Below are 72,089 nucleotides of genomic sequence, written 5' to 3' on the forward strand. Positions count from 1 at the left end.
TAGTCATCTTCATGAATTTCAAAGCAGGTATAGATACAGCAGATATTCTACAAATAAAAAGCACTACCAAAAGTAATTACAAAGTACTGATTTGTATAGCTAAAAATATTAACGCCCTTTTTAAGTAAGGTAAATGGAGTTGACAGTAGGGAACATGGAGTTTAATTCTCTAATTGTGTAAATTAGTACAGATTCCTGCGTTCTAGTAACTTCTTCCCCAAGCTCCAGCTAGGTTTAGAATGGTGATACAATGAGAAAGTGAATGTTTATTCCTAGTATCAGAGAGAAAGGAATATAAAGGTGTCGACCTGTTCCTGTGCTACACTGAAAGCTTGTCTTCAAAGAGATGCCTTTTATTTGATTTGCAGTATCTTAAGTGAAATTCTGAGAATGCAGGAATCAAGCGTCCCAAACCAGCTTTAGAAACCACTCAGATGCAGTGCGATCTGAAATTGGGTCTAGCCGAGAAAGGCAAAGAAAAAATAATTCTAAATTTGATCACATTATTCTGACCACTTCCAACTCCTCTCCTACCTTGGACAAAAAGTATCAGCCACTGCTCAATACAGCCTATCCACTCTTTTTCTCAAAAAACCATCAAAAATACATGCATAGCAAAGACAACAGCTCTGCACTGCAAAACAGCAACACACACTTTGGCACATGTGCAAGTACTACAGCTCAGACACTGTACAATTGTTCCATTAGGCTACAAACACCGTACAATCTACTTGCAGCACTGTCAGCTGAAACAGTGACTGAGCAGCTGATACCACAGAGGCATCAGTGGTCAGAGGCAGCTGCTTTTTAAAATGTCCTGGGCTCCAGCCAGTATCTTCTGCCCAGCTGTGGTTGTACATACACATCTGCAAAGTGGAAAAGTTGAGTGAATGGTCACAAGTAACTGGACTCTAAACCAGGCTGTGTTTTCCAGGTCTGCATGAGCCCTGTTCCAGGCACACTGCCAAATACTGATAAAACCTCCAGCTTCACCAAAAAACAGTCTCTGAAATCTCCCATATCTCCAGCTAAACGTTTCCCTTCCTGAACCACGGGTACAGCGCTTTGTACAGCAACTCCTTTGTGTTGAAGTGTTGCCCTTCACCTCTAGCGATGTAACAGCACCATGTACGTACACTCACTGAAGCAGGACAGTGCATTTTTTATATATACATTACTTACGTTGCAGCACAAAGTGTATTGACAGGAAGTGAAACAAACCAAATAAAACTATTGTTTGGTGTAATCTCTATCCATTCATCCAACAAAAAGCACATTTAATGTGAGCTGTATATACTTCCATTAAACAGCTGGAAAATTAATTTCTTTCCAGAACAGAATGTCTGAAAGCATGATCTGCAAGTCATACTTCTCATCAACGTCTTTTTTTCCCTCAGTAGTGTGTGATATGGTATGTAGTTTAATCCTACCATAAACTAGTATTCTGCTACTAAGGTAAGAAATCTACACCATTTCTTTTATAAGTCTTCCTGATTTTTCTACTGATAAAAACTACTTGCAGACATAAAATTAATTTGTAACAAAAATAGTACAAACATTCCTACACATTTTAATGTGACTGTGACTGAGTGAAACCTGACACACGTATGTTTTAATTACCTGACCCACTGTGCCTTACTACTGATTCATAACCAGAATGCTCTACGTGCATGCCTTTTCCTTGACAGAAATCTTTCCAGAAGTTGTCACTTAGTATTTTTAGTCACATTTTTCTTCCTTTTGCTGTTTTCTCTGTGTGTATGTGGCCTCCCAACTTTGTCTTTATATCTTTTTCGGGAACACTAGCCTTAGCAGACCAGTAGAATTATCTCCACACAACAGCACCTGAATTGTTTAACAATTCTAAACATAAAACATGACTGGATCATGCTGCACAACTGTGCTTACCATTTACAAGAAAGCACAAAACTTTGCTTTAGTCTGCCATGCTAGATCTATAAATTACAAAGAAACCCATCAAGGTGATGAAGAATTTCACTACTAAATGACACATGCATACATGACATATGTAATCTCCCAAAATAATCCTGACTGTATCTCAAAGCACTGTTATCTGTATTTTGCATTTGCAAACGTAGCTATATCACCGTGGTCTAGATGAAATAGTTTCACCCTTCAAAGAAAACCCAGTAATAAATCCAGTACTAGAAAGCAGCTGTTAGAGTTACTATATGAAAAAAAAAAATCAAAATACTTTGATAATGGCTAAAAGAAGAGCAAGACACAGCAGTGATACAAAAATGTCAATTCATAAGCAGAAATTAGGAAAATAAACAGTACCAAAGCAATGCTGTTTTCACCAACTTCATTTTACTTTCAATAGTGGTTTAAGATTCACTTAATACCTGTAGAATTCCATTCAGTAATGACAGAACATGTTTAGATTTTCACCCTTATAAGTTTACAGCACAAGAAAGTGGGCTGCAAGTGTTTAAGAGTTTTCTTTATAACAGTTGAGTAGACTAATTCTCAGTACCTTAACATTATTTTGACAGTGGACATATTGCTTCCCCATTCAGCAGAATTACAGCATTTATATACACAATTATAAAAACCAAGCAAGACTTTTACATAGATCAGCTGCCCTGCACGTTACCCTGACAGTTAAAAGAGAAATCCCCATATTGGTCAATACTATGCAGAGCAAACATCCACGAAAAAAAGTCTTTGTTTATTCTATGACACGGTGTTAATACAATAAATATACAAAACTTCTAACTACTCAGACATGCAACAGAAGGACAGAAGTGCATTTGTACAGAACCATGACATTCACCAGGATGGTAGAGCCTCGTTAGTCATTTACAAAATATACAAACATCCCTCAGATAAATAAAACCAACTCCTAAATTACAGATCAATGACTACTGACATTCCAGTGTTTAAACTTCATACTTTGTAGTCGATTTGCCACAATACTACAAAATGACAACTTAAATGGGCACCATACTCCAATCAATTAATAAGAGACTGAAAAAATCTAGGTTTTGTTGGTACAAAATATTTTAACAAATATCAGCCTTCTCTTGTCAAAGCTAAAAATCAAACTTCTCCCTTTTGAGCTGCAAAGCATCAGAAATTTCTGGTTTAAACAATTAATGTGTAACTGAACCTTCAATTTCACTTAGGAGGTTAAAACAATCTATTCAACCCATGACATTACAAATCAATGCTCCATATAGAGAGGACATTGAATATGTTTCCTCAAAGAGCCTTTCAACATTTTTGAGGAATTAAAAAAAAAAAAAATCCACCTGCCAAACTCAGGTATGTTCCTGATTTTTTTTTCCATAATGGATTTTGGTAATGTATGTTATTATGCAGTCTTTCAACTTCAGTTAAATTCCAAGGATGATGTCCCTGGGATTCCTATCCAAGAGATATCAAGATAATAGCTTAAATTTAGATTTAAAAATAATCCATAGCAGAGTTCCTAGAGACAATCCTCATGTCTAGAAGATTATGAAAAGAACAATCATAGAACCATAGAATCACTTGGGTTGGAAAAGACCTTTAAGATCACTGAGTCCAACCATTAACAATCTTGATATACAGCTAGTAGAAGGATTATGTCTGATCTCAACAAAAAAATAGTGGCTTCTTGTCTGGAAAGCTTTTAATAGCATTCCACACAAATTTAAGTTCAATGCTAGCATGTCCACTAGTATGAAATTTTAGAGTCCCTGTTACACAGAATGTTTAAATTGCTTTTAATTTCATGATGCTGAGAACATTTAGAGACAAGTATATTCATTAGTATGAACTTCAGCATAGGTGAAACTACTTCATTTATCCACATTGAAGTTGGATTTAAAGAAATTAGTAAAAGAAAGGAGACTAATAGGGACTTCATACTAACACTACAATACTGATCCAGGGATTAAGCTGGGCATTTTATTTTTAGTAATGCTCTTCTGTTATTATGAATACAGTGTAGTGAAAAAGAAGCTGTGACTGTGGGTCCGCATTCAGGGCATGGAGGGGCCTCAGAATGTTATGCTGCCTTACTAAAGGTGGTTCACCTTAAGAGCTGAATTCATTTCAGCTGCAGTGTGTACTTACATAGGTTGTGGGTTGTCGTCCTTCCTGTTTTCATTTTCTAAAACACAGTTTGAAAAAACATCCATAGTATTGTGCATAAGACTCATGAGGCAATCCAAGAATATAAATAGTCTTCAAAGGACAGAAATATGACATTACAGTAAGACTTGATTATATTGTAGAATATTATGATGGTAGGTACCATTATGGATTGTTCAGTTCCACAGCAGCGATTTAATCTCTTAGGCCTCCAGTTCAATGAGTTAAAATTTGATTTTGTTAAATATGAAGATTTCTTACTTTTCCAACTCAAAATAGTTTTAAAAGGGTTTTTTCCCTCAGCTTAAATCACATCACAGAGATGGCTGAGTTAATGTTAAAATGAATTCAAGTATCTGTTAAATGCCATTGCCTAAAAATCTTGGGTTTAGACAATATTCCTGTTAGAAAATTAAATACTGTATGTGTAGGTTTTTGGACAAGCAGAAAGCAGAGTGACTCACTAGGCTAGAGATTTAGTACCACTGTTAAACACAAATCTACATTAAAAAACCAAAAAATTTCCAAATACAACAAAATACCACTGCACATAGAAGAGGGAAGGAGGGCAAGAAACTAGTGTTCTAAGAGTCAGTATCCATTTCTTTTCCAGCAAAATTATTACTCCAGTACATGAATACTGAAATTAAAACCAGCAAATATATAATCATTTAGCTTTGTGATTTAAACCATCATTTAACTTCCTTAAAAGCATTACACATTCCATTACAGAGAATGTTTATGTACCATAGCCATTTCTCACAGGTAGAGAATACTCCATGAAAATAGATACAAACAAACGCTACCATTATAAAGTGGCACAGGTAAATTCTGGAGCAAAACACTATTTAAACAAGATCAAATAACTCAACAGTACTCATGCAAACTTACAGGCTTATATCAAAAGACTTATCCTAGAAAAAAAAACGCAAGAAAAGAATTTATAATATCTACTCGTATTTGTCCTCCAGCAGCTGCTGAAATGGTAAAAGTAGTAGCCAAACTTAACTTGCTACATCTCTCAGCCTACTCCACTTCTTATAGTAGAAATAGGGAAAAGAGTCCTTACGAAGAAAAATAATTGATCCAATCCCCAAAATAACCCTAGAGTGAACCACTAAAATACCTTCAAAATTATTAATACATTTATTTAATCATTATATAACATAATTAATTCTCAGGCCAACTGTTGAAATTATTTATCCTCCATATAATATGGAAGGCTTTATATTCTAGAATGCAACATCTTAAAGAAGGGAAAAGAATGGCTATATTTTTAAAATAAATAAATTTATAATAAAATAAACCAAACATTTCCCATTTTACCCATGCACAGCTGCAGAAGAGACAAACATGCTGTGTGAATTTTGACCTAGGCTTTTAGGGAATATTATAAGTAGCTGGAAAATAAGGTACAATCGAAGAGAACCGTGATGACTTTTTATGTTTCCCTACATGCGGTTTCCCTTGAACGCGTTTTGAGCTGCACTGGTTGCTGCTGTTGATGCGGCGTTGGCTGCAGCAGTTTGTACAGTTTTGTTGGACATCACTCCCGTTGCGAACTCCTGCTGCGCCTTCTCAAAACTGGCACCAGTCGTGCGGTAGAGACCATGCACCTAGGGAGGTGGAAAAGCGGCAGAAAAGCAGTGAAAATATGGCGCTGACCCTTCCATTTCTTGGTAGGCTAATAGCAAATTCTCAAACGCAAAGCAGAGCTGTGTGGTGGAGAAATCTGGCTTCCTTATGTATTTGGGAGGATCCAGAAATGAGTAAATGGACTTCTTTTCCCCACAAATCCTACAACTTTTGGTTGCCCTGGTGCATCCATGGTTTGACTGTAGGAATACCTGTAGCTTTCTGCAAATTTAGACAGGTCTCACAGGTCTTTACAAAAATGCGTGTGGTATCAACCGTCTGAAATAACATATATAAAATACACAAACAGGCTGCATGCTTAGCATAATGCAGGGCACACAGCTTGCAAAAATGTCTTCTGGGTCAATTTGTTTACAACTTGTCACACTCCTTAGAAGAGTTGGTAAGTGTACATGCTTAAAAAAAAAGGCCAAAACAGAAAAGTGGTTTTGACAAAACCAAAAAAGTAGTTTTGAATCTGCTGTGTCAATAATATATTAGTGAACTTTTTTCTACTTAGTTTCTAGAAACATTTTAATTTCTGATTGATACAGTCACAAGAACAAGCTAAGCTACGACTGAGTAAGTACAAAATATCCTAATAATGCAGATACATATCTACTAAACTAGTAGGATGACCAATAGCTCTGCATAGTAAGCACAGGTATTAAACAATATGGCATATAATCCCTAGTACAATAAAAAGACAAATCTTGAGGAACTTCCATTTACCTGCATATTGAAACTAAAATACTATTTCTGAGTCATATTCAATCAAGTCACAATAAAATTGTCAAATAATATCGTAAAGAAGTTTTCATTTAACTGTAGCAAGAAAATTAGTTTAGTAACTTTTTTCTTTGTTATAAATGTAACCACTTCTCATTCATAAAGATACACCAGGTCACATCTGAGTATGCAGGTTTTTGAAAAGAATCTAGATGCATACAGTAGGAATAATGTAAAAAAAATTCTCTGCCATAATTTTTTCTTGCTTGTTTCTTTCTACTGTACCTGAATATTTATGCAGAAAACAAATAAGGAGAAGGGTAATCTCCAGGCAACACTTAGAATTTCTAGCTTTGGGCATGTGAAAAATCTTTTGAGCATAACTGTAACTAAGGCTGAATTAATAGAATTGCGAGCACAACATCAGTTACAGAATTCTCAGTTACATCTTATCTAAAAAGCATCAAAAACTTACTAGAACATTAATATCTAAACTTAGGTCTTCTGGATGGAAATTCAAAAAAAGGAGCCAAGGGCAAAAAGTATCTTTCTTTGAGCTTTTATGCTATGCAATTGCTAATTGACAACAAAATGTTGAAATAGACGCGGAGAAATAAAAATCCTTTTCTGAGGTGCCAGGCATCTCCCACTTCTACTGATTTTAATATAAATGATTTTTGTAAAAGCTGAAACTTAGAATCATTTGAATCACCTTTCACTCAGCATGATGAATCACCACAGATTTGAAAATCAGAACCTGGCATCTACAGACACAATCACAGCGTTCAGTGCATTCACCAACCCTCTCATTGTGGACTTACCTCCCAGTTTATCCTATTCAGAGCTATCCTTCCCCATTTTAGTTTGCAGAAAATAAGTGCGTTGTACAAACTGCATTTTTTAACTCCAGAACAGTATAAGCAAAAAAAGTACACTTGTTAATAGGTAAGGCACACCCCCAAGAATATAATTTAATCCCCACTACTTGCTGAGAGAGCATCTCTCAAGCAGGAAAGCAAATTCCAGATCCAACACAGGAAACAAAAGAGGGGATAAATATGCAACTTACCTTTTTAAACATAACTAATGAGATAACAGCAGATGCTGTGAAAAGTGCAGCTATGATTATCATCATAATGCCAACAGGAATACTCTTGTTAAGACCAGTAAGAGATGAAATCCACCCACTGAAGGAAAAAGAAAGAACAAACTTTACTAGCACAGCACATGAACCATTCAACCTCAGGTACCTAAGAGGAGCTTTATATCCTCCTGGTTCTGATCAACTTTCAATATTTTTGAAGGACAAGGAAAAGGAATTTTATGTAAGCATAATTCAGTTCTATAATAAGCTCTTAGAGCTTTATTTTCATTTTCTCCAATGCATGCAGTGAAACTATACAAAAAATACCATAAAGATTATTATTTTTGGGTAGAATTGTAAAAAAAATACAGAGTTGTTCATCAACATTCAGGGTTTTTTTTTTGGTCAAACTATCATTTCAGACTGATATAAAACTACATGACCTCGTGGAAGATAAAATGTCCCTAAAAAGATAGCTTCCAGCTTCTCTAAACAGAAAACAAACATAATACACACATACAGCTTCTATGCATGAAGACTCACTTAACTGTATCCACGCAGTGATGCTCTAGCAATTGAGATAAATAGAAAAATTTGAAGCAGATAGAATCAGATTAACTAACAGAAAACACTGCTATCTCAGTAGCTACTTCAAACATTTCCCCATTCTTCAAAACTGAAACACCAACAGAAAAATCATCTGGCTACTTTTCATACCCTTTCTTCAAGTATCCTTAAAAGCACACTCCACATACTTGGAGAGTTAGACCTCTGAACACTTTCTGTTTTGTCAATGTTAATCAATTTATCTATGAAAAACCAAAATACCAGATTCAGAAGCAAAAACAATAAAACAGGATCTTTCCTTACACTACAGTTCTAAAGCAATGCTCTTTTGTCTGCCTTACATATGCTGGAAGCAGCAAAAAGCACAGATACAGAGAAGTGCCATTACCCAGCTACAGTGCTGCCAATCATGGCGTTCCATGCTACCAGCTGGCTGCTATAAACATGCTTTCAGTTAATTCAGTCTTCTTGGTTTTTTTCCCCAAGGACAGTGACTGATTCCCAATAGCTTTTTCTTGTAAAATCTGAATATTAGACCTCGAAGACTCCAGTGAATGACAATACACATGAAATCCTTGTGTAAAAGCTTACACACTTATAAGCATCAAAAAGAAAAATAAACTATTACAGAAGAAGGAGCTGTCTCAGACAAATAAGATTTCAAATAATATCAAATATATACCACTATATTCACTCAAATACACTATCAACTTTTTACATTTTAGCCATAAACCTCCTTAAGAAGTAGTAACAATAATATCATTAGAAATAACTAATGATGCGAAATAACACGTAAATATTATATTATTACTAATTTTCATTTTCTCAAAGTTTTGCTAATGTCTTTTTCTTAAATATAGAGCAAATAACATCTCTACAAAACACCAAAATTCAGAAGGTAATACACAAAAGAATAGTTCAAAGTGGTTTACACTGAAGGATAAAATTTTCATCAGCCTAATAACATAAGTACCTCATACTCCTGGGGTATGTTTCACCCACTTCTAGTTAAGAGCGCTCAAAAAATGCTTTTTTGAGTGCTAAATGTAACAATTTCAGGGAACACAAGAGGTTGTTTGAAAAAATAGACTATGTTGCAGGTGATATATCAACTCTAAGTGTTTGTCTTGCAGAAAGTACAATTTAACAGCAAACAGAATACTCACCAGTTTCCCCATCTTTGAAATCCTGCAGCTTGAAGTACATGTACAGCAAACTGACAGATATATACAAAGAAGAACACAAAGAACCTGAATGAACTGTCGCTCCTGAAAGAGAGGGCAGGGGGGAAAGATTAAAGCTGCCAGGAAATTAATGATCGTTTGCAAATACTGCAGTAACAATACAAAAATATTTTCTGCATTAAATAGAGGAAAAGTGCTTTCATTTATTGACAGTGACTTGAAGTATCAGTAATTCCATGGTTTTGTAGTGTTCATTTACAAGATCTGCTTCAAGATAGTATTTTTGCCACCTGCACCTCTAACAGATGAGAACACCAGGAAGTTCTATTCCTTAGTGCTCTATTCAGCACAGAGCAGGGCCTCTTAAACTAAATACAGAAGTTTTGTTACAAAGAATGAAGAACAGAATTCTGCTCCACTTTCAGACTGAAATTCAGAGTGCTGGCAGGATGAGAAGAAAATACTTTACTCATAAAAGGAAATAAATTCTAGTATGGAATTACCGAAGCATGGTGCAGACCAGATTACTGAAGCAGTTGTTGCTTAAAAGCAAAATATACAAAATAGGTTTTCTATTTAAATTACTAAAAATGCCAGCCTGACAAAGACTGAAAGTGGTAAAAAAAAAAAGTATAGAAGTACAACAAGCAAAATCTCTAACACCTAAACTTACTGCTGTCAAAACTAATGATCGCAAATGTGTTTGCTACGAAAATTCTAAAGAAAGTAGAAATCAGTTAAGTCACAGAACAATTAGCTCTTCCCGTAGAAGGGATTCTGTTCATTTATTCATCCATTCAGTTAAATAACTATATCATTTCCAGCTGAGCAACTGACCAAAAGCAGTTGAATATGCAAGTAGTAGTCTTCCAAACAATCAATTTTCAGTAAGAAAAGCTATGTATTTACGAGAGAGTAAATGCAAGTCAAACTATATGATTCCTCAAAGATAAGTGGGTAGAGCAATATCTTCTTGGTTAGCAAAAAGAAACATCTCCTTTAGTCTGAAAGTTATGCTTAATTGCAATTTTGGGCTATCAATCTTTCTCTACAAGAATTAGTGCATTTTAAAAGAGAATAACCTGAATCACTTCAACATAAAAAAAAAAAAAAATAAAAATCAAGAAATACGTAAGAGTACAGCATTTAGAATGTCTACATGCTGATTTTCAGAAAAAAAACACCAACACACACATCATTTTTGCATGCAAACCAACCATTCTATTCTTAAACACAAAGCTACCACACATCATGCTTGCGAAGTCTGCAAAGATTGCTAAAAACTGGGAAAAACAGTAGAGTTTGATTACCATACACCTGGTCTACTCATTCTTAAGAATCTCAGTTACTCCAATTACAGACATTAAGTGTAGAATTTTATGAAGTTCATTCAGGAAGCCAAAAATCTAAGACACTCTTAACTATTAACCTACTTAAATTCTTGGTGTGAAAGCATAGAGATTTCATGAGAATTTTCCATAAAATTGTTATCAGCCCAATATAAAGTTCAGTATTTCCTACAAATATTGTGGCAATGGTAGAAGCTAGAAATACTTCGAAGGATATTTCATGATATTTCTAACTATTGCCATCTATGTTTCAAATGTAACAACTGAATTAATGGCAAACATACAACTTGTTTCTAATGAAAGCATACTAAAGGATTATCATAATGATAATCAAGCAAATTCTGACATCTTAACGCATTTCAACAAGTTTTTAAATATCCTAAGTCAAGCTGAAGTTGTTACCTGAAAGCTCCATAAAGTGGTCTGTACCAGCAGACAAAAGAACAAGGGGTAAAAAGCAAGAACCAGAGAATACTCAATCCAAAATCAACCCCTCGCGTAGCATCAACGTAAAACCAGGCCAAACATCCAAAGATATTAAGAAACAGTGTCACTGTATGGACTGTAGAAGCAAAAGCAAAATAGTCTTAATTAAGTTGTGTATATACAATAAATTATTACAACTGTTAAAGTTAAAACCCAAACTGCGCATTTTTAAACAAAGCATCAGCATGCTGGCAATAATCAATACCCTTAGCAATAAGCTAATTTTTATACAGTTTTCTAATTTTCAGGTAAACCCTGTATTCACAAATAAAAGTATTGAACATGAAAATTCAAGTACTATCAGGTATATGGTGAAGGAAAAAAATCTTATAATAAAAAACAAATCATTGTCAAACTTAAAATGATGAAAACGAAGGTTTCTACAGCTGCAATAATGGATACTTTTCTACAGCAATAACTGGATACAGATATGTAACAGACTACTAAATATATTTTGAGAGAAAGCTTATACACTATATAAAGTGCATCATCAATTTAGCATAACTTTACATTTGAAAATAAGTTTCAAAAAAAAATCTTTCATGAAAAGCACTTTGTCTTCCATGTAATCAAGTAAATATTTTTATCCACTTAGTAAAAATGTTTGTCAGTAAAACAAGACTCCAAGAACCTGGCCTAGATCCTTTAGTACATACTGCATATTCAAATATTTCCTGTAACATTGGTCTGTAACATCTTCCTTTTTCAGTGCTTCATTCTCAGTTCAATACTAGCATTTTCTCATCAGCAGGCCTTGTTACAGGTTAACTTTTGTACTTCTACTAAAGAAAATGCACTGGCATTACTACTTAACAGTTTCTCCCAAATACATGTAGTTCTAAGAACAGGAAAAGACACGGCAGTATTAAGAAACATTACAACTGCTACTTTCATGCTATCTGGCACAGAAGTTAATTCTGCCAGACTTAAAATACAAACATGAATTTTGTCTTTGTTCAGCAATAAACAGTGACTCAGGAGTGATTTTGCTATCTCAGAGGACAGTTTCTGCCTTTGTGGACCAGGATATTTCTAATTGAGAGTGTACAAGCTGCTCCTTCCTTGCAGCAATGATTTTTTCATGTAAGTTCATGTAAGAGAAATATTTTAGTCATTCTACTGGAAGGTAAGGTTAACAGAACTGGTAAGATAATAAAGATTCTGAAAAAAAGAGTCCTCAAACTCTTCGCTGCCTTCTTAATTAGTACTTAACTAAGTCCCAAATCAACTTTGTGGGAAAAAAAAAAATCTTAAAGCATCATTGCATGAAAGGCTGACAAAACCCAAAACAAATCATATTTCACTCTAAGAGTCACCAGAAACAGAAAACTTCGTACTTTTACATAGAAATCTTAGCACTGTTCCACGGGGTCATCAAAGCAACTCATGTATGAATTTATGTGTACGCCTCATAAAGCACAACAACAGATAATACAAATTCATGCCTTCCTTTGAAAAATATGAGAAAGCTTACTAAAGGGTATTCTTTCTTTTTCTAGTCTATATCAGAAAACAGACCCCCTAGATTGCTAGAAACATCCACATTCTGGTGTAGTTTGAACTTTCTGAAAATACTACTTTTGTAATTGCAACTACAATAAGAGGACGAGTTTTAAAAGAATACAATTGGTGCACAAGAGGGTTGAAACACCACACCTACTACTGACAGTTATCAGCACAATAAAACCAGCAACATCGGGATCCACTTCACCACTGTAATGGAGAACCTCACCTGTAAATACCAACTAATAGCAAGCTATGGATGAAGACAGGGAACTTGGCTGACAATTCTCTCTTCGCTCCATTCATCCTTTTCTGCCTGCTGCAATCTGCAGAGAGGTATCTGTTGTTTGAGCCAGCACCTTCACTAGCTGACCTAGATGAGCTTTGCTTCCGTATGGACAAGTGCTTTTATGTTCAGGGTAACAGTTTAAAATACTTTCCACCTACCTGCCTCTTCAGATTAAATGATGATACAAGTTACGAGACGCTAACAACCACCTGGGGGCTGAAATGACCTAAGGCTTTGGCAGAAGTCTGCAACATGTAATGTCTATATGACAGTAACTTCACAGCTATACCAATAAAGTACTCAGTGTGAAGTGATCTAAGAAAACTAACAGCAGAAGCAGCTGAAGTTAAAAAAATAAAAACGGGACTCATGACAGCATAAGAGTGAACAATGGGAAATTACTCTAGTTTAATAAATACTCAAACTCAACACCATTTTTATTAATGTAAACTTCCTTGTACAGAAGAATTCTACTTAAATAGACATTCTCTGACTTAATTAGCTACACTTTATCATCCATTAATGTTTGCAAGTGAATCACAGATAAAGACCAGGAGTTGCTACACACTAAAAAAACATGATATGGAATGGACCAAGCAGTGAATCTGTAAGAAAGCAACAATCAGACCTCTAGAAAACATAACCTACAAAAAAAGGCTGAATAAACTATGCTAATAGAGCCAAAAAAACATTATTAATGGGGATAAATGTGTTCCATAACAACAGTGGACAACAGGGAAGATCAATCACAGAAAGGGACAGTTAAATCAAATACTTGGAAACATCTTGTAATGATAAAAGACAGCAAAAAACTACAACAGGCTTGGAAGGAGTTTATGAAGTTTCCATCCTTAGAGGTTCTCAGGAACAGGCAGATCAACAGAATAATATATGTACTATTGACTGTATCCTCAGACAGAAGGATGGGCAAAGTATTATTATTAGGGTATTGTTCTTCTACCAGAATCTACAGTTTAAGTCATTGGTCTTTGAAAACCTTTAAAAGCCTTGTTCACAGAAAATGGAAACATTCACAACCTATATAAAGTAACAAACCCAAATGCCACAAAAGCTGTCCATGAGATTCAGCAGCTCTTTGGTTTGTAACTTCAAATAAATTTTCTTTGAAAATCAGTACTACTCATTTTGTACATGCTATCAGCCTGTGGGGAAAGTAGCTGGAAAACACAGCCTTCTGAGCCAAAATAATTTTGGCATTAGATACGGGTCAAGAGACATAAGAGATTTCACTAGTAACAGCAAAGAAAGATCATAAAAAGTCGTGCTCACTGCTAAAGAGGCAGGAAAACTGTAACTCTATCTGCAAGCCACTAAAACAGCAAGAGTCACAAACCCAAGATAGAACAGAAAAGCTCAAGTGGCAGCTGAGAGAAGCCATTCTAAATGATTGGTATAATGCACAAAACCATGGGAACACTGAGTCAGTGAAAAAAAAAACAGAGGGTCTCCTCAGGGAGGGGAAAAAAAAAAGTGTGAAGACAAAACCACATCAAGGAATCAGAAAACACTGAGTTCTGATGCAGAGAAAAAAGTGGATGAATCCACAGAATAGGGATACAGGCTTGTTTTCTCATGAGATAAAGAGCATATAGATTCGAAACAGGTAAAAAAGTTTCCTCAGATACATAAAGACTAAGAATAAGGATATAAAAATTGCTACTAACCATGGAAACACACAAATCTGAAACAGTAAGGTTTGTTCCTAGGGCTGCTAAAAAGGAAGAGGAAAACTAACCTACTTTACAAAGTGCTGAGCACGCGGTACTAGATTCATGCAAATATGACTACCTTCACAGAACCCCCAGGCCTTACAAGACCTAGGGAGTTCTGGAAGAGGACCTACGACTTCGGGTAGAGCTGCAAGCAGAACCAGGCTGGTTTGTTATGGTAATAAGTGCCTCCACTGTGGAAGCACAGCCACTCTAACAAAAAATGAGCCAAACCACATAGATACAGTCCTGGGAAAGAGGAGTCACAAGGACTGATTCAAAGGCCAGCCCTAAGGCACAGAGTTCTGTACTTCATCTTTTTCTCATATTCTTTTAATTTATTTTTTTACCCTGAAATATATTTTGTCTTTCTTTTCCTTTATTATGTCCTTTTCCTTCCTTCCTGAGTAACCCCTCAGTTGGAGAGTACTAGGGATAAAGAAAGAAAAGAGCAAAAGAACTCAGGTAAACTCTCAGTCTACCTAGAAGAATATCTGTCATGTTAGGATAAAAGCACAACTCCTATATATTTTGAAATATTATAACCTTGCTGCTTCTTTATTTTTGGCCATAAGAAGGAAAAACAGTATTAATATTCTAATTCTCTCTTCCTAACTTCACCTTGTGTTAGAAGCATGCAGCACTTCCACAACTCAGTCCTGCAAAAGGCCAGAATTAGTAATTATCCTAAAATTTTTGATTACTTGATCTTAAATTTCATTTAAATCTTAATTGTCTGTCAGATTTATGAGGGTGACTAGTCACACATTCTACAGTGGATTTAGTTGCTTATTTGAAGATTAATGACCCAGCAATGAATACAGAAAGCTATGGATTATGACGAAGTGGAATTCACTTGATTCAATGCTGACTGTTCCTTTTATGTGTTACAATTATATGGTTCAATCACAGTAATAAGATTACCAGACTAACAGCTAAAATTACAGAGATTTGCTAACTAAATCTGGAGCCCCCAAAAAAACCTAAAGAAAAGTTCTGAAATTCACCTTTCCTTAGTATGCTATAAACATATTAACAGCACCTAAACCTTTTGAATTTCCTCAGTCTCAGAGAAACTGTTAGGCTCTCATCACACTAGACAAGGTAGAAGAACGAAATGCCATGGCACTTGTACATTTGGTTCATCCAGCATTTCTCCAGCCAAAATACAGCAACAGAATGAGAGCAAAATTAACCCCACAAAGATGGTGTAGAGCATTCTTGGTGTACAAAGGGTAATTTTAACATGGACTGAATCTTCAGCTAATGTACACTACTTTTTTAAACAGACTGAAATTATATTAAGTCAGCTAATTTACTTTACACTATTTTTTTTAAATAGACTGTGTGGCTGGAAAGTGGCCCAGCAAAAAAAAGGAGCAGGGGGTGTTGGCTGACAGGCGGCTGAACATGAGCCAGCAGCGTACCCAGGTGGCCAAAAAGGCCAACAGCATCCTGGCTTGTGTCAGGAATAGTGTGGCCAGCAGGACTAGGGAAGTGATCGTCCCCCTGTACTCAGCACTGATGAGGCACCACCTCAAATCCTGTGTTCAGTTTTGGGCACCTCACTACAAGAAAGACATTGAGGTGCTGGAGAGAGTGCAGAGACGGGCAGCAAAGCTGGTGAGGGGTCTGGAGAACAAATCCTATGAGAAGCGGCTGAGGGAACTGGGGCTGTTTAGCCTGGAGAAAAGGAGGCTGAGTGGAGATGTTATTGCTGTCTACAACTACCTGCAAGGGGGCTGTGGTGAGGTGGGTCTTGGTCTCTTCTCCCAAGCAGCAAGGGGCAGGACAAGAGGAAATGGCCTCAAGTTGCACCAGGAGAGGTTCAGATTGGATATTAGGAAAAACTTCTTCCTGGAAAGGGCTGTCAGGCTGTCCCTTTGCCCAGGGAAGTGGTGGAGTCACCATCCCTGAAGGTGTTTAAAAGACACGTAGATGAGGGTCTCAGGGACGTGGTTTAGTTGTCGACTTGGCAGCTGGACATGATGATCACAGAATTACAGAATGTTAGGGACTTCAAGGGGCCTCGAAAGACCATCTAGTCCAATCCCCCTGCCAGAGCAGGAACATCTAGATGAGGTTAGACAGGAAGGCATCCATGTGGGTTTTGAATGTCTCCAGAGGAGACTCCACAACCTCCCTGGGCAGCCTGTTCCAGTGTCTGTCACCCTCACTGAGAAGAAGTTTTTTCTCAAATTTAAGTGGAACCTCTTGTGTTCCAGTTTGTACCCATTATCCCTTGTCCTATCATTGGTTGTCACCAAGAAGAGCCTGGCTCCATCCTCGTGACACTCACCCTTTACATATTTGTAAACATTAATGAGGTCACCCCTCAGTCTCCTCTTCTCCAAGCTAAAGAGCCCCAGCTTCCTCAGCCTTTCCTCATAAGGGAGGTGCTCCACTCCCTTAATCATCTTTGTTGCCTCTTTGGACCCTCTCCAGCAGTTCCCTGTCCTTCTGGAACTGAGGGGCCAGAACTGGACACAATATTCCAGGTGTGGTCTCACCAGAGTAGAGGAGGAGAAGAACCTCTCTGGCCTACTAACCACCTCCCTTCTAATACACCCCAGGATGCCATTGGCATTCCTGGCCACAAGGGCACAGTGCTGGTTCATGGTCATCCTGTTGTCCACCAGGACCCCCAGGTCCCTTTCCTCTACACTGCTCTCTAATAGGTCATTCCCCAACTTATACTGGAACCTTAAAGGTCCTTTCCAACCGAAATGATTTTATGACTCTAAAATGATATTAAGTGTCCACTGTAGACTAAAAACCATATTAGACTATATAAAACTATGCATATTGAAGTAAATGGATATTTTACTTCTCAAACTCCATCTATTAACATTGATTTTGTATTATATTTCTTAATACATAAGCTGATTTTAAAAACAGTAACATTATTATTAAATGATCAAAGCTCATTTGACAACAACAGAGATACTGAAACCAGAAAACTGAAATATACTTTAACCAAATTTCCCTTGGATAATCCTCCTCCTTTTCTTCTGTGGAAGTTTCTATGAAATAATTTAATCTTTGTACAATTGAAGCCAACAAAAATATTTCACTTCCAACATTTAACATCTACACTTAAAACAATTTCTCATTACAGATGTTCTGAAAGCCAAAGAAGCTGGTATTTATCATCAAGTTTGAATAGGCACTTTGTTTTTTCTTTTTAGAAAATACTTACACATCCACAAATAGTACATAATCTTTACTGTCTTCTGGAATTCTACAGGAATGTCTACAGAAAAGTCCTGGTAGAAACAAGGACCTACTGGAAAATTCTCAGGAAGAGGTGGCCAGTTATTTTTTCTACCTGCAAAGCAGAAAGAAAAAAAGAGCTTTATAATGAAGTTTTAATCTCTGTTACTAGAAAGAGATATGCATTTGACCTTGTTAAAATGGTTTTATGCATGAGTTTCACAAGCATATGGATAAACTTGGACTACCAAAACCCAAGAGTTTTATCAGCACAATAGTAAAAATACACACACTAGTAAAAATAAACTTCAGAAACAAAATACAATGAAATGCAGACAGATGAAGGAAAGTGCAATATTTTATCCATGTAGAAGACTAAGCAGATATCTGACAGTTCTGATAAAGTAATGAGAAAAGAGAATTCTTCACAAAACAAGCAGGTATGGGCAGAAAGACAATTTCTCAGAATTCCCTGACTTCTAAATGCATGTTTCCCTAAAGTCCCACCATACCCACATACTTCATTAAACACAAAGACTGAGGACTGAAAAGCATTCTCCATTCTCAGAATCCTTGTATTTTTAACACCAGGCTACCTCTAACACTTTGAACTAGTTCCCAATATAGTTTACAGTCTAAGCTTTACCTCAAAGCCCATAAGCCTCAAGAAAAGTAGCTATTGAAATGGTCTAAGCTACTTTCTTGTCACAAGAAGATGCCCTACAGCATCATTGTATTTTCATACAGATGTGTGACACACTGAGGGCACCACAAAGGACACAGTACCAAACACCTGGATTTCCTGTACACTGATCTGCTCACAGGGTACAGTATACATTCTCCTGAACACAAGTCATACCAAGCATAGACTCAAAGATTCAACTGAGATAATAACTGCAACAAACTTTTACCGTAGCATTTCAAATTCTGGATGCAATAGAAACATTAATCACCATGTTCCAAAATTGGAGCTGAACTAGAGACTAACCTAAAAGCACTTTATTTGAAATTCTGACACAGTTTTTCTAGCAATCTCTTAGAATGAATCACAGAATGGTATGGGTCAGAAGGGATCTTCAAAGGTCATCTAGTCCAACACCCCTGCTGTAAGCAGGGACATGTTCAACTAGATCAGGTTGCTCAGGGCCCCATTCAGCCATGTCTTGAATGCTTCCAGGGATGGGGCATCCACCCCATCCACTCTGGGGAATCTGGTCCAGCGTTTCATCACCCTAATGGTAAAAAATTTCTTCCTCCCATCTAGCCTCAATCTCCACTCCTTTAGGTTCAAAACCATTATACCTTGTCCTATTGTAACAGACGCTGCTTAAAAGTCTATCCCTATCTTTCTCATAGGCCACTTTTAAGTATGGAATGGCCACACACAATAAGGTCTCCCTGGAGCCTTCCCTTCTCCAGGCTGAACAATCCCAACTCCCAGCTTGTCCTCACAGGAGGGGTGTTCCATCCCAATGATTATTTTTGTGGCCTCCTCTGTCCCCTCTCCAACAGGTCCATGTCTTTCCTGTACTGAGGACTCCAGGGCTGGACACAGGACTCCAGGTGGGGTCTCACTAGAGTGGAGCGGAGGGACAGAATCACCTCCCTCAACCATCTGGTCCTGGTCCCTTTGATGCAGCCCAAGATATGATTATCCTTCTGGGCTGCAAGTGCACGTTGCTGGTTCATGTCCAATCTTTCACCCACCAAGTACCTCCAAGTCCATCTCCTCAGGGCTGCTCTCAATCCCTTCATCCCCCAGCCTAGATTGATACCAGCAGTTTCCCTGACCCAGGTTCAGGACCTTCCACTTGGCCTTGTGGAACCCCATGAAGTTCACATGGGCCCACTTCTCGAGCTTGTCCAGGTCCCTCTGATGGTATCCTGTCCCTCAGGTGTGTCAAACACACCATTGAGCTGTAAACTTGCTGAGGGTGCACTCGACCCCACTGTCTGTGTCATAGATGAAGATACTAAACAGTACTTGTCCCAGTACAGAACCCTGAGGGACATCACTCATTACTGGTGTCCATCCAGACATCAAGCCATTAACCATTATTCTCTAGGTGTGACCATCCAGCCAGTTCCTCACCCACCCAAAAGTCCACCCATCAAATCCATATCTCTCCAATTTGGAGAGAAGGATGTTGTGGGGGATCATGTCAAAGACCTTACAGAAGTCCAGACAGATGACATCTATAGCCCTTCCTTTGTCCACTGATGTAGTTATTCCATTGTAGAAGGCCACTGGTTGGTCAGCCAGGACTTGCCCTTGCTGAAGCCACACTGACTGTCTCAATCACCTCCCTGTCCTCCATGTGCCTCAGCACAGCTTCCAGGAGGATCTGTTCCATGATCTTCCCAGGCACAGAAGTGAGTCTGACAGGTCAGTAGCTCCCACGGTCCTCCTTTCTACTTTTTTTAAAAATGTGTGCAATGTTTCCCTTTTTCCAGTCACCAGGGACTTCACCTGACTGCCATGACTTCTCAAATATCACGGAGACTGGCTTGGCAACTACATCAGACAGTTCCCTCAGGACCCTGGGATGCATCTCTTCAGGTCCAAGTGACTTATGTATGCTCACGTAGCAGTTCATCTGGTAAGAACAGAAAACTTGCAAAGCTTACATACTTGCATTATTTCTTATTTGTTTCCCCACTCAGACAAGATGAAGCTGTTAGTTCTGTTCAAACAGGTCCAAAGTACTGAGAATCTATTTTCTGCCTCTTCTACTGAAATTTTTACCAAGCCTTTCAGACGAAAGGATTGCCAGAGGCAGCATAGAGAAGGTAATTAAGTAACAACTCTATTCATATTAACAACTACATTGGAATATACGTGAAGAAAAATCTGATAATAATTCAGTTCTTCATTCTGCAGTATATGGTTATTTCTCATAGGACTGGTAGTTTCAAGACAGGAATTATGAAAAAATTAAGGTATAATAATTCACATTATTATTTAAGAAGTGAACGTCATGCACCTTCCCACTGCTGTGGTACAGGTTTCAAAGTTTTCAACTGACTGAAAGATAGCTTGCTAAGACAGTCTGAGATCAAAAACCAAGTGATCTTCTTCTAAATTCACTTTGGATACTGATATTCCAAGACTGTATATTGATAAGCAAAAAGCTAGCTCAGAGTCATTTCATTCAACACAAGTTACAATCTCAAGACGTGTTAACTTCAGTGGCATGCCTACGCTATTAATGCAGACACTCCCAAACTAGCTTTATAAAGCACAAAAATGGATTTTCAGGCATGCCCAAATTAACTAGCTGAAATAGGAAGCAACGCACTTTAATTAGCTCAAACACAGTGCTGTACAGGATCTGAGGAGATAAGACCAAAGACACTGAGCTGGGATGATCTACCAGCTTGAAGATCTTCACACTGTAGTCAACTGTGTGTGACAACAGTGTCCTAAATGTGCAGCCAGGATCTTAAATTGAATGGAAATAGCTACAGTATTGCAAAAGACCCTGTCCTCCAAACAATGCAACTCCACAGTGTTTCCAAAGGAGTTCAAATGAGTGCATAAAATTAAAAAAAAAAAAAGGAAAAGAATAATCTCCTCAGTCACAATATACAGTTCCTGATTTGCAATATTTTTACAAAGTCATGTGTTAAAAAACTAGTAATTTCTCCAAAGTTTTAAGAGCTTTCCTCTGTTCAGCTTTCCTGAAGAATCTTCATGAACTTTGATGTGAACAACTGCAACCTAACAACAAATACCAATTTCAGAAATATCCTGAAACATACATGGAGGATGAGAGTTATGTTCCCTAAGAGACAGATAAACAAAACTGTCCCTAAAGCCTGGAAGATAAAAGTAATCAACCCAGGCCATTGATAAGCTAGTGAAAGTAGATGAAGGGCAATATCTGGAGAGGAAAATGAAAAAAAAACAAAAAAACCAAACCAAACCAAACAAACAAAAAGACCAAAAACAACAACAACAACAACAAAAAAAACACCAACAAACCAACAACTCATTATCTGGGAGAAGAGGCACAGAGATTTAGAGAGATTGAAAAGAACAAATACTGAGAAAATTAAAATGGTTTAATGAAGGGTCAATATCAAGATGATTCTTTTTCTGAGAAGAACAGCAATTGTCCATTCCCAGATCCTGATATATGATGGCTCTCTAGAGCTTCCTGAGCAGTAGAAGCAGAGAGGAAGCTGCTCATCTCTTCTCCCTGGTATCCAGCAACAGAACGCATGAGAATGGCTCAAACCTGTACCAGCCGAGGTTTAGACTGGACATCAGGAAGCATTTCTTTACCAAGAGGGTGCTCAAACCCTTGAACAGGCTAAGCCTGTCAGTTGTTAAGAAGCATTTGGGCAAAGCCCTTAACAATATCTTTTAACTTTTGGTCAGCCCTGAAGTAGACAAGTAGCTGGACTAGATCATCACTGCAGGTCCTTTCCAACCGAAATATTCTATTCTATTATATTCTTAGGCTGAGAATTTGAATTACTAAGCAATTATGTAATCAGGAATTGTACTACTGCATATTCAAAAAAAAACAGCACATGTGGAAATAAAACAGTCAGAATTCCAGATACAAGTGAAAATACCACACAAAGTCAACCTTGCACACAGTGTTTTGTTTTTCCTAACGTCAGCCTGAAGACCTTCCTTCTGAAAAAGAATATTCCTGTAGTTCTAGCAAAGTATCTTCAGTTAAGAGGATGTAAATCTTCTCATTTTTTAAATTGCCATACATAAACTGACGGTTTTGCACAGCACACTTACAGTTTGAGTAAAAATGAGACACTGATCTTGGCTATGGGTTCCAAAGTATGATATGAAAAATAAATAAAAGACTAGGAATAGAACATTATATGCAAATACCAGGAAGATACATTACTTCTGTAACACAGCAAAAGATAAGTAAATGTTTCAAAACAGGAAAGTTCTCCTACAGATATAAATAATGGCAGAAGACAAATCAAAGAGATCTTACTTATGAAGTTACTTTTACTCCTCAAAATGCTCCATTTCTATTCAATAATATTACTTAGATATTAACCTAGAAGAAAAATAGCTGATAGCAGAGTAACATGTAACAGAGGGCACATTTAAAGTTTTTACAGTGAAAATCTGCACAGGCCAGGCCCATTTTTATTCACTGTATGCATTGTCTCAAATGAGATCACAGTATCACAGTATGTTTGGGATTGGAAGGGACCTCAAAAGATCATCTAGTCCAATCCCCCTGCTGGAGCAGGAACGCCTAGGTGAGGTCGCACAGGAACATGTCCAGGTGGGTCTTGAATGTCTCCAGAGAAGGAGACTCCACAACCCCCCTGGGCAGCCTGTTCCAGTGTCTGTCACCCTTACTGAGAAGAAGTTTTTTCTCAAATTTAAGTGGAACCTCTTGTGTTCCAGCTTGATCCCATTACCCCTTGTCCTATCATTGTTTGCCAACAAGAAGAGCCTGGCTCCATCCTCACGGCACTCACCCTTTATATATTTATAAACATTAATAAGGTCACCCCTCAGTCTTCTCTTCTCCAAACTAAAGAGACCCAGCTTCCTCAGCCTTTTCTGATAAGGGAGGTGCTCCACTCCCTTAGTCATCTTTGTTGCCCTACTTTATTGTCCTGAAGAGGTTATAAAGCCCCCTCTTTGATCCGTTTCACAATGTCAAACTAAAACAGTTCCAAAGAAAAAGTAAAATTTCTGCAATTTAAAGAGGCTTTTTTTCATGCATACCCCCCTGCTGATTGAGACTCTGCATTTCCCTTTCTCTGCGATCTAATTCAGCTGCTTTTCTTTCCAGTTCTTCTTGACGCTTTAGCAGTTCTGCCTGGGCCAAGGCATGCTCCTGAACAAAACAAGCATCATTAGATATTGATAAAAAGAGGAACACAAAATAAACATTCCAAGTCTGTTTTCTATAATTAAGTATCTCCAGTTACGGATGAGGCACAGATTCATGCATTAACCGGTTACTTAAAGGCAGTTACTAATTTTCATAAATCAACAGCAAAGCAAAGCTTATTATAAAAGACATTATTCAAGAAGTGTGTTTAAATAATCACAAGTAAAAGGAACCTAGTGACTGAAAGTTACAGACAAACCTTTGCAATTTTTGTATAAGCAGGTGGTTCTTCTGTTGGTTTCATTATCGCTGGCTGAGTACTGGGTACATTAGGCATTTTCACATTTCCTGGAGGAGGCTAAGAAAACAAGAAACAATTATAGGTCTCCTAATAAACATACTTTCATTAATGCTGTGAGAACCAATCTAGTTGTTTTAAAGGAAGTGTTACTGATAAACTCAAAATCTGATATGCTGCCTGCAATATTTATAACACTTAGGAAAAAGAAGTTAACTACATTCTGTGGTGCACTGTTCTGCTTATTTGGTTATACACTCCACTATTTTCCATAAAACACACATGGAATTTTAGGGATCAGTAGAAACTACACAGAATTTTAATTTTGTTCAGACACAAATATGAATAAGGGCAGTTACTGTTTAAGAGAACTGCAGGATTTAACAGTGATCTATTCATATTCTGAAACATGATGCTATTAGTAATGTCTTCCAGAGCTTTCTATTTCACAAAGGCTTTTATCACCTGGCTAACTACAGAAGCAATGTATTGTATTAAATTTTCCTGTTCAAGATCCATAATCTACTGCCTAACTATTCCATCAGTACATACCATAGTGTCTAGTTTCAAGTACTACTGCCAATTCATTCATTTAGTCATTACCTGTAAGTATACAGCTTACTAGAATTTTCAGTCGCTTAGATTTTTTGTTTGCCTTTTTTTAAAAAAATAAATCCTCTCTTCCTAACTCTCATTTGTCATCCTCTCTGACCTTCTCCACATCTCTCTATCTTACATAATGTTAACCAGTAGCTATCAAACCAAGGAAAAAACTACTGTCTAGATTGAAGTTATTAACTGAATTTTACCAAAGCAGATCAATATAGCAGTACTATGACATTATTTTATTCCTAAATATGCTTGAAGGGAAACTATGGTTGTTTCTTTGTGTATGCCCTGCTACATAAAAGCTTCCATATTCTGTGAGCTTTTAAGACAGAAAAATCACTTGCTCCATCTTTTCTAAACATCTTTTGAAATGCACAAGCGCAATGCACAGAGAAGAAAAATATCACGCCTGAGCAAACCCCACCTCTGTGTGTGATACTGCGGCATACTTCAGCGACATCAGCTGACTCTAGCATTTCAAAATCATCTTCCCATTACATATTAGATCCTGACCAAATACTGACATAACAGAAAAGTCTCATTTCTCAGAAATAGCCAGCAATTTAAGTTTTTCATCCTAAGAAAGATTACTCAGTATTGTAGGATGAAGAAAACCAAAGGCCAAGTGTCAGGTACTGCACCTGTTTAACAATAACCCCAGGAAGCACTACAGGCTCAGGAAAGAGTGGCTGGAAAGCTGCCTGGAAAAAAACAACCTGGGGTTCTTGATTGACAGCGGCTGAACATGAGCCAGCAGTGTGCCCAGGTGGCCAAAAAGGCCAACAGCATCCTGGCTTGTATCAGGAATAGTGTGGCCAGCAGGACTAGGGAAGTGATCATCCCCCTGTACTCAGCACTAGTGAGGCACCACCTCAAATCCTGTGTTCAGTTTTGGTTCCCTCACTGTAAGAAAGACATTGAGGTGCTGGAGAGAGTGCAGAGGAGGGCAATGAAGCTGGTGAAGGGTCTGGAGGACAAATCCTATAAGGAGCAGCTGAGGGAGCTGGAGCTGTTCAACCTGGAGAAAAGGAGGCTGAGGGAAGACCTTATCGCTGTCTACAAGAGGTTGTAGCATGAAGGGTGTTGGTTTCTTCTCCCAAGTAAAGAAGTGATAGGATGAGAGGATATAGTCCCAAGGTGTACCAGTGCAGATTTAGATTGGATATTAGGAAAAACTTGTTCATAAAAAGAGTTGTCAGGCATTGGAACAGGCTGCTCAGGGAAGTGGTGGAGTCACCATCCCCAGTCACATTTAAAAGACGCATCGATGAGGTTCTTAGGGACACGGTTTAGAAGTGGACTTGGCAAGATCAGGTAAACAGCTGGATTCAATGACCTCAAAGGTCTTTTCCAACCAAAGTGATCCTATCATTCTAAATCTTATTGAGGAAATACCATTACCAAGCAGTCAGATTAGAGCTACTTACAGGACCAACTGATTTGCTATTTAGAACCAAAAGCAAATATCTACTTTCTAAGGTTACCTCAAATGTTTTATCAGCATAAAAGATGCAAGTGGGAGAGAGACACTTGGTCAATAACTATCAAAATCCTGAAGATGTCAAACTAGGTAACAGCAGCAACTAATTTTGAGAATTAATGGGCATTTCATAAAGACATCAAGATCCATAACTAGTAAGCAGAACAGGAATTCTCGTCTCTTAGTGTACTTTTGCCTGTATTATTTTGATTTTTATTGACATAGGATTTCTAGGAATAGGAATTGCTGAGGCATCTTTGAAGGAAGTCAGTGAATCTGGCACACAACAGGAAACTCCTTTCACCTTGATGAACATCTTTGTCATACCAGGGCATCCTAAAAACTACTGTGTCTTCTTTTGTCTCAGGTAAGTAGACATAGGCTTCTCAGGTGGTTTGAGGGCAGTAGAATTCAAGCCTCTTCCTTTCCCTTTCAAATTTAACAGTCCAATCCAGCCTTCAGGAACTGGGAAGACTTGGCCTCATATCATGAAAATTTTAAAACAAAACTTGATCCCCGTTTCTTACCTGAGCAGAATGTCACAACCATCATGTACAAGTTCTTTCATTTCCTAATTTCATACTTACTGAAGTCTGGGTTACTCACATATCAGGATAAAGCGATAGAATTCTGCCATAATTAATACATAATTTACTATGTATAAGAAATAACGACACATTTTGACTCCTTTGTGGATCAGCATGAGGTTGTTGGGAAAACATGCTGCTGCATTTATTACACAGCATGCTACCTGTTGGAACACTGCAAACTAACTAGATATTATGGGGAAAAAAAAAAGTAAGAGCTCCCAAACACTGGATCAGGTTGCTTAGTGAGCTCACAGGATCCTTGTATATATTCAAAATACCCCAGGAGAAGTTGCTGAGCAATGGGAGTTAGTCACCAGCTTTGAATAGTGGGGTTTTAAAAAGATGACCTCCTGAGGTACCTTGCAACCTATAACTTGGCACTTATTTTGTCATACCTGTATGTCCACGTGCAGTTGGTTGCCTGTTCAAGTGCTACTGGTGGCTTAGGGATTTGGGCATGGAAGACACCCAACTGACTTACAGCCTGCACAGGACTGAAGAGACATGCACAGCAGGACAGACAGTCAGCAACTGTGTCTTTTTGAGGGTGCAACTAATTATTCAGACTTTCATTGGGAGGACTGCACTAACCTCCAGCCATCACTGGAGAATATAATATCATGATATACCAGCCCCATTTGGGGAATTGGCAGGGGAATTAAGACAACTGTTTTTATAGAGACTTTACTTCACAGATCCTTGGTCTTTGACCCTCAATGACACATTATAATAAGGTACTTAGATCTTAAAATTTAACCAGCTCCACTCTATAACACCCTTTTTTGTTCCTATCCCAAATGGTACTTCTGTGATAGATCGTTTTACTTCATGCCTTGCTCTCACAGCTGCACTGGGGAGAAAGCAAATCATTATGCCTTCTCTTGAAGTGAAGAGGTTGGCTGGAGATAAATGCTCAAAAGAAGTTCTCTCTTAAATTACTTCACCCACATGGGGAAATCTATTGATTTACTGGGGAAGGAGGAAGACTTCTAAAAGAAGCCAGGTATGAATGATGAATCTGGTTTCCTATAAACACTTCACTGTGTTTGGATGCAACACAGAAGGAGAGGAGCTGCCCAGGAACTTACTGAAACAAAAATCCACTGAAATATGTCTCTTAATGGTATTGGGTTGACACAAGATACCTACCAAAGCTACTCTGTGACTCCCCACAGAGTGTCTACAGAGCTGTTTTCTCTCATATATCCTCACTCCTCTCCACCAGCTGCTGTTGTGCAGCAGGTTTTTTTCCCCTTTTTACATTCATTACCACAGTAGCACTACCATTGTAGCTGATGGACTCAGCCTTGGCCAGCAACGGGTCTGTCTTGGAGCCAGCTGGCATTGGCTCTGTTGGACATGGGGTGTGAACTTCCAGCAGGTTCTGACAGAAGCCACCCTTGCAGCCCCACAACTACCAAAACCTTTCCACACAAACCCAATACACTTAAAAAACCCTCCAACTCTACTTATGATTTTTCCAAATTTTTAATGTACCCATTTGAAAGTGATTGCTGTATATATTACTATGTTTATACTTGCTATACATATATACACACACAGAGTGCTCAGAGGAGTTCAACATGCATTAGCAAAACTTGTAGAAGCAGGAAGAGACTAAAAGCCTTATTTTCATTAGTTTCATTAAATGATGAAGCAGAAGTACTAATTGTCTAATCTCATCTGTTCCTTGTTGATTTCAGAAACACGACAAAAAGACAAAGTCATCTCCATGGTGACTGTTAGAGCTTGAGACAAAACCACTGAAGATGCAGGCAATAATTAATCTGACATTTATACCATTCACTGAAAACTTTGATTTAACAATCAAAAATAAGATAGGTTTTGAAATCTAATATGAAGTAAAAAAAAAACCAAACCTGATTTCTCAGGTTAGATATCAACGTGGTGACACCTGAGACTTAAAATATTCTATGCGCATTCACTTTCCTTACTATGTCTTACATTTTATTTTCCTACCAAATTTCCCACTGCCCATAGGAAGGATATAAGTTGACTGAGAAAAGGTGAATGCAATTACACACTAAAAAAGAGAAAAAAAATAGAAAAGGGAATACCAAGAAAAAGTAGAATTTACCTTTTTTTTTCTGTCCTATTGTGATAACTAAGAAAAAAGAGATAGAAAGCGTCTCCCTTGGCAAGGGGAGAACACAAGTGAGCCAAGATAGCAAATGTCAGTATTCAGAGTTTGAAGTCACCTTCTCACAGAAGAAACTTCTTTCTGTATTTGTAATGAAGAAATATTTTTGCAGTCCAGCATGCTTTATCAACTTGAATTTGGAGGTAAGGGGGAAATAAGCTTAATGCTCTGTTAATGCTATAGACTGCAAGATACCATCTCAGCACTACCACTACAAATCTGGATTTCTAATTGAAGCATGGCACTCTCAGCTTCCTTAAAAACAATTACACATTGTTACTCATAGTGAAACAAACATAATTTTAAGTCTTACATACCAGTGACTCTCAAACTAATGAGCACAGACATCTCCAGGACACATTTTGCTACCACCAGCTTACATCCTTTCTGCCCATCAATGCCATTGTGGTTTTCAACTGTAGGATTACCTGAACAAAACTGTTCAGGGTGACTCAGCTTCCCAGCAAAGGTAGAACAAGGAACAGCAACAAACCAAAGTCCGCAAGAACTATATGGATCTTTTTACTCTGAGTAGCATACAAAATGCAGAGTAATTTTTACCCCTACTTTGACCAACACTGTACTCCTCCAAGTCTAAAATTCACTGACCCTGCTTCTATCTCTGTTTATCCAATTTTCAAAGGCATTAACTTCCACTGTCTCTTCCCTTACTCCTGCTGCCTACATTTACTTGTACACACGCAGTATCCCATTCTCTTGTGTACAAAGCTTGTAGGAAAAGAGAGGTAGGCACATAGAATTGTGAGCACATCCCCGGGTACATTCCTGCAAATGCCTAAAATTTCAGAATAAATACTTGCATATTCAACATCCACAAAATATAGAAAGAAGAGTATAATCTAAAGGTTGATTATTACTGCACTCTTAGGTGAATATATACTGTACTTTCAGTCTTGCTTTCTGCAAGAAAACCTGTGAAAGTTTTTCTCCTCTACAGATAGAGACCTGTTTTTACAAATTTGATTATTAACTGAATCACAGTGAATGAATATAGCACATATTTGGTAGACGTGAACACTAACTTAAAGATTTCATCAATACTCTCAACTTTCTATATGAGTGGCACCTGTAATGAGTAATTAGTATTTTTTTTATACATGCACAGCTGACTGTTTAAAGCCAGATAACCTTAGCCATATACTTGTTTTCCTTCTCCCACAGAGCTGCATGTAAAAATAAGTAACAAAAAAATTCAGAGTAGCTTTAGGGTTTTTTAAACAAGACCTACTGTCTTTATAACTTATGGTCAATACAAAGTAACTTTGAAACTCTTCAAGCTTTAGAAAGACAACTCAAACATGATTTGTGATATTGTGAGTTATTAACAGAAGAAAAAAAATTTGAAGACTTATTTAATATCGTTGCTAGTTGTAAATATTCCAACTTAAACAGCTCAAAACGAAGCTTCTTCCAGTGTAGCATTTTAGCACTGTATGAAACCTTACTGTTGCATTATAGAGATTAAAATACTAATATTCCCTATCTGCATTACCAGATTTGCCATATGAAATAAACCTACATTTGAAAAATACAGTATTTGAATGTTTCTGAATTATACTGACAGACAGTAATCATCCATACGTTTTGCTAATCTTGCACAAGATCTTCACTATCGAAAATAATCACTGAAAAAATGCTGTTACAATATGAATTTACTACCCCATTCCTTGCGTTTCCCCACCGTTGATGAAAAAATAAGCAAATGGTAAATTAAAACTACACAAATTAGAGGCAAAGAACAATTGTGTTTCTTGGACATAAAGGATTCCTTTTACTACAGCACAACTTTTTCTTAGTCTGATCAGTACTTTCACCAAGTGAAACAGAAATCAAAAGCAAGACACTGTGTGCCACACAAGCTTTAAAGCAAGTAAAATTTGTAGAAGCAAAGCGTTACTGAACAGGAGAAAACTCAATTCTGTTTTGGCCTCCTTTCACAGAACCATTCTTTTTTAACAAGTCAAAGCTCACTTAAATCAACCTACTCACTGAATCTTCCAAATACTTAATGGGACTGTGTATTCTTACACATCTTCTATTACATCTAGGTAGCCCATCACATGTTTCACAGCATAAGCCCCAAACTCTGAAAACAATACCTCACAAATCTTACCTAAAAAGATTAAGAGCATGATAAAGAAATAAACGTGCTTACTGTTCTTGAATCAGAGAAAGGATTGTACTCATCTAGCCCTGGAGGAACGTTTCTTGTCACTTGTGTCACAGAAGGATCCTAGAAGAGAAAATAATTCTGTAGATGTATGCACATGTATATAAGCAACAAGTCAAAACTTATAGAATAATATCATATACAACTCAGCTTTTGTTTCAATCTAAAAAGGGTTTGCTTTCACTAAAAAAGCCTGTAAACATGCACATCTTTCTCTGTCTCCAAAATGACATCATTCCACTCTGAGCTTCTTACAAACCTAGATTAACAAAATCTAAAAGAAACTCCATCTGTCATACATTTGATTTATACTGAAAAAAGCTCTCAATTGAGAAGAGAAGAAAACTGCATCCTGATATGTTGACTGCAGGACTCCACACCTATATACCCAAAAAGCACAACAGAAAAGCTTTCCGTAACGCTCAGTTTTCCCTACCCAGAAGTACCTCCAACTCCTTCAGGAATAGGAAAAGTATTTGAGAAAAATGAAGCTTCCCATAATGACAAAAGCACCTCTGATTCAGCTTCTACCCAAACTGGTAAAATTGAAAAAATAAAGTGTATTTTTTTTTTTTTCCTCCTATGAAACATACAGTAAGAAAGACTGCTTGAAGTTTAGCTTGAGAACACAATTTCAGGAATGAAACTTTTTTCTGTGCTAAAGACAGGCAGGCTTGGTTCTGCAGAAGAACAGAAGTGCCCACTACAATAGGCCACACTAACTTTGTCTAGGGAAAAATTGTACTTATTCCACAGGATTCCTGATACCACTGCATTGTTATTGCAGTTATTTCTGCATTTTCACAACATAAGAATGGATGAAAGTAAAGTCTTCTTGAAAAATTAATAAATCCACTTATTCAATGTGGTTTGTTACTTTTATATTTAGATAAATGCACAAAACAAGCATACAATATTTTGCATGTACATCAAAGATAAAAACCAGCCGTAAATATACTATTTACTTATAACTATTAAGTATAGATGTACATATTTTCTTAGTTTCAACAATCTAGTTCAACATTAGAAAACAAAACAGAGTTAATATGACTGGAAAGAAGATAAGTATTTACATTTATATAGATTTACATTCCTATTTCTTCTAAAGACAGCTACATTTAAAGTGTCTACATGTAATAGTTGCCTAATTTAAAAAAGAAGTTACAATCTACACTTAAGTAAAAATAAAAAATATTAAGCTACTGAAAAATAAAACCTGGATTCTCAGCATTTATTACAGCATTAGCTTAGTCTTGACAGCGGTAACTTAATCCACAGATGCAGGAACACTATTTTCTTAATGGGTACAGTCAACTTATTTACAGCTAGAAAAAAAATAGCGTAGAATATCCATCAACTCCAAAATCCTGAAGGATACAACAAATGAGAACAAGTCTGTTTTTTCCATTAGCTATAGTCACAAATTCATTAATATGAGACAATTTTTAAAAGTTTATTATAAAAAGTTGAAGACAAGAAAATAATTGCTTCAGAAATTAAAAAATTACATCATGCATAATTTAATCAAATTCATGCGCATAAGCATACATAAAAACTACCCTTCTGGTCACGTTAAATGCTATCACTTTTGGCTAAAGCATAAAATACTGCTGTGTAGCTAAATGTAACTGTGACTGAACAAGAATCTCCATTTCTATAAATGTATACAAAATGCTGCATACAATTTAAAATCAGCTTCTCTACATTCGATTTACACCATAACTAGTGATTGCACTAAAGTCACCTTGGTGACAGTCTCCCCCACATCCTAGGCTTGAATCTATAGTTTCAACTAAAATGTCGTCACATCTTGCATAAACTGATGGTCTAATTCTTTCTTACATGTTCTTTCATTAAATGACTGATACAAAATATTGTGTAGATGAACAACAAAAGCAAGCGAAAATGTGTGTGGAGAGAATGTTGTTAAAATTCAACTACAAATCATCTGAAACACTGAATTAAAAGATCATAAAAAATAAGGGAAGAATCAAATCTGACACTTGAATTAGGCATTAGTTTACTAGACTTGTCGGTACAAGATCAAAAAAGATGAACTTTAAAGATTAACACAAGTAAGAGAATTTCATAATACAATATACAGGTGGTATAAAGTTGTATACAACTGAAAACTTTTGATTTCCTGTGGTGGGTCGACCCTAGCCAGCAGCTAAGCCCCTACCTAGCTGCTCATACGCTGCCTTCCTCAGTGGGATGGGGAGAGAATCACAAAGGGCAAAAGCAAGTAAAACTTGAGAAAAAAAAACAGTTTAATAAAGAGGGGGTAGAGAAATAAAAAATTTAAAAGGCAACAAAAACCCAGAGCAATGCAAAAGCAGTCAGTCACCACCTACCACCAGCAGACAGATGTCCCCAGCCTCTGAGCAATGGTTACCTTGGAACCAGCCCACCACCACCACCAGTACCACCAACGTTACTGCCAAGCAGGATGCTATATGGCAGGGGTGTCAAACTCATTTTCACCAGGGGAGTAGTTACATTTATGAAGTCCTAAAATTACATACAGCCCTTTGAAGGCAACCATGAGGCCGATGTGGCCCCAGCAAAAATGAATTTGATAGCCTTGCTATATGGTATGGAACCTCTCTTTGGTCAGTCAGGGTCAGCTGTCCTGCCTCCGTCCCCTCGCAACCTCTTGCCCAACTGAGCCTGCTCCCAGGGGGAAGCAGGCTGTGCAACAGAGGTGGCCTTGGAACTGTGCAAGCACTATTCAGTAACAGCTGAAACACTGGTGCCTTACAAACACTGTTTCAGTCACAGGTCTGAAACATGAAAAAAAAAAATTAAGTCCATCCTAGCCAGACCCAGTAGACTTATTCTAGCCTCTACATGTTAGCATGAATTAGCAGAGCATAAAATACTTACTCTGTGATCATGTTTTCAGTATGGTAGCCCTTCCACAAATGCTCTCTTACCATTCCTCTTCCACACATAAAAATGTTTAAGTATAGACACATATGAAACTAGTGATACCTAAATATCAGCCACATAGTGAAACAGGATGTCTAAGTCTTTAAAACTTGAATCGAACTTAGCACTTTTAAGTCAAATTAGCTGCTTAAAAAGTACATTTCAACAATAAACTTTGCTATTTGAAGACTGCACCATTAACTCAGTTCAATTGTGCCCGTGAAGCACAACACACACAGTTATTTGAATAACTAGAATATCAGACTAATGAGACAGCCAGTGAACAGCAGCAGATTCCAAAAAGCAGGAAAGAGTGGCTACGTCAAATTTAGAAGAGCAATCTGTATTTAGAAATACAAAATGGAAACAATAATAAATATCTGATGAAAGAAAGCATTTTTTCTGCTAGTGTTTTAGAGAAGACCAGGTAAAGAAGGTTTCTCAGATCTCTTTACACAGCTATTGTGACCCTCTAACACTGACAAATGACAGGAAACGTGCTCAGCCATACAAGCCTACCACAGCAAAAGACAGTACTAGAAGTAAGTCGTATGCTTAAATGCATACAGTGAGTAGAGCAAGAAGGACTCCATCAGAAGATTTTTTCAAACAACAGTTGCTACACTTCTGCCAAATATTGCTATTATCTGCAGAAGCAGCAGAGACTCTGAAAAAACTGAATGACTCACAGAACATTCAATATGAGCTCTATCTAAGAAAAGTTTCATTATCTACTGAAAAATAGCTGAATTACACAAATTGAATCCCACATTCAAATTCTGCTCTCAAACAAGAGATGACATGAAGAGAAAAGTAACCTCATAGTTGAAGGAGGAAAATACTAGACTAGTGATCCATATCTCTCCTACACTCGTTCACTGCGATCTTCTTTCAACACCAGAAGTGTCCTCAGCATGGAAAGAAACAAGCTCTTCGCAGTCTCTGTGCCTGGGTGTGGGCTGCTAGACTTCAAATCGTTCTAATAAACACGTTGCCAACATCCGATGGCCACCACTACGCTCCTCATCTTCAAGGCTCTCGTCTCCTTTGCAAAACTTCTTGAACCACCACTGCACTGTACATTCGATAGCATTTCCTGGGCCAAATGCATCGTTGATGTTGGAAGTTATCTCTGCTGATTTACAACCCATTTTGAACTCAAATAAGAAAAATCGCTTGAATTTGCTTTTGTCTAACATAATTTCCATAGTCAAAAAATAAATATAAAATAAACAGCAAGTAATAAATCAGTAGAAAAAAAAATAAAGCACGAAAAGTGCATTAAAATTATGTATAAAATAACCACATTTATTTAAAAAGGTATTCCAATATCAAATGGCAGATTTAAACAATGCAAAAACCGCAATTATTTTTGCACCAACCTAATAAAAGAATGAATTTTGAAGTTAATGGAGGTTTGATTAATTAACTCAGATAATAAATGTTGTGCAGGACCACACATCCAATGAAAAAGTGGCAGTTAAATGAGCACTATCAAATTTCTATGTTACATGACACATATTCTAGTGGTTAAAAACAGTGAAAACTTATATATTCTACAGGAATAAGGTATAACTTATTTTTCCATATTTGACATTACACCCAAATAATAAAGTTCAAATACATTATTGTTTATTTATATTTTGTTTTTAATATTAAGAAACATTAAAAAAAAAAGCCGAAGAGATAAGTTCCAATAGGTGATTATATACAGACATCAACACAATGCAGCAGCATGGCTGGAACCATCAAACATCCACAGAACTCAGCTTACTGCATGATTTCAGTTATTAAAAATTGGGTTATCCTCTGCAAACACAGAAGATTGGGAATTTCTGAAACAGACTTTAAATATATGCCAGCCACTGAATGCAGCAACTGTGAAATGCTTCGTCCAATCTCAGACCGAGAAAGCTACGTCCTGGTAGAGCAGCACTTCTGTCCGAATCGGACCTGCCACTGCACTAACTCCTCATCATGACCTGATTTTACTCAACTACCCAGTCAGCCCCAGTCATGCTCCTTTCAGTAAAGGAGAATTACAGATCACTGTAATTCTCATCAAACTCCTTGTTCTTTCCTTCCAATATACACTTCCTTCTCCAGTTTAATCTCAACCAAATTCCTGCCAGTTCAGCTCCATGAGTTTCTGATAGTTTTATTTAACTATTAGTGACAACAACCGCAGACCATGATTTAAGAACAGGCCATTTTTCATATCCAGCCACTGTTGGTGGTGGTGCATTTAAGTCACACACAGTCATTTCGGATAACATTTTCAAGACCTGAATTAGTTCAGGAGACTCCCCCCTATAATGTCAATCTCAAAAGCAAAGATTAGCATCGCACTGTGTGAATAACTAGGAGTCATATACAAAAAGTACCCCAGTATTTATATTAAGAATGAAAGAGTCAGATAGGAATAAACAAACAAACAAAAACAAATAAACAAACAACAACAACAAAGGCAGAAATCCACATTTCTATCTCACATTGGTAAAAGTACCTAAGCACCTATAGAACCACATGTTTATCTGTGTCGGGTTAACAAATTCTGCTTACATCACTCAGATACAGATGAAATTAACCAAACACCAAGTTATCACATAGCATGTACAAACACCATTAATCAGAAATGAGAGTGTTTAAAATGCAGCAGGGTCAGTGCTGGTTTTTCATGCTTTATTTCTTCCTTCATAATCCCAGGCCCAAGAAGAAGTAAAAGCACAGAAACTTCACGAACAGCAACTAATTTGAGATTTCATGTTTCATTATCCTAATAGTACACTACACTGTTAAATGTAAACTGTTCACATTGCTAAAGGAAGCCATAATGTACTGCACCTACAATAACATTTTTTTAATCTATGAGTAAAAACCACTTACTGTAGGAAAGAATTGTCCTCAAAGGTTACACATGTAACACCTGGGTGAATTAATGACTTAAGAGGCAAAATAAAGACTATTTCTGCACTTCTATTAATAATTTAAAAAACCAAAACTGAGTAACAACTACAACAGTTCTTTCACTATTTCAAGTTTAACATCTCATTGACTGATCAGCCATTTCCCACCCCCCTCACAGAATGATATTCAGAAGATTTTCGCTCTACTCCAGCCAGAGCACAATGGTTAAACAGGACAGCTTGAAAGTAGCCAGCTGGGGTTTCTTATACCTCGCTCTCAAGCAATGCCTCTTAAATGCCACATTATCTCACAGCAGCAGAGCTATGACAGGTTCTGAGCTACTGAGCTAGGCAAATTTCTCACTTGAAATAAAAAAGAAACTTCAGAGGCTCACAAGGCCAAAATTTACCTAAAGCTTGCACCAGTTGTAGTTTGCAATGGAGTACTGGATACATAAGAAAGCATCATCTCCATAGCTATTCTTAAATCTTTCTCTTTTCTCAGCTCTGACATTCCTCTTTGTAATATTAAATCTCAATACATAGTTCAATAATAATACTAATGCAACATGCGCTACCACTTTACTGAAAAAATACAGCTATAACTGATACTGAATACCCAGTAAAACACTTCACAGTTTTAATAGATTACAGTGCAGTTACAGCACTGATTAAGTGTGCTCTTGAAAGCTAACTACCATGTAGGACAGCTAAAGGACATTCTCAACACCACGATGTTCAACTTTATATTATGCAAGATCTAGGGGAGCTCATAAATTTTGAAGTGAAGAAATCAGGTAATAAAGTCAGAAAAATCTTTGTATTTTAAGTCCTTTACTACTTTAAAGACAGACACCTTAATTGGGTATGTTTTATAGTCATATAAAATAACTAAAACACAGTTATGCATACAGGCACACAACAAAACTTTGAATCCCAAAGCACAAATACTGCAGTAACCCTTCAAGTAGTTAGGGTTCTGATCCTTAAAAAAATATTTAAGACTTCTCTTTCTTCCTGTAAGTTTCCATGACTTTAGCTTCACTTGAGCAACCAAGGTGTAAACTGTATAGATTCTGCTTGCACACAACATAATAGTCATCATCTGCACTACTAGCATCAGCATCAAACCTCCAGCTTGTACTTCCTGCCAAACCAGACAGAAGATTAATCTGTGCTCACATGAGTCAGATTAAATGTTATATCCAAATTATAACCGGAATTACCTCTGTAGTAAATTTAAGCTCTAACATATACATAGGTCTAGTGATTCAAGTAATCCTGTGACCTCAGTGGGAACGATTAATGTGCCTAACACCATTTTTAGATACCTTACAGCACTTCAGACATCCACACAAGAAATGTAGTCATGACAGAACTACAGAAGACCCATGTATTTTTGGAGCAACAGCTTGAAGCTAACAACGCTCTGGACACCTAATCCAACACACAGAAACTACTCACGTAATTAATATTACATACATTCATGGGTTTCCATGATTGTCTGCTTCCACATTAAAATTGAACAAGACATAGGCCATTCTGTTTAAATCTTCACCCATACCAAGTAGTGGTTTGGCTTTTATCTGAAGGTCACCATTCACATTTAAACAAAATATATCTCAGTTTCCAGTCTTATCATAATCACTATAGTATCAAATTCCTGTTCCTGCTCAGAGCTCCAAATCAACAGAGGTCATCACAGAACTCAGCTTTTAAAGTCTCAATTCCGCATTCATAAGTAACCATTTCATATGTTTGGATGACTGTAACAGACAGCCCTCAAACCTTTTACAGTCTGTTAGCCAAGCTATAAAGGCCTGTGAAATTCATAGCTCTTCTTAAAAAGTGAAGAATTTCTTCTCTTAGTAGTAGTATCATTTCCTCATAAACAAAAAACAAACAAACAAAACCACAGCACCAATACATCTGTATTGTAGATGAGCTGCTGACTTGTTTCAGAGTAAATGAAACTTACACTGGATCTCAGGTCACTGCTGTTTCAGAACCTTTGTATCTGTATGACCTCCCAAGTCAGAACACTATGACCATCCCTTACCCTATGACACTTAAAAAAAAAAAAAAAAAAGGTACAATAAGGAGACATCTACATTAGAAACTTGTCTTTTTCGTCACACAAAGTTTATTTCATGCTGACTTAGTCTATTCAAGAACAAACTGTCAAAGCCTTGAGGACTGCCCAAACCCCTCCTAGGTGGTCAGACCCACGTCATCACTAAGGACTTGTCTGGTCACTATGGGCCTGCTGGCTGATCCTGGTTACTTTCACCGGACCTGATCCTGACCTGACTTTCTAACTTGGGCTCAGATCTGCCTCCTCTCTATGGACTTGTCCAGCACTCTAGACTCTTGGCTGAACACAGTTATGATCACCAGATCTGGTCTACTCACCTTGCACAGGTGCTGCGGGACTGCAATGTTTGTCAGTGAGAACCTTACCAGGTGTGAATTCATACTCACACGCTATGGCAAGTGCTTCTCAGTGAAATAAATGAAATAGCTTTCATTAGTAGTCTGCTTTCATTTATGATACTTGAAGTCACATCATATATGTATTTCTGCACAATACCACTATAACAAATTATAGCAGGATTATCATGTCTTTATTTGTACGGCACATGGATGCATTTTCTTCTGCACAACTTTAATGTGACCAAAAGCTTTTTAATGTTAGAATGTTACTTATCTGTTTGTTTCATTACCTCTTTCAAAACAAAACATTTCTTGGTTTTGTTGGTACAGCACCCAGGGGACAGCTATTTACAGAGGAACACTATGACTTCAAAAGCCTATCAGCCTCTGGATTCAGTTTGTCTTTTTTTTAAAGAATAAAAAGAGAAAAAGCAGAGGTTAAGTAGCCACTGTCTCAAACTTTACAATGTTTTGAAGCGAGAAATTCTGTTTTATAAAATAAATTTATTTACTTCCAAGATTAAAAAACCAGAAACATAATTTAATTCTAGGCTTCCAAAGAATGAACTACCCCAAACACCACGTTTCTGCTTTACCTTTATCTTCCCAGAGAACATAATTATTTAATTCAACACCCAGCAAGAATCTCTGCTGAAATATTTTTATTAAAATGCATGAGAACAGTTACAGGAAAATTCACAAAAAGATCACAGACAATTAGTAAACCCAAAATACGTAAGAAAAAGAAGGATCTATCTCCAGACCTTGGCAACAACTCTTCCACGTGATCCCTCCCTATGTTTCTTTGCCATACTACTTTTTGATTTTACATTAGCACAGAAAGCAAGCAAAAAAAACCCTAACCACATCACACATAAAATTATGAAGCAAAGACAAATAAAAATATCAGTGTATTTGAATAAGGTGTTCAGACAACATGACTTAGGTTGTCAGGATCCATCTGGAAATACTGGTTCTATGTGTAAAGTATTTTAAAACTTACACTCAGGCAAAACTTAAATGAACACATGCATAATACCCACTAATGTCAAAGCTGTTATGCCAACGAGATGGCATTAAGGCTTGGTTTACATATAAGGCCTTCTGTCCCTTCAAGTTAAATGTGTGGATGAGTAAAGGTATGCAAGATTACCTTCTGTGGGCAGTGGAATGTGATGGAAATTCGTAAGACTGAAGTAAGCAAAAAAAAGCCTCTGAAAAAGTACAGAGCTTTCCTAAACAAACTTCTGCAAATAAAAGAAATCCACAACTGTGTTTAACAGTGAGCTTCAAGTTACAGAGAAGTTGTTATACAGTCCTTTTATCATTATGCATTGCAGATGAGAAGCAGAGCATGGATTCTGCCTGATAGCTACAACAGAAACCTTTCCCAGAAGAGAAACTGGAATAAACTATTGCAGTTTAGCAATGTCTTCAACCTGTAAGTATGGCTGAGGTAGGCCCATAGCTTAAGTATCATAAACACTACATAGGACAAGTTACCCGAGCTGATGAGCGATGGAGGGGCAACTGTACTGCTTACAATACCCGAACGGTTCTGGCTATCTCCACACAATAAATTTGGCTAGGTGTTACTTTCATAACTGTTACAAAAAGTGAGGAAAGGCAGCATGTGTTTTTGTTGCTAGAACATTCTAGAACACATGTTGCACATTCTAGAACAATGACACCTTTTCAGTGCTTGGTGCCAAAAGGTATTAAAAAGCACAGTGCTCGCTGTCATTGGTGCCAGTCCAAACTATTGTTGGAGGCAACCTCAATGCCAGGGCTGCTGTTCATCTGGAACGTCACTGCACTGTGTACAGCATCAAGTAAAAACACAGTTTCTAGCCTAACGTACTAGCAAATAATTTTATGACCATAAAAATGAAACTAATGATTCAGACAGCCTCCAACTAATAGATGTCAGTAACGCTATGCTTCAAGCAGCTACCTGCACAGAAGTATGCTTGAAATGTGACAGCTCAATTTTTAAAAGGCATAATTATTCCAGATAACATCGTAAACTCGCTGCCATATGCTATGTGTGTGTTTCAAAGTGTCAGCATTAAACAAAATGTGGCCAAAAAAAGAGTTCAGTAAGATTATTAAAGTAAGTAGTTCAGTAAATATGTTGAACTGGATTCAAATAATAAAGAACAGGAACAGAAGCATCTAAGCAAGTTAGCTCATTTTGACAGCTGAAGCAACAATTCTAAGCTCTATGACAAGCCTGTAGTGCAAAAACTAAAAGCTTTAGAATACATTACACAGCATTTTGAGATGCAGGATAGAATTTATCCCTAGTCCTCAGTACCCTCCATGCTTCCATGCTTCAGAAATAACATGAAGAGGCAAGTAAGCTTAAGGGAGGAGGCTGGAGAGGAAAAACGGGGTAAATTTACTAAGCTTAACTATCTGTTTAAGTCATATGGACGAAAAAAGACTGTAGTAGTACTATACGCACAGAAAGTTACCGCCAAAATAATATTAATTTAAAAAAAAAAAAAAGCTTTATTTATTTTCTTCAAAATAATGCACCTGAAACGTGATTTGTATTATTTTAGCAACATAAGGAAAACACAGAAGCCTGAACTTGTGAAACGGCTGCGCCCGTTTCTAGGGCTTCCAAAAACATTGCTTATCCTACAACCCCCCCAGAGCTGAGGCGCCCCAGGGCCGGAGGAGGGCAGCCCCAGTGCCGGAGGAGGGCAGCCCCAGGGCCGGAGGAGGGCAGCCCCAGGGCCGGAGGAGGGCAGCCCCAGGGCCGGAGGAGGGCAGCCCCAGGGCCGGAGGAGGGCAGCCCCAGGGCCGGAGGAGGGCAGCCCCAGGGCCGGAGGAGGGCAGCCCCAGCGCTGCCGGACAGCGGCCACGGCCCTCCAGCCCCACCGAGGCCAGCGCTGCCCGCCGCGCCGGCCCTTCCATCCCCGCACTCCGCCAGGGAACAGCCGGGGCCCTTCTCTCCCCCCGGGATGGCCGCGGCTCGGCGCAGCCCGCTCTTCCCGTGCCGCCCCCCCGAGGCAGGCTGGCGGCCGCCCCCTCCCCGCCCCCAGCCTCACCTTGAAGGGGTTGTTGAGGTCCGGGTCGGCGAAGGGGTTGCTGTCGAAGTCCGACATGGCGGGGGCAGGCGGGCGCTGCGATCACCGAGTGACGGCTCTTCCCCTGCGGCGCCTCCGACACTCGCCGGCTGTCCCCCCGCCGCTGCCACCAGCCGCTGCGGCCCGGGCCGAGCCCGCCCCCACCGCCACCGACCAGCCGCGCAGCGCCGGCCACCCAAAATGGCCGCCCCGGAAGTGAGGTTACGGGGTGGAACGGCCCTAGGAAGGAGGAGCGAGCCCCCCGCCGGGGCGGGCGGGAGCGGGGCGTGGGAGAGCCCATTCCTGGGGCGGGGAGGGAGGAGAGCCGGGAGAGCGCATTCCGGGATGGGCGAGGGGGGGAGGCAGCTGTGGTGAGCGCTGTTGGGAGCCTGTCGTCCTCGCCGCTCCGCCTGGGCTGGCGGTCGGGTTCTGCCCGCTGCCTTCGTCTGTCAGTACCAGCCGGGAGGTCTGGGGCTCCCCGCGTGTGGCAGGGGCGGTGCCCCCGCTGGGAAGGGCGTGCGGGCGCTGCCAGCGGCCGTGGCGGGAGCGGGTGTGTCCGCCCTGAGGGGCCGGCTCGGCTGGGGTCGCCCCCACTTGGTGACCGTGTCTCGGGGCTCCTCGGTACCGACCCAAAGGGAGGAGCTGTGTGCCTTTTCGGCCTCCTTTAGGGTGGGTCAGGACAGCCCGTCTAGTCTGGAAAGTGAAATGGTACATATGAAAGTAGCAATAAAGCCTTCGAATTTGAGGCTGATTTGGTAAAAAAACAAATCTACTTTCTCGTTCCCTTCTGACGGCATGATGAATTGCTTGCCGAGATTGAGGCTTTCAGGGGTCTCAAAGGTCCAAGGGCTGTGCTTCGGGTTCGGCTTCAAGCCACAGCCACAAAATCCTGATTCTGTGGGTGGGCACGTGTCCTGTTTTTGGCTGGGACGGAGGTGATTTTCTTCACTGTAGCTGGTATGGGGCTGTGTTTTGGATTTGTGCTGGCAACAGTGTTGGTCACAGACACGTGTTTTAGATCTCGCTGAGCAGTGCTCACCACTGTCCAGCTATTTTCTGCTTCTCACACCACCCCACCAGTGAGTGGGCTGAGGGTGCACAAGAAGCTGGGAGGGGACACAGCTGGGACAGCTGACCCCAGCTGACCACAGGGATATTCTGTACCATATAATGTCATGCTCAGTATGTATTTGGTGAAAGGAGAGGATGCTCTGGGGGATGGTATTTCTCTTCCCAAGTCACCATTATGTGTGATGGAGCCCTGCTGTCCTAGAGATGGGTGAACACCTGCCTGCCCGTGGGAAGGAGTGAATGCTTGTTTTGCTTTAGTGATGTGTGCGGCTTTTGCTTTAGTTATTAAACTCTTTATCTCAACCCATGAGTTTTCTCAACTTTCTAATTCTCTTCCCCATCCACCCCTGGGGAGGGGTGAGCAAGTGGCTGTATGGGGTTTAGTTGCCAGGTGGGCTTAAACCACAGCAACACATTAAAAGGGCTTCTTGGAAGTGTTTGACTATTTCAAACTGTTTGAAAGACTATTGAAATAATTAACCGGAAATACTGACACTGCAGTTTGAAGAACCCATTCCAAATGATGCACTGAAGAACCATTGGTTCAGAGCTACGGTTGAAATTTGAAATCCCGTATACTTGATATCAAATAGTCTACGTTGATGCAACACTTTTAAAACAAGTGAATGCTGGATTTCTTTATGTATTTCTTCTAAAGAAATTATTTAAACTTTCATTTAAATGAAACAAAAAAGTTTGAAGCAAGTCAGACAAAAAGAAACTGCTATGATACTAAAACTGGCTATTTAACTTTTTGGCATTCAAATGTGATTCTTTTCCATGTAATAATCATAAACAAACTGTGGGACATGCTATCCAGGCTTTTTGAAGGCAGACTCAGAATGTTAACATTTTTATGTATTTTAATGGTGCTACATATATCATTATTCTGATCCTGACACTGGGAGTCATGACAGTGGTGGTGTTCTGTCAACAACTCAGGAAAAATCCTACATGGTGCCTGAGAAATGATTTTACATGGGTCAGAAAAGAAAGCAATAATTGCTTCAAGGCTTGCTCTAATTTATGCAGAAGTTTCTCAATCATTTGTGAAGGACTGTTCAGCAGATACAAGATGTATGCGAATGGGAAAAATCATAAAAGCATGGCTTCTAAACAACAAAACACTTTCAACTTTTTTGTTGCTATGAAGTGTAAAGTACTCCATACTTCAAAAAACACAAAGGCAGCTGTTGCATGATCAACAAAAGTATGTTAAAGTATTAGTCACATTCATTCATATAGCTCACTTATGGTGACAGGAGTATAAATAATGTTGTTTTCCAATGTTTGCCCATGGCTTGGTATGTCACAGCTCAATGATAAGAGTTGATAGTTCAAAAGCTGTGTGCATGGGCAACTATACATTTCCTCCTCTTTCAACTTAACATGAGTGAATGAAGGAATGAATGCATGAATGAAGATTTGGCTGAAAATAATCTCTTTTCCTGTGCGGTTGCTGGTGTTTCAAATCATGGACATTGTGACATTTTTCTGATAATAATTTATGCGTAGTTACAGGGGAATAATCTGTCAATCTCATATAAGTTTCAATGCAGTAACAAAACTTCACTGGGACTTTTTTGGAAAGTAAAAGAAGTATTTTACAGTTAAATGATAGAACTTTGATAGTGCATCTTTGCTTGCTCTTAGAAATGTTAACTTTGGGAGATACCAACTAGCTGCCAGCTAACAGAAAATTATAATTAATTTATCCTTCAAAATCATTGAGTAGTTTGTACTATACATAAAGAACATGGGTAATGTAAGTGGTTATCATTTGATGCTGAGCGTTGATATTTCAGAATTAGAAAAGAGACATGGTTAGCCAAGGATGTCTTTCCTCAACAAGTCTTGTCTACTCCATACTTCCCAAATAGTAGATTTTTTTTTTTTTAATAATTAGCTACTTGCAATTAACTGTTTCTAATTGTGGCAATATATATAGTTAATTCATGTATCAACCTGATTTTTAATGTGCTAGTTGACATTATTTAGATAAAAATATCTCTCTCAACTACAATTTCCTCAGCCTTCTGGAACTGATTTCGTTCAGTGGTTTTCAAGAATTCTGAAATTGTTGCCTTCTTAGCAAACAAAATTATATTAATCTGAATTGGTCATTTTTTCAGACAGAAGAGTTTAAATTTCAGTGAGTGAACAGTAGATTTGAGCTGCTTCTGTGAGTACTGTACTTGTATACTGTATTTAAGAAATCTTGTGTGAGGAACTGACTTGATATTCCTTCAAGTCCTGCTTCTCTCCATTTTCTATCACTTGTGGAGTTTACAGTCTTTATGCCAACCTCAGATGGTGGCAAGGAGCGCTCATATCAGCTGAGAGGAAAACCCATCAGCTTTTTTTCAATCCAAAATGTTTGAATGCTGAGTAGACAACTAAGTGATCTGTCTTGATCATCTCTCTGTCCCAGTAAAGTAGATCATCATTCTACAGAGGATGTACTTTCAAAAAACAAAATCAAGCTGTAACAAGCCCTAGTGACCCCCCATTTCCTCTCATGAAATGGAGCAGTCTATACAGCAGCAAATGCAAGCACAATTGTTAGCAGCAAGCAGGGATGGAGAATGCCAACGTGCCACATAAGCACATAGCTAAGGCTCTGCTACTGAAGTTGGGCAAAATGACTGGCATGGGAGACTGAAATACTGCTAGAAACTCATGCAGTAAAGCAAGCAAGAGAACTCACACTAGTGCAAGTTACAGCATCAAATTAGATCATGTGCAGATAGAAATTTTAAACTCTTTCTGAAAAATTAGGCAGAAGACAGTCTGTTAGGTAAAACTTCACCTGAAGAGTTATTCAATAGCAGCTCCTGAAACAATTTAAAATACAAAGAAACTTTTTCTAGGTTTTACAGCAGAGAGATTTACTTGCGAAATGTTGGAAAGGTTTTAACTTGGGGGGGAGGGAAGAAAAATGTGATAAACAGGCTTTTCAGTGTAATACTTGAAGGTCATAAGCTGCAATATTCCTCAAAATCTTTTGCCTCAATTTAAAGAAAAATTTGTGGAGAAGATAGAAGAAAGGGCAGAAATCACAGCAGCATTCAAAGCTCAAAAATCTGCTACATGCAGACTGCCATTTAACTTCTTTTTCTCTTTCTTACAACCAGTGTGCTGGCTGCTGAATCAAAAGCTCTGTGTTTCCATCTTGCAAAGTCTTGAGCTAATATAAACTTGTTTTAAATAGTCTGAAGAAGTAGCTTTATTCTTTTTCTGGGGGTGGAGCAGCTTTGCCAGTTCTGCTGTTAGAAGGTACACTTACACCCTTTTCTGGTAGAACCAGCTTAGCCAGCTTACAGGAGGCGATGTGTGACCAAGCCAAACCTCTGGGGTCACCTAACAAGTGCAACAGTGAATAGTCACAGGTTGGTGTCTTGCCCTTTGTATGAGAACCCTGACTACTTTCTGAAGCCCCACACTTAGATTTTTCCCATTGTGTTTCAAAACTGTTGCAGGATATTTGGAATTCTTCTCTGTGGACATCTCACCTCTCTGGAGGTAGAAGAACAGGTAACCTAATGCACAGCCAGGCTGCGGTCATTTTCCCAAAAGTCAGTCTGATGCTATCAGTGATCTCATGCCCTGCATACCCATGCTCTACCCCACTGCCTTGCTACGACCGTATGCTCTACCCCAGACCCGCACTGGTGTCCAGCCACTGTTCCTCATGCCTCTCAGGAACTGAACTTTAGTTTACATCAGAGAACCAACATCTCATTTGCTATTTGGAGTAACTGATTTTGCTTATGTGCAGGTGCTCTAAGGACATGCTGTGTAATAACAAAATCAGGTCATTCTTGACTTGAGCAAAGAATCATTTTTGCTGACCTAGAAAGACATTGCTCAGTGTCACATCATTTGAAACGAGGGTTAGATATGAAAAGGAAAAGCTGTCCCCCATGGAGCCATTACCGTCTGCTGCTCATTGTATTCTCCTTAGTCCTATTCTCCTCCATCTGTTCTGGGACTTTGCAAAGAGTAGATCATCAGCAAACCATCCTTCCCTCTACTTATTTTTCCTGTGCACCCGTTGCTGATCTTTGTCCGAGGAGTAGAGCCCTTCTCTCATGGCAGAGGATGCCTGTGTTTTAGGAATGTGCAGGCACAGCACAGCTATCGCCAGTAAGGTGTCTTCATTTTTCTCCCAGACTGAACTTGCCTGCATATTTCCCATCCTGCAGGCAGCGAAGGTAAGCATAAGCACACTTACAAAGCCCAGCAATCATTAGCACTGGCCAAGAAAACAGAACGTGATCATGTGAGAAGAGTTATTCCTGCTGGAAAATACTGATGTATCCATCTAGCTGGGAACAGAACAGTACCGATTTCCCCACTCATGTCTAAAGAGTCGTGACACCTGTGGAGGAAGCCATACACTGCCACAAACACAGCATTTAAGAAGATGGGTAACCTGCCGTGGAAGCCAGTGTGTGTGAGCAATGAATAGTAAGCTGCAGTCACGAGGGAAGATACAGCAAAGCGAACACATGCTGTTTGGGAGTGGGGAGAGCATTCCAGGCAGCTGTGGAGTAAAGCCAAGCAGCACTAGCAGCATGTGCTGCTCGCATATGTTCTGTAACAACTCGAGAGTGGGAGGAAGAACAGAAGCTAAGGCAGGTGATGAAAGAGCTAGTTCAGGCAAAGAATAGATTTCAGTCTCACCTGTCTCTTCTTCCCACTGTATTATCTCTTGCTGTGTTATACTATAGATGCTTGGCTTCTACAGTCATTTTCTGAACACCTCGACCTCTTCTCATACCTGTACCCCTCAAGACTTCAGTAGGAATTGTCTAGACAGTGGTAGGGCTTGTGCTATGATCCCTTCCAGCCAAGTGATTCTGGCAAATAACTTTTTAATGTGTCTCTCATATTTTCCAATTTAAAACTGTATGTAAATAGTTGAACATGAATAGTTGAACGTAAATAGTTGTCTGCATTTTTGTTATGTTTTACCTTGCTTTTTAATCACGCATGTTTTCTTCATTGAGTGATTATTAAGTTGTAATTATTAAGCAATTAAATTCCAATTAGAAAGCAAACAAATTCCATTTCTGGGATCTGGAAAACAATTCAGGGAGCAACCTGTACACACATAAGGTGTGATTCAAAACTGTCGTTCTCAAAAGTCAGTTCTGTTCTGCAACAAATAAGGAAAAAAGACTGAACACAAAAGGTGTGGGGAATTATGGTTCCTTGGTTTCAATTCAACTATACATAGTTTAGCAGAACAAATTTGGGATTTTGTGTTAAATAGCTCAGAAGGCATCCTTCACAGATGGATTCTCCCACTTCTGATGCACAGGTGCAACTAGTTACTAATCTTTGCACAAAGCCCAACAATATATTGAGAATTTCTAGGCTTGGGGCAGCCTGGCCTGGTGTCATTCCATCTCTGAATGTACCTATTCTCCCAGTATGTGACCATTAGTGGACAAGAAGACTCATGCCTGGCACAGAGGTTGCCAATACAGCTGCATCAGGGCATGTACAGCTGCCATCAGGCAAGGATCCATGCGTCTGCTGCTGCAGTCACTGCTCAGTTGAAAACAAAAAGTTATGTACTGCTGTTGCAGTGCTGAATAGTGTCCTGGCAGTGAAGCAGTGCTTTAAGGACAGTGGTTTCTAGCCAGCAATGTAGGAAAAGTCTGATATTATAAAGAGAAGCTCAGCTCTTCCAAAAAGGCTGGTCCAGAGGGAGTCTCACAGGGAAACAGTATGAACAAGTGAGTCTGCATATGCAGCAGTCAGAGCATCAGGCTTCTCACCATCCAAAACCTCTACCATTAGCTCTTGCTAAGTGAACAGTGCAGTTGGAAAAGTGCCCTTGTGTCTGAACTGACTCAAACCTGTACTCCAAGATAATATGACAATGCATAACTGCAAAAATAGAACCACAGCTTTAGACAATGAGGGAAATTTAGGGCAGTCAACTGCAGTCAGGATTAAATCTAAAGATTAGCTGGTGCAATTAATCTTGCAGAATATTCCACTGCTGGAGAGATACGGTGTGGTAGAGATATTCTGAAGGCTGCAATAACAGACATGAAGTGAAATTGACAGAAGGATTAATCTGTCTGATTTAAACATTAAATAGAAAAGCAGTGTGGAAAGAAAATAAAGCAGATTTTGGTTTAATTTGTGTAGACATGATTCTTATGTGTTGGTGTCTGCTTTTTATACAAAGAAGAAAAAAGAGTGATTCCCAGAAATGTCGTCAACTAGAAGGAACAGAGGTGACAGTAAATCATAAGTTAAGTAATCAGATATCCCAGTTTGGATCAGACTACCTTTTTTTTTAATGGCAGGTGGGATTTTTCCTGTTTTTCTCTGCTCAGACTTCATTCCTGAGAATTTTTTAGAGCAATGAGAGAACTGAAAGCAGTGGCCTAACACATGTAGCAGGCACATGACTTAAAACAGAGACTATATGCTCTATAGCATCCCCTTATAAAATAATCAATTGGAACAACAGCTTTCAGGAATCTCTGCAAACCTTCCTTTTGTGAAGAAAGACAACGAAAAGCCAGGTGGTGGTCTAATGCTAATGGCACATACAATATGTAGTTTGTTGTCTCCTTTTCAGGAGTTTGTGTTCTCATGGGAGCTGTACATGGGATTTCGGAAAGCACATCCGTTTAAGGGCTGACTTTTGAAAAATCTTTTGCATCTTACTTGCATTCTTAAAAAGGTGTGCACGGAAGGCAAGCGAACTGAGCAAGCAGTGAGGATGAGCAAAAGAGATCTGGAAGTTTTTGACAGCATACAGCTGTAGAGACAGCATAGTTTAAATGAGAGACGTTTATTGCACAAAAAAACCAAACCTTTCATTTATTTAAATGAATAACCCTTTCCTTTGAATTTGCCCTTTGACTTTAATTCCAGGCTATTAATCAGAACCCCCAAAGGGAAAACATTTTGGCAGAACTAAAAAAAAACCCAACCACTCTTTATTTTGAGAGGCTTGTTTTCAGAAGGGGCAAATTATGGATATGAAAAATGAGATACTTCAGTGTGCAGATTAGGCTTCCTCTGAAGAAGAAGAAACATAAATGAAGTGTTTGTTAAAGTTGTGCATCTTCAGATATAAAGCCAATTAGAGGATGTTTTAAGGATGTTTTATCTTAAAAATGTAGTAATTGCTCCCTCTTTTCTAATAACAGTAGCTCAGTGCATGCTTTCAAGACAAAAAGTATTGTTTCTTTAAAGCACTACGGATCTCTGGAGGAAAGGATTACAACATTGTTTCCATTTTGTGCTGATTCCTTGTTCAGACAGGCTTGTTTAAAAAAAAAAAAAAGAAAAGAAAAGAAAAGAAAAGAAAAGAAAAGAAAAGAAAAGAAAAGAAAAGAAAAGAAAGCAGGCATATCACTAAATCTAACTGCTGGAAAGAAGGGAACCAGTTTAGTCATTTTATTATGACTCCAATTTGCTGTTTACAAAAGTGTTGTAATTATAATCTTTAAAATGTTAACAGTTACCAAAAGTTAGTTAATTCAATGCTTGAATCAAGCCTCACTGGAAACATAGCGAAAGTGGTGGAAAAAACACGTATCTTGCCTTTGAAAAAAATCTCGATCTCTTAAGCATGGCATAAAAGGGAAGCAAAACTGCATTATTAGCTCAAAAATTTATTCAGGGGCTTATATGCTAAGAAAGTCTTCAATTCATAAGTAATACATTTCTTGTTAGAGTCACATCCCCTTGTCCCCAATTTTAAAAAGATAACCACTTTTTCTATAGTTTCAAAAGTACTTCTTTAAATCAAATTACAGAATTAGCCAAGAATGTCCTATAATCTCCTTTCCTGACCCATTGCTTTTCTTGACCACACATCCTTTTATGTGGATAATAATTACAAATTACATGACAACACAGTTTTATATACTGATAAACTTTAACATTATCTAAAAATGAATGGCTAAGGAAATCCAGGACTCCATAAAAGTGTTTGGCTTTAAAGACAGTGATGCCAACTCTGAACTTCTAACTGGAGGCGTGCTGAAGTCAAACCAGTATTCCCTTTGAAATACCATAGCACAAGTGTGCAGTGAGCTCTATGCAGTACTTCAAAATTCAAAGCTCAGAATAACCTAGAAGTTTTAAATGTGAAATGATTATTTTGGTAAACAGAGATCTGAAGTGTTGGGGATAAGATATGTAGGTCCTTGGCAAAAGAGATTGGCCACTGACAAAGTTAATGTTTTGCCAAGGATATTGTTGTTTCAGTCTTTCCATAAGCACTGCAGGTAAAGCAGAGAATATTGTTTACATTTGCATGAAATAAAGAGTGATAGAGCATATACTTGGTGCAGATCTATTAAACTGGGTTCCCAAACTATTTCAAATATCATATGGTATCATTATTACTAAGTGGTAGTGCTGTAGTGCACAGAGAGTGCTCTGCTCCATCCAGATATTGTGTGCTCATGGAAAGACAAAAATTCAGAGGTATGTGTGTACCATTAGAATACTTTGTGTGAATCAATGCAAATTAGAAACTTCAGTCTGTTCTTTAATAAAAACTAATCTATGCATCTGTAAAAGAACCCTGAAAAAATTGTGAACCTCTCCAGCCACTGAAAGTGCTGGAGTGCAGCTCATAGCCAGGTATTACAAAGTGCTAGATACTACCCTTTGATAAGTCTCTTGGGTGTTTTTAGCAGAACTGAATAATTAATTTTTCATCTACTAGTGTATGATCAATATCCTAGACCAGCGGCATGTTTAAGTACTCAAAGTGGCCAGCAAAAGATGGGATAACACACTATTATTTTAGTGCTCAAAGCACATTCGCCTTGAAAACCCTAACTTCTTCTCCATTTTTTATGTTAGCATTTGATAGGTGTGTCTGGTTTGATAGGTAGGTTTTCACTTTCACTAAGCTCAATTAAAAAGAAGTCATCAGAGGGTATGTGATCTGAAGGTCATATAAAGAAGCTCACTTTGAAACATGATACCACCCTGTTAAACAAACTCAGTGATTATGTTACTGCATAATGCTTGTCAAGCATTGATGAGCTTGTTATTTTAATGATGGATGTTCTGGCTTTGATACCCAAGGGGCAATGGGGACTCTGGTTACTGTTGCCCAAATGGATGAGGGGAAAGCTGTAGATGTGGTCTATCTAGACTTCAGCAAAGCCTTTGACACTGTCTCCCATAATATACTCCTGCAAAAGCTGGTAGCCCATGGCTTGGACAAGTGTACTCTCTGCCGGATTAAGAACTGGCTGGAGGGCCGGGCCCAGAGAGTGCTGGTGAAAGAGGCTGCATCCAGCTGGCAGCCAGTCACTAGTGGTGTCCCCCAGGGGTCAGTGTTGGGTCCAGTCCTGTTTAACATCTTTATTGATGATTTGGATGAGGAGATTGAAACCATCATCAGCAAATTTGCTGATGAAACCAAGTTGAGAGGGAGCGTCGACCTGCTGGAAGGCAGGAGGGCTCTGCAGAGGGATCTGGATAGACTGGAAAAATGGGCTGATTCCAATGGGATGAAGTTCAATAAGGCCAAGTGCCGGGTGCTGCACTTTGGTCACAACAACCCCCTGCAGCGCTACAGGCTGGGCACAGAGTGGCTGGAGAGCAGTCAGGCAGAAAGGGACCTGGGGGTACTAATTGACAGGAAGCTCAACATGAGCCATCAGTGTGCCCAGGTGGCCAAGAAGGCCAACGGTATCCTGTCCTGTATCAAAAACAGCATGGTCAGCAGGACAAGGGCAGTGATCCTTCCCCTGTACTCTGCACTGGTGAGGCCACACCTGGAGTACTGTGTTCAGTTCTGGGCCCCTCAGTTCAGGAAAGACATTGAAGTGCTGGAGCGGGTCCAGAGAAGAGCAACACGACTGGTGAAGGGACTTGAACATAAGACCTATGGGAAGAGGCTGAGGGAGCTGGGCTTGTTTAGTCTGGAGAAGAGGAGGCTTAGAGGTGACCTCATCACTCTCTAGAACTACCTGAAGGGAAGTTATAGCCAGGTGGGGATTGGTCTCTTCTCCCAGGCAGTCAGCAATAGGACAAGGGGGCATGGGCTTAAACTCTGCCAGGGGAAATTCAGGCTGGATATTAGAAAGAAATTCTTTACAGAGAGAGTGGTCAGGCATTGGAATGGCTGCCCAGGGAGATGGTGGACTCACCGTCCCTGGAGGTTGTTAAACTGAGATTGGACAAAACTAAGTGCCATGATCAAGTAAATGGACTGAAGTTGGACCAAGGGTTGGACTTGATGAACTATGAGGTCTTTTCCAACCCAGTCAATTCTGTGATTCTGTGAAATATTCTTAAAGGAGTTTCTATTTTTTGATACAAATTATGATTGTAACTCAAATTTGGCTAGTTCTTTTGTGCTCTGTGAATCAGAAGAAAATCCATATTTACAATCAGTGAAAACTGGAATAATATAGGACTTAAATGCAATACAGAACACAAAGAGCAAAATTTGGATCACAAATACTGATTTTGTAAAATTTCTATTCAAAAGTGTAAACACATTCTAAAACATTTCTTCTTCAATTTTTAATATTAATAGAATAATGAAGCTGTGTATTTTCTGCTTCGTGCTCATGATCTTGCTGCGAGGTGCACTTAACATATGAGAAATATTTAGCAACTAAACAATAGTGTTACCATTTTTGTGAAAAGGCATCTATTGAAGGATTGTAGAAATGCTGAGAAAATGCACTCAGCAAAATAAGATATTTGACATTCAATTCAGATGAAAATTTATATGAAAAGTGTAAAACAATAATAAGTACTCCATCTGCTAGTAACTATCTGAGAAATGTTAAAAAGTGATCCAGTTTCACCTAGATGTCCCATTGAAAAGATAAGCTTGATCAGTGGTTCTGCCAAGCATTTGCAATGAAACAGAAATTAAAGTGGAGTAAAAATGATAGCAATAAGCAGCCATGGTGGCCCCTTTTTGTATTTGTCCCAATAGCTAAAAACCCTCAGGAAGGCTTTCATTATCTCATATCTCATTCGCTGTAACAACCTTTCCCCAACTACTTAGTTTTTCCCTGCTCATATCTTCCCAGAATGCTGTTGCAAAATTCATTTCCACATCCCCACATGAGCTCTCCCTTCTCCATCACATCCTGTATGAAGTAGGGCCTGTGTGATTTTACATTTCACATTGATATCTGGGACAATAGTACTATCTAATTATATGAAGATTAAAATGTTCCATGAAAGAAATAGTACTGAACTTATGCTATCTGGTTAATTTTGAGATAACAGTTGTGATCTGCATTAGCTCATTGTCATCTTTTGCTCTTGGTTCATGTTTGCAATCCACACTTCATAAATTTACAGACTCAATTTTGTCTTTTAAAAGCATAGGCTTGAAGTAATAAATTAAAAAACAATTCCCATTGCCTCTGAATACTTCAGATTTCTGTTTGAAATTTCATATGGTGAATAGCTTCACCAGCTTGCTTTCTAAGAGATTTTTTTATAAAGGACTGCTGTAAAAAATCGTTATCACATATAGTAATATTTCAATACTTCTATTTTAAGTATAATGTTATCCAAGGTTGTATGTCATGAATAAATACCTCCTTTTGTTTCAAGACTTGTGCAGTTTTTGAGTCTAATAGAAAATACCTCTCTGCTTTCCCTCTTTCTCTGTGTATGTAAATGAGTGTGTCCATATATTGATATATTATATTTATATTGGCTAATTCTGTTTTGTCCAAATTGCCATATACTGCTGCTTGTGCTTTTAAATTCCACAGACTGTTTCATGCTTGCCAGAATTTTCATACTGAAGGTTTTGGGCTGAGCTACCTTAGAGGATCGAGGTCAATAAGTTCTGTTCTATCAGGGTTTCTGAAGAAGCATTTCCTCTGGGAATTCTGTGGCAGCACTGCCCTCGTTTGTCCTGCCTCAGCATTATTTCAATTGTACTATTTTGTGTATCAACTTACCATTTAACCTTTAGGAGTTGTTTAATTATCTTTATAGGATTCTTCAGGATTCGTCTGTGGATTAAAAGAAATTCAGGAAAAAAGAGATACAAAAGTCCAACTATTCATTTAAAGCCCTGGAAGTCACTAGGTCATTTTACTGGTAGTAATATTTTCAAATTTACATCAGAGTAAATAATTGTCATTCCATATTTCATTGAAACAGGTCATCCGTCTTCAGAACAATAGTGCCAAAATATCTACATTTACTATCTATACATTTTAGAAGTCCTCTGCCATCCTTCATTGTTTTAGGCCACAACACTGGGACTTACAGTATTTTAATGCATATCTTAATTGCTAAAAAAAATAGCTTTACTTCCTATAATCCTTGCCAACTTTATTTTGTATGTTGTATAAGGAACATAAAGTCATAAGCATATAATGAAATCTTAATTTCTGCTTCCAACAGGTTAATCTCTCCAGTTTCTTCTATGTCCTAAAAGGCTTTATAATGAAAACAAGTGGTAAGTGTAGTAAGCAATGTCCATGTCTTTTTCTTCTGTATAAAGTTATGGTTTCTGGGCTTTGCTACTGTTTTTCAAATAACTGAATAGTCATTATTTTAAGTTTATTTCTGAAAGGGTTCCCCAAACCAGCTTTCTTCTATATTCTGAACAAAGGGGTTACGCTGTAAATTTCAAGTGCTTTTCCTTCTTCTTAGTTAAAGTAGTAGGTCTCTCTGTTAGTAGTTCTTGAATTCTGTATCTTATGTAAATATTTTATTTTGCATACAGGCTTGCTTTCTTTTCTAAAACTAGTTTACTTTTAGTAAACTTCAATTATAAACATTTTTTGTGAATGCCATCATTTTGATGAAAATGTTTCTGTGAAAAATATTCCTTAAAAGGCTTACAGATTGTTGTATCTAAGAAGTCTTCACCTGATTTGCATATCAAAGCTGTGTTTGTCTGATGAAAGAGGCCTAATAAGTGTGTTGTTACATTTCAAGACCAGAGTGTATATATTTACCTACACTGAAAGACAGTATCTATAGATGTAAACATCTGGCTGAGGATACTCCTGTGTTTTTTAATTATGAGATTCTTCCAATTCTTCTGTGATATTGAATCCTTTATTCCCTCCTTTTTATTACATATAAAATCAGGCATTTCTACACTCTGAAGTATGCTGATTCCAGGCCTCTAGTCTCTGCATGGATATATTTGGAAAGATGTCATTAGTCAGTGTTAATTCCTGTGTATCTTGGGACAGGGGCTTAAGGCTTGGGAAATGTTAGGAGGTCAGGGAAGGTCTGGCTCTTCTTGCACATGTTTGAATATTTAATATGTTTGAATGACAGGCAGAAGTTTGGTGAATTGTGACATTTTAAGTGAATTGCAACTGAACTGCAAATGTACTCTAAAGGTACCTTATTAGTATCTTAATAGCATCACTAAAATTATTAGGCAGAAAATGTCAGAGTTTCATATGTAAGGTTTTGGGATAGCCCTTGTCTGAAAATATTTCATGTAAGAGATAAAAAAGCCACTTCATCACTTCAGGGTTCTTTGCTTTTCATGTAGCTCTGCGGTTTGCATTGTATAAAGGGATGTTGCTTTTCTATCCATTTATTACTTTAAGTAAAATTTTGGACTTGCAGGGTAGATAAAGTATATACTTTGTAGTAGTACCTTTTTAAGAAATGAAAATACATTAGTTTGCTATTATGTGTGCAACGAGCAGCTTGGGAATGAAGTGAGATTTGTTTTTCTAATATTAGGCAAGAAAGTATAATGTACTGGTTTTGGCATATTTGGAACATAAATAATAAAATTAATTTTAAAACTATCAGTGTTAAAAAGTAATTCTCTTAATCCAGTCTCTTAGGTGAATTACATAGTTTTGTTAGAGGATGATCTATCTTCTTAGAGGGAGCTGTCAGAAAGACGTAGGAATTCTGCATTAAATGTTTGCTAAGGAATGGCTGTTATTCGTTCAGTGCGTGTGTATCAATATCCCTTAAAATATCATATTCCTCCACATTTAAAGGAATAGGGGTGTAGGTGAGAGACCATATTAGTGCCCCAAGTGAGTGGAAATTTGCAACATGAACTAAGTTACATTATTAGGCACCATAAAATTTATACAGGGAGTATTATGAATGCCTCCAATTACAGAGAAGGCTTTGGAGTTCATTCTTCATTAAATTACTTGAAATCTACTGCTAATCTCAAAGCCAAAGAAAAGCTGGCTGCATGATTTCTAGTTCTGCAGTTAAGAGAACGTGGTATCGGCTCTTTGTTTAAGTCAAGATCATACGCATTTTAATCTGGACACATCTAGCAGAGAACTACAGAGAAGACACACAGCCTTCCCTGCACTGCATTCCTCTGTTGTCTTATATCGTTCTGGTGATGCCCTTTTACTCATATTCTTCAGCCCTTGTAGCAGATATGGCCCACATAAGGGGGATTCCGTGGACATCAGGACTACTTTCCACTGCAGAAGCACAACTAAACACTGGCTGAAACATCCATCTCACTACAGCTTTGGTCATACCTACTTCTGTGTTTAGAGGACACTTCATATTGATAATCTCCAAAGTGACACAGGCTTGGAGTAGAAGGAGCAGCCAAGGTATTCACGAAACCATGTATGAAAACTCCTGTGATCTATTAGTACTCTATAATATGTCTCTCTTTACACCCAGTAAACATTGTGCCCTAAACTAGGGTATTCTTACTGGTATTGTTATTTAGCATGTGAAATTTACATTTTCGAGACTTGAATGTGGGAAAAACATTGTACTTTTCTCCTTATTTTAAGAAAATTAGACTTCAGGGTAAATATGCTGGATTATTCATATGGATTGTAAAGGACAAACTGTTGAAGAGTGGCACAGCTTAGAGGTAAATGGAGTAAGAATATGTGGCTGAAACAATTATTATTTCAGAAGTCCAGTCATGAAGAAATCCATAATTATAGTTCTGCGTGAGACCAGTGCATTTCCCTTCTGATTTCAAATACACCTGTGTGTCATATATTCAGTTGAATAGATTCTAAGATGTAATATGTATAATGTATAAAATATAGAAAAATGTTTATTATAGCAAAGCATTAATATTGTATAATACTACTATACAACATCACTATTGTTATATTCTAAACAACATTAAAACTTTATATAATACAAATACACATTATATTATTAGTATTTAAAATATAATATGTAATCTATAATACCAATCTTGAAATCTCTTGCATGAGTTTTAAAATAAGAAACAGCTGGTCTGAAACAATTAAGCAATGGTTAAAATCTCATATGATGTGTATTTATGTATCATGCCAATTTTCAGAGTTTCTGAAGTATAATAGTACTATTTCCATTTAAAGGAATAAGAGCTATTTGGTTAATGCATGATACAAATTAGAAAATTTTTGAAAGTGTTTTAAAATACATTTATGCAACATAATACAGGAAGAGAAGCATTTCTTCACTAATTCCTAAATGCCTATTTTCATTCCTTCTTCTAAGTTGAACCCAAGTGTCGTATAATGGAAATATAAATGCATTAAAGCTGTTAGACATTAAATTGCAAAACAAACAAAGAAGCAAAACAACAAAACAAAACAACACAGAAACCTTGATATTCTGCATTGATGTAATCTATTAAATTCAGTATACATAATGGCTTATATCAGCCAATCTGGTTGTCACATCCCTCATATTGGTCAAGAGAAATAATATGCCACTGAATTAATACATCAGATGTGGAACAAATAAAAGATAGCACTTTCATGTACTTTTCTGATCTGTAACAGCATCCAGTAGAAGTACCGCCTGGTAGAGCAAGCACGTAAGACAGGAATTATGTTGGAGATACAGATAACTGTACCTCCACCTTTCTACTCTGATGACAAAACTTTTGTCTGCCACATTGGAAATAATGTGTCTGACATCACTTCTTCCTGGAATGTTCCTCTGCAAGTTTATTGATTTTATTTGTAAAATGAAGGCACATTAGTACATTCTAGAAGACATAAAGTGGATAAATGATTAGATATCATGACTAGAAGTGATGCTAGAGCTCATGGCTCTCACTGTTTTACTTCTGTTCCACAACTACGGGCAAGTTACAGTATTTGTAGGTGCTGACAAGTACGAACTCCTAGTCTGGTTAACTATAGAACAAAGATGACCTTGTGAAGAGGTCAGCTAGTGGGTGTAGAAGGCGGCTTCATAAATTTTGCAGCCTAACTTCTCACCAGGTTGATTCTCACAAGTAAGATCTGGTTTCCACAAGGCTTGCTTTGGGAAGTTGTCCCATTTTCAGAATATATAAAAACATTGACACAATATTTTAAAGTGTTGGCAAAAAGAGTTTAAACCAATGCTGGTTAATAAGAGTCCCACTTTCCAAGTTTAATGAGCAAGGCAACATTAACTGGAAAAGAGTTCTGACTAGCTGTTTAAGTCCAAGAGCAAACACATGTCAAAATACCCAACTGAGAAAGTTACATATCATAATTTGTACAGGAGGTTATCAATAAATATAAGGACACAGTTAAACAAAGTTTTTAAAAATACGATAAAATACTGTGAAGAAATAAAGAATTAGTGAGACTTTCTCCACTGTATCAGGTGATGCCTTGTGTAAGTGAAACCATATGTTGCCTGTAACTTACTTTTAAGTTATTTTTGAAGTAGGAATTATTATATGGATTACTTACTTCATTATCTGAGTAATAAAACCTTTTTCCTACTTGCCAGGGAGGAAGAAAGGCACTTAAGATAATAATAATAAAAACTCAATTTGTGTAGAAATGGCCAGATGAGAGTAATTGGTTAAAAAAACTATTTTCTGAAGAACATGCCTAACTTTGTGAAGAGTAAACATCTATTTCAGTTCTTATATAGCTCATTCCACAACATCTGGCATGTTTTAGAGGTCAGACCTGTGTAAACAAAACTCTCTTTGTCTTTAGTGGCAGACTGGAATAATTAAACTTGCTTTTTAACCATTTCCTTTAATACTGAACTAAAACTGTACAACATTAGCAACAAAGCTGGTGAAGGGGCCTGGAGGACAAATCCTATGAGGAGCAGCTGAGGGAGCTGGGGCTGTTCAGCCTGGAGAAAAGGAGGCTGAGGGGAGACCTTATCACTGTCTACAACTACCTGAAAGGAGGTTGTAGCATGAAGGGTGTTGGTCTCTTCTCCCAAGTAGCAAGTGATAGAACAAGAGGAAATGACCTCAAGTTGTGCCAGCGGAGGTTTAGATTGGATATTAGGAAAAACTTTTTCCTGGAAAGGGTTGTCAGGCATTGGAACAGGCTGCCCAGGGAAGTGGTGGAGTCACCATCCCTGGAGCTGTTTAAAAGGCGTGTAGATGAGGTTCTCAGGGACATGGTTGAGTGGTGGACTTGACAGTGTTAGGTTAATGGTTGGACTTGATCATCTTAAAGGTCTTGTCCAACCAGAATGATTCTATGATTCCACCTATTCAGCAACACTTCCTCCAGACCTCTTGAAAAAAGACTAATAGAAGGGAAAAAAATATTAAGATATCACATATTAATAAATGAAAATGAAACAAATCCAAGCATAAGTGATTAAAGCTGACTGTGCCACCTTATACTTAACTGAAATATCCTTTCTTTGTATGAATACTCAACTAAGACAGGAGAACTACTGAAATTATGTAAGAGTACTTACACAAATAAAGGACAACAAGTCAGACTCTTAGTCTGAACCTTTAGTCATCTAGCAGAGCAAAAGGAAATCACAATGGAGATCACTTTTCTGTATTATAAGAAAGGCACATTAGACAACAAAATACATTAAAATCTAATGTAAAACCACAATGTGACACATGAGTAAATAAACATCTTTTATGGTTTATCCATTCCTTGAAGGTGGAAAAAAAAAAAGGGGTTTTCAATGCCAAATCTTACTAAATTAAATGAAAAAATATGTCATATCACTAGTCATATTTAAAATAGTACTAAGTATTACAAAATAGTTCTTAGCATTACTAAAATAATATTTTAAGATGATAAATGCACTAAGCAATTTAAAAGGCTAATATTATACATGAAGACTAAATTTTGAATTAAACTATTTAACAAACTAACATTAAAAGAAAATGTGCAAATACAAAACACAGTCAAAACAACTTGTTTAAACATCAGTGGTCTTTTTTGTTGTATACAAGTTATTACACCACTATCATGTACCTTGAGAACCAAGGAACAAATCAGATGAAGACAATGTAAAACACAATCGTGCGGTTTGAAATAAAATTCAAGAACAAAATAATAATGCAAATTTTATTCTGTATTGAAGTAAAAAAATATATATTAACTATAAATAATTTCAATTTTCTCATTCCACCCGCTCTAAACAGAGAAATTCTGTGTAGAGCATCACAGGATTATTAGTAAAATAAACTTAGTGTCCTTCTATGAAATTTGAAGAGTCTATTTTTGGATTGTACCCTTATCTATAATATATTAGTGCCAAATGACTTCTGACAATAACTATTTGTGAGGCTGCCTCCACATATTGATCTCTTTATATAATGGACACAAACGTAGAAAAGAAAAGAGTTTCAATTTTGTATTACCATCCAAATATCACAGAAGTGTGGGTACGTGTTTCATTTAGCTTTTACTGCTGATGAGCAGTGAAAGCCTTTGGAATAATAAAATTGTTTTATTGGTATTTTTTGGGGGTCCTAAAAATATGAAGAGAAAAAGAAAAGCACAAGAGTGCTTCAGAGGAATTGTCTCTCCCCTAAATTTCTCTGGTCCATGTTTTTAAGCCTTTGGGTGGACTACATATTGTTTTGACACAAGTTTAGCAATATAGATTGTATTATTGTGTTCTGTTATTTATATTACTATTTAACTCCTCTCTCTGCTCCAGAACAAAAGCTTGCCTTAAAATCAATCAGATGTAAATAATGGCAACAGAGGGTTTTTAATATCTGTCCTAATTTATGTCTTGCAAGTAACATGTTTATTACATTTTAAAGCTTTTCTGCAACCATTGAGTGACTGAAAATTTAAAGTTGATGTTCCCACATGCCCATTTTCATCTAGCAGCCAAGGTTATTTTAGTACATATTAAATCCTAATTTCTGTTGCTTCAGATCTCATCTTGCTTTCATATCACTTCTTCAACTAAGTAATTTTAAATTTTAAAAAATGTTCTGTATTACTTTATATTACTTATGTACTTTGAACAGCAAAGATACAAATCAGGTGGCTCCAAACATGAAGTGACAAAGCAATGAAAGATATGGCATCCAATAGTAATTACAATAAATGGCTAAACTGACAATTACTAAAATAAGAATCTCATCCCTCATTTTGACTTGCCTGTCTTGTTTAGATGAAGATGCCTCTCAGTTTTGCTCTCATTTAGCTTTAATAACATCTCTATTAAGTAGGTGCCTGTTGAACAGACAAGCATTACTTAAATAATGACACTTGAGTAGTGAATTAACTTTCTCCTGTGCAATTAAGTAGCTGTCCATCACATTCATCAGCTTACTAAATTGTCTTTCACTATCTTCATTATTACATATTAGCCACCCACATTAATTGCTCAGGCAGACCACACAGTAACTCCTTTCCAGGGCTAGTGTTGAGTTCTTTACATATTAGAAGCCGATGATAAGGAAAAGGAGGGTGAGGACAGTGATAACTACTCAAAAATCCAAGGACATGTAACTTGTAGTGTTATGAAGGACAAAAGTATTTACTTGGCTGTCACAGTAATAAAAACTTACGTTATTATAATGCTGATTTGTATGCATAACTGCTTTACTCACCTTGGATATAGGTCTACAAGCTCTGTATTCAGCTTCAGGATTAAGTTAGATTCCAGTTAATTTTATTTTATAGTGCTTGTTTGGGGATGGAGAACAGAGAGAATAGGAAAAAAAGTGTATGATGGTTTCTTCAAATTCTTCTATGTCATTTGTACTAAATGTGGGTTTTCTAAACAGAATCACAGTTGTTAAAGGTCAGGTATAATCATGAGTTCATTGATTTAAATCTACCGTGTAAAATGGCCTGTAAAGCTTTATTGGCTTGTTCCAGGTTTGGGCCAAATAAGTGGAGACTGTTGAAGGCAATAAACATTTTGTCCTCATCTGAATATGCTTTTTTTTTTTTGTCTAATGACTAGCCACTCTAATTTTTATGGATAAGTAGCTTATTTTGTATTTTTATGGTTTTAATTTAAAATCTTTCCTATTGTGCTTATCTTAGATGACTTCATTCTTTTTTAACTTCTGTTTTCCCCAGTTGAGATACAAGTGCATCCTAATACAGTAATCTTTCATCTGTCTTTTGATAAACTGGTCAAATTGAACCGATAATTTATAAGTTTCTATATGGCTTTCTCTTTTTTTTCAAGTTATGAAAATGGTTTTTTTCAGTGTCTTTCATACCCTGTCTCTTTAATATTTTTTTATAATGATAGCAGAATTTAACATTACAGTCTTGTAACTATTACTACTTCCTTTACCTGCTTTTTGAAATGTAGCCTAGGGCTCCACAGGACTTATCATTTTCATACTAGTTACATAACAAATTATTAGACTTCTCTGTTTTCCCTTGGTCATGGGACTGGAATGCTTTCCAGTAAATTTACCTGCCTTGCTTCCTCTTGTTTTCAATGTTCCTGAAGTCTACAATAACTTACATATTCTAACAGGTCTTCAGATACATGGTCAAATACATACCATGAGCAGAAACTTGCATTACAACTCCAAAACCTAGCCCCAGTTTTCAATTTCTTCTCCAACGGGATTCATTTGACTAAATTAACTTGTCTTTTACAATGTATCCCTCCATATCTGATCTACTTAACAAAGAGACCGTTTATAGTTGATAGCAAGAACTACTACTAGAAATAATAGAAATAGGGTGCGATACATCTGACCAAGTATAAATGTCTACTTTAGAATTACATCCTTCGGTCTCCAGTAATAAATTGTATTCCTTGTGATTTTGTTCCATCTCAAGGGTCATTGATACGTTTGCTTTCTCTGCCATTCTTCCTAATAAGAAAATATTTGTGGCAATTGCTAGTCTTTTTTTAGAACACCTTACAAATCTTCTGGGGTAGCAACAGAAATCTGCAAATTTGCCTTATTTTTAAGAATAATATCTCTGTTCAATTTTTGTGTCCTTTTGGTGGTGTTAAGGTCTGTTCCATAACCACTGAAACCAAAATTACTGCCATAGCTTTTCTTTTTAATATTTCGTTATTGGTAGCTCTCTAATTTGCTGCAAAACTATTTCCAAAAGTATTATACCCACTTTTGTGCATTGAGCATCTTTCTGGAGGGTATTTTCAAATTACGTAGTATATTTCCAAAAGTTTTGCCAGGCTGAGCAAAGAATATCTGTTTGTTTAGTCTATTAGCTATTCAAATACAAATATGAAAATTATGTTCAGATAGGCTAATCAGTGAAAGCATTCATGCATTTTTAATTTCTGAATCATACAGATCTTCCTGTTCCTCAGGATTTGCAACAGGAAGAGACTAAGTTAGGGTGGTAGAAGTGGCAATATTCTCCTTATTAAATAGAAATATATTTTTCCAAAGCTAGCTTTTGTTCCTGAAGAGATTAGCCATTGGTATTGCATGCATTTATATGAAGTAAATTGCTACAGTACCTCTGGTAAATTTAAGATAAATTAAAACCAGAAACAAAGAAACAATTTACCACAGTATCTGCACAACAGAGTTATTCAATTAAGTAAGAAGAGCAAAATATCATCCTATTTCTCCTTTTACACAACAGCCTAAATGGGATCGTGCCACTTATTGAACCATGTAGAATTAGTTGTAAAAGCTTGGACAGTAGGATTTAACTTTCTTCTTTTTTAAAGTAGGACAAAATTATGATTAAGCATTAAGTGAATTGCAGAATGGCAGTCCTGGAAGAGCAGCAATGAGTTTCATGTTCCAAGAAGCGTATCTGAAAATTTTAGATTAGTGCAAGTAAAATGATATGATGGAAGAGACAGTCAAATTTAAATATGTGGCACATGGAATGCTTAAGTTCTTGCAAAATATAACCAGCTCCTTGAATTTCACATAGTAAAAAGAGAGCAAAGAGAGTGATGTTTATTTCAGTCATACATTTAGAGGCTGTGTGTTAATATTAATAGCCAAAACTCCTCAGTGATTTTTACTCTTCCAGCTAAAACTGCTAAAATAGTTTAGCTACGTTACTCCACACTTTCATAATAATGTTTCTGGGGTAATCTGAATTTGTGCTATTAACTGAGAGAAGAGGTTTCTTTTCACTGCAGGTTCATTAGTTTTAACTTCAATTCAGTTACCATTTTAATATCAAAAAGAGATGCCCAGTAATATATAAGAAATTCCTATTAGCATTTGGGGCTGTTCACCAAAAATCTTCACAAGCTGCATTTTGACAAAGGTTTGATTCTCCCTGCACAAAATGACCTAAATTACTTTATTGATATTTTTCCCATACCCAAGTACCTATCATCTTTCCTCAAATGAAAGCTGCAGTTTAATTCATCCTCTCCAGTTCTATATAAAAAGCCTTGTGCACCTCCCAGTTGGATCTGATAAGCATGAAACGAGAGGTTTCAGGCCCACTACCTCCCAGGGGAGCAGAACACCCGGTTACTAGTAGTTCCCTTGAAAATCTCAGAGGGAAGTACAAAATTCAAAGAAAGATGTATATACATATGGATGTCTTTATGAGGTAGAAGATGTTACTTATTCCATGTTGTCTACATAGGCATCTTTAAAAAAACTGGAAAAAACTATGACAAACTCTAGTCCTGAACCTATGCTTAATAATTCATGCACACAGAACACATGATTTCTAAGTCTAGCAAATAAAGACCGGAAAACGGAGGCTGAATTATTCCAAATACAGGTTCAAATACACTGAATTTTAATAAGAGTAATCAGACACTCTGTCAAACTGATGGATCGTTTGTGAGCACAGTGAAGATACAGTATTCTCCTAAATGGTATTCACGGTACAGAATACTTTTCATCTCAAAAAGGAGTCAATGCATATTCTATAACTTGATCCATGAAGGGGATCAGATGAGGAAACACAGGTTCTGCCTGGAATTAACTCATTCTACAAATGTCTAAATTGCATATATGGTTCTCTGGCCATACTGGTGGGACTAGGTTGTTGAACAATGACTAGGATACCTATAAGAAAATTATTCTGGAGGAGAGAAAGTAAATTGCTACATGGAGCCAACTATGAAAACAAGAAATCACACACACAAAAGATTCACAGCTCAGCTTAGTTACACTAACAAGTAGGTAGAAGGCTAAGTCAAATCTCCATTTCATGATAAAAAGGCTAAGTGGAGCCATATAAGTAATTGTTTTAATTGAAGGTCTGAGTCTACATGGTCCTAAATTGGCAATATACATGAGGAATTACTATTCTATTAAGTTTTTGCAGCTGTCTATATAGTCACAGTAGAGCTACTCTTAGCAGTACTCCACTATTAAATTGTATTTTCACTGCTAATATTATAAAACCTCACTTAATGAGATTACATTTCTGAAAAATATAAACTATATCATTCAAAAGTGTGTTTGTAAAACATCCGCATTTTACTAATAGTTTGAATTATTTTACAAGGTTAGCACTGTTCTGTAATATTTCTCAAAGAATGTCAAATGTCTTAGCTAAGTTCTGCTGTGTTTAGATTTTTTCCATACATCCGTATTCTAAAGCATTAAAAACTGTACAGTGCATAGCATTATATATCACACCTTATTTTAAGGTAGCAGATGTTGAGTTTGTAGGAGTGATTACAATTCGACATCCCATTATTTCCCACTGGTTCCACAAGCTTCACGTACCTTCTTGTCTGGTACGTTTTGGGTACTCAAACAGGAAACCCAGTCCAGCTCAGAAGTCCGAACTTGGTTGGTTTTGTGACTTCATTCTGCTTCAGTTTCCTGGTGAAAGTCATTATATTTGGCCTATATTGCATATGTATATTGTGACTATTTGCTCATGAAAACTAATTACACATCACAGGCAAGCTTATGTATTCATAAGCTTGTTTATGTATTCATAAGATGTAGTTTGTATATCGTTCTGTGTACTACTGTATTACGGAATATGACTCAGCCTGGAATGCCGGCTGTGCTCTGAACCTTGTTACTAAAAATGTGTCAAGTGGGTCCGTCAGGATGCAAAGCCAATAGAAGGAACCACTGCGAAACTTTTTGTGGTAGCTGATCTGTGCTCACAGAAGCAGTCTGCAGCCTGAAATACATACACCTGTGGCACTGCAGACCCGCTGCTTTTGGCTTCTGTCTTCCTGGCTAAAAGGACAGGATATGTCTGTCCTCTGTCTGCGTGAAACAGACATTTTTGGCTGATAAGAAAGGCAGTTCCTTTCAAGTCATTCAGCTCCTGCAGGCTGGACTGGTTTTGCTTAGTATGGACTCTCTCTACCAAGTCTGTAATCAGTCTGTGCTGACAGAAGTTTCTGGAAACAACTCAAGGCAATCAGAGATAGCGCTTCACTGTGCAAGCCTGTCTTATTCTGGTCTTTCTGCTTAAATCCCTGAATTATTAACATTGCATTATTAGATTTGATTTGGATTGTTCCTCTTAAGAGTTTCTTAATAAAGAAGTTAATTTTGAAGTAGACAACTACATTAGCTGGGGTTTTCTTCAGTTTTTGTTCCACAACAGATTGAATATTTATGAGAAAATGTGATTCTTTTACATGGAAAATGCTATATGTGTGTGAAGGCAGTTAGTAAATTAATGTAACCTAAATACCTAGTGTTATAATGTATATAGTGAGAAGTTTCAAGTAGAAAACCCTGAACTAATGCTATCTTCCTGGTGCTGAATTTGCACTTTTATAACATACTGTCTTCATGCTCTTACTGATGTGAAATAGTGGGACAAAGTATCAGACATTTCTGAGAGTATTGTCTATTACACTACTTCAAATAAACTCTCTGCTTTCAGCTGCAATGATCTGAACACTTGTTGGAATACAACGAGGACTGACAAGCCAGCGAGTGGTACAAGGACCAACAAAAAGCTGATTTTATGTTGTTTGGTATTTTGCAGTGTGCAAGACTGCAATTCCAGATCATCTGCTGTAGCAAGGATTACATACTTACAGCATCGAACCTGTGAGCAAAATTGAACCAATACGATTCAGTACAAAGGCACCTGAAGAGAGTGAGTGTAGTGGATACAGGAATCTACACTGGTCCATTTTAACAGCGAACACAGATTATCACAAAATAACTGTATAAGCTGATGCTCTAAGTATTGGAAGGCTCCATCACAGCAAAGATAGGTTCAGCACATAAATGAAACAGAACAAAGTAACTTATCCATAGGATTTCACAAAAATAATGGCAAGTAATTACTTAAAATTTCAGACTGCTTTGAAGTAAATATTGTTCTCCATACAGTAATTTTCTTACTGACAACACAAATACAACCTTCAGCTAACATGTACAAGAGCTGATCTGAAAACACATGAAGTCTGTCATTGATGGCAGTTCCTGTAAAAGCTTTCCAGGCCATAACATATGATAAACTCTCCTTCTGAAACTTTTATTTGTGCTAGCCATCCTTACTCAAATAACTACATTAAAGTTAATGAGTCTGCCAATGAACATACATTCAAAGCCAGACCCTAGTGTATTGGTAATCTCAGATGATAAAAAGAGACGTAGAATGAAAAATATTAGTTTTCACTTTGGATACTGTGAGTCTTTGTAGCACACAGGACTATAAAAAAAGTACATTTAAAGCCTGCACTGCTGCCTTTTAAAAAGTAAAAAATAATGTCTAGGTAAATATTTGAAGATACGGATAAAATTTTGAACATAATCATCTCTCTTAGGTCCACACGTAAAGCAATGCTCATGTTTGCATTAATACGAAAATCTGCCATAGTCTCCTTTAAAAAAATTGTCATTGATAACCCTTCTGCTAGGTAGCAGTTAACCAGAGCATGTGTGTGTGTGTGTGTGTGTCACTATGGAAAATAAATACACGCAATGTGTTGCGTTTTCTCCATAATACTTAGGAATGGAAAAATTCTCACAATATTAAAATAAAAAATATTTTAATAGACTCAAGTATTTCTTACCTATGACTTCCTATTAAAAAATATCAACCACATAGTGTAAACATAACACTGTTTAAAATTTAATAGCGTCTGAGGGTACAGCCGCACTTGGCTTTTAATCATAAACTACTTAGCTTGCAGAGAGCAAGAAATAACTCACAAAGGAGTCCCAACTGTTATAGAAAATCATTAGATTCAGTGTGGGGCAGGTAAATGTCAGTAACGTGCTCTCCATCTCCCACAAAATCAGCTTCACTGTGTGTACTCTGGTCTCATAAGTGCATGTAAGTGTATATAATAATACTTTTTATGGAAAAAAAAAATAAGAAGACACTGCATCCTCTCTGAAGTCCTAAGATCCCCTGGGCAAACAGAAAAAACCCATGGTTGTCCATTATAAGCCAACTCATGGCTACTCCTGTTCTTCACATTGCATCTTTAAGAATAATCTCACTTTTTGTAAAAGAGGAAACTAGCAATTCCCAATCATCATTCACCTTGGAATGTAACAGGGAGTTGTTCGGTAAATATTGTTGAGTATTATCCAGAAGATTCATGTGAAAACACCTACCTCTTGTGCCCAAAATTGGAACTGCCACAGACAAGGCTAATTTTCATTAACGGATATAAAATAAAACTGAATAGATATTATTTCCTTTCAACACTGATTCATATTTATTATATATCTGTTTATACTGTAAAGAGAATGTGGATCTATGGACAGTCCTTTTCTGTCTATGAATTTACAAAGCAGGTTGCGGCGAGGGCCAGGGGCTCCCAGGGAACAAGGCCAGGCCAAGAAATCAGTCTATGTAAAAGAAGTTTCAAAAGCACTGATTTCTAATGCAGTTAAGTTAAATTAGATGCCAAATCTAAGTTTACTTCAAAAATCTCAAAGTAAATTCAAGTGTAAAAACAAAAAAGCCCCATGAATATAAATTTTCGTGCTTGGAGGCTTAGAATTTTAGTTTACTTTATGTCAGTAGAAAAGAGTAAACAATATCAAAATCTTTTGAGAATCAGATTTGGTGTCTTTATCCTACGTGTTGTGGAGAGAATGGAAAGGTTTTCTATTGTGCATTCCCCCAATCCTTCTTCTAAACCTGTGTTTTCTAGGCAATTTTATTTCCCAGTTTCCCATTTTAAACACCAGTGCTGTTTAACATCTTTGTTGGCAACATGGACAGTGTGATCGAGTGCACCCTCAGCAAGCATGCCGATGACGCCGATGACACTCTGGGGAGACCTTATAGCAGCCTTCCAGTGTCTAAATAGGGCCAGCAAGAAAGATGGAGAGGGACTTTTACAAGGGCGTGCAGTGATAGGACAAGGGGTAAGGGCTTTAAACTCAGAGAAGTTAGATTTAGATTAGACATGAGGAAGAAATTATTCACCATGAGGGTGTGAGGCACTGGAACAGACTGCCCAGAGAAGCTGTGGATGCTTCATCCCTGGGAGTGTTCAAGGCCAGGTTGGATGGGACTTTAAACAACCTGGTCTAGTGGAAGATGCCCCTGCCCATGGCAGGGGGATGGAACTAGATGATCAATAAAGTCTGTTCTAATCCAAACTATTCTATCATTCTATGATTTTCTATTCCATGCACCTTTCATACTACTTTTTCCTCTTAACTGCTGTACAAGATGATTTTCATGTACTACTTTCATGTCACAGTTTCAATTACAATAATGTAAGAAGGCCATAGTGGGGCAGAACAAAAGGTCATCTCTTGGTCTCCTTTCTCCAAAGGAGAGTAAGAGCAGGGCAAAAAAATATATATAATAGTTTTGATAGCTCCCTCAGATTTTCTCAGTGTTTGGTACCAAATTTTTTTGCATTTCTGTCATATGAGATGTTGAGTGCCACTCAGAGAGTCTAAAAAAGAGAAAGGTGTATAGAAAGAAATTAAGAGCAGTATTGGTGGAAGTCTGAAGTATAGAAGAAGAGATGTCCTTAGGCAGCCAAACTACCCAGCTTCTGTGTACCTTAAAGCTTCAATCTATTGCTGTTTCAGGAAGCCTGAAAGTTCATCTCCATTTAGAAGTGTTTTGCTGGTGTACTCTGTTCTGTTGTTTGTAACTGCCTATCCATCTAAATGAGAGTGCCTGAATTTAGAAACTTCAATTCATTAGTGAGGGCTTACGTAACAGTAGCCTGCTTTTAAAGGTACTAATTCTGATTAAATTAATTTTTGCTGAAAAAGTCCTCATCTTTTTTTGAAAATCGAGCACTTAAGCAACTAGATTGGTAAAATGCAGGTAAGAGGCAGAAAGCTGTCAGCTGAGGAGTCAAGTGTGAATAAGAGCCTGAGTGAATATAGAAAGAGGACTTCTAGGGCCCCAGATTTGCTGAAAAAATGGCTTAGAAACTGTGCAGAAGGAAACTGCTGTTTGGTCTTTGTATCTCTGTTTTCAGGGAATAGGACATTGTCTATAAAGCTGCATGAAAAAAAATGCTTTTCTCAAAGCAGAATGAAGGCTGTTTCATATCAAGGGTGAAATCTCCAGTCCTTTCATCTTCCCCAGTTCCGCCAACACCACATCTAAGTGAACA

At 37.7% G+C, this 72,089-nt stretch overlaps 1 protein-coding gene across 1 annotated transcript; it reads right to left on the reverse strand.

Moving 5' to 3' along the window:
- Window positions 1-2,257: 2,257 nt before the first annotated feature.
- SCAMP1 (secretory carrier membrane protein 1) lies at window positions 2,258-42,504 on the reverse strand. Its single transcript, XM_080362789.1, has 9 exons — window positions 42,363-42,504; window positions 31,019-31,096; window positions 23,964-24,062; window positions 23,596-23,707; window positions 17,857-17,985; window positions 11,052-11,211; window positions 9,283-9,384; window positions 7,535-7,652; window positions 2,258-5,717 (listed from the first exon to the last, which is right to left on the reverse strand). Exons 1-9 carry the CDS (start codon window positions 42,417-42,419, stop codon window positions 5,553-5,555), a joined length of 1,020 nt encoding a protein of 339 aa, XP_080218915.1. The 5' UTR covers window positions 42,420-42,504; the 3' UTR covers window positions 2,258-5,552.
- Between the last annotated feature and the right edge of the window lie 29,585 nt (window positions 42,505-72,089).

The sequence above is a fragment of the Nesoenas mayeri genome (genome assembly GCF_963082525.1).
Source record: "Nesoenas mayeri genome assembly, chromosome: Z".
Taxonomy (NCBI): domain Eukaryota; kingdom Metazoa; phylum Chordata; class Aves; order Columbiformes; family Columbidae; genus Nesoenas; species Nesoenas mayeri.

Excerpts from the sequence above, each read along its gene's own strand:
- SCAMP1 (XM_080362789.1), bottom strand. The coding sequence starts at position 42,419 with ATGTCGGACTTCGACAGCAACCCCTTCGCCGACCCGGACCTCAACAAC. Across the intron at positions 23,708-23,963 it reads CTTATACAAAAATTGCAAAG|GAGCATGCCTTGGCCCAGGC; the intron begins GTTTGTCTGTAA and ends TGTTTTGTTCAG. Across the intron at positions 7,653-9,282 it reads TTTCAAAGATGGGGAAACTG|TGGGTGGATTTCATCTCTTA; the intron begins GTGAGTATTCTG and ends TTTTTCCTTCAG.